General features: G+C 36.2%; 4 protein-coding genes across 6 annotated transcripts; 2 read left to right on the top strand and 2 right to left on the bottom strand.

Moving 5' to 3' along the window:
- Positions 1-29,873: 29,873 nt before the first annotated feature.
- On the top strand, positions 29,874-30,824 carry LOC136071495 (uncharacterized). The gene has a single exon (XM_065782874.1). It carries the CDS (start codon positions 29,874-29,876, stop codon positions 30,822-30,824), a length of 951 nt encoding a protein of 316 aa, XP_065638946.1.
- An 8,793-nt stretch (positions 30,825-39,617) lies between these two features.
- On the top strand, positions 39,618-41,354 carry LOC112025066 (uncharacterized). The gene is made up of 3 exons (XM_024057734.2): positions 39,618-39,718; positions 39,898-40,763; positions 41,012-41,354. Exons 1-3 carry the CDS (start codon positions 39,690-39,692, stop codon positions 41,098-41,100), a joined length of 984 nt encoding a protein of 327 aa, XP_023913502.1. The 5' UTR covers positions 39,618-39,689; the 3' UTR covers positions 41,101-41,354.
- A 3,670-nt stretch (positions 41,355-45,024) lies between these two features.
- On the bottom strand, positions 45,025-52,426 carry LOC112025058 (pectin acetylesterase 3). 3 transcript variants are annotated; one of them, XM_065782858.1, is made up of 13 exons: positions 52,192-52,426; positions 51,814-52,088; positions 49,283-49,365; positions 48,916-49,045; positions 48,726-48,799; positions 48,070-48,156; positions 47,868-47,992; positions 47,705-47,765; positions 47,311-47,364; positions 47,125-47,202; positions 46,053-46,158; positions 45,776-45,921; positions 45,025-45,327 (listed from the first exon to the last, which is right to left on the bottom strand). In XM_065782858.1, the coding sequence occupies exons 2-13, from the start codon at positions 52,031-52,033 to the stop codon at positions 45,220-45,222; spliced, it is 1,272 nt and encodes a 423-aa protein (XP_065638930.1). In that variant the 5' UTR covers positions 52,034-52,088; positions 52,192-52,426; the 3' UTR covers positions 45,025-45,219. The 3 variants fall into 3 exon arrangements, with proteins under 3 accessions (XP_065638930.1, XP_023913489.2, XP_065638929.1); XM_024057721.2 differs by having other exon boundaries at positions 52,201-52,426; XM_065782857.1 differs by lacking the exon at positions 52,192-52,426 and having other exon boundaries at positions 51,814-52,165.
- A 16,818-nt stretch (positions 52,427-69,244) lies between these two features.
- Positions 69,245-70,806, bottom strand: LOC112025085 (uncharacterized). The gene is made up of 3 exons (XM_024057751.1): positions 70,423-70,806; positions 70,039-70,306; positions 69,245-69,312 (listed from the first exon to the last, which is right to left on the bottom strand). Exons 1-3 carry the CDS (start codon positions 70,804-70,806, stop codon positions 69,245-69,247), a joined length of 720 nt encoding a protein of 239 aa, XP_023913519.1.
- Positions 70,807-72,089: the final 1,283 nt, after the last annotated feature.

Below are 72,089 nucleotides of genomic sequence, written 5' to 3'. Positions count from 1 at the left end.
AGCTAAGAGGGCACGAACAGATGAGATACGAGCAACCGAAGCAAAGGTCTCTTCATAATCAATCCCATACTCTTGTGTAAAACCTTTTGCAACAAGACAAGCTTTGTAGCGCTCAATGGACCCATCAGAGCGAGTCTTAATCTTGTAGATCCACTTACAACCAACCACAGATTTCTCAGGAGGAAGTGTCACCAAATCCCAAGTATGGTTTTTAGATAATGCATCAAGTTCCTCTTTCATTGCAATCTGCCATAAAGGGTCAGTGGAAGCCTCACGATAGGTGTGAGGCTCGTGTAATGTAGCAAGAGTAGTGTAATAATGATAGTCAAGTAAATGTGTAGGAATAGATCTTACCCTAGTTGAGTGACGAGATGGAATGTCTTATGCAAGATCTTCAGGCGGAGCAGGAGCAGGAGACCTAAGCTCAGGATTGGGGTTGGGTAGCTCGTCTTCAGCCTGTTCATCTTCCACCTGTTCATTAAAGGGTGAACTATGAAAGGGATCAGTGATATCTGGTGGTTGGACAGAGAAGTCTACAGCAACAGAATCAGGAGCAACTACAAGAAGATCAGGAGCAGCTACAGAAGGAATATGTGCTTCATCTGGAAAAAGATATAAGGAGGAAGACAAGGAAGCACTAAAATGAGAGAGCTCAACAAAGGGACGATGTTCCCAAAAAACAACATTATGGGAGATACGAAGACGATGAGAGATAGGATCATAACACCTATACCCCTTTTGAGTTTTGCCATAGCCAAGAAAACAACAAAGCCTTGACCGTGGCTCAAGTTTGTTATGCTAATGTGACTGAAGAAGAACGAAACAAGTAGAACCGAAAGAGCGAAGGTGGCGATAGTCTGGAGGTAACCCAAAAAGGCGCTCATATGGAGTTTGATTTTGGACAACAGGATTCAGAATGCGATTAATAATATGAACAGCATGAAGAGCAGCTCCACCCCAAAAAGGAGCAGGAACTTTAGCATAGAGAAGGAGAGCACGAACAGTGTCAAGAATATGACGAGTTTTCGTTCGGCTCTACCATTTTGCTGAGAGGTACCTGGACAAGTTAGTTGATGAACAGTGCCATAGGAATGCAAAATAACTTGGAAAGCATATTGAGTATATTCAAAAGCATTATCAAATCGAAAAATTTTGATGCGTCTGGAAAACTGAGTTTCAACCATTTTTGCAAAATTAGAATATACTTCCAATAATTCAAAACGATGTTTCATATTAAAAATCCAGTTATAGCGAGAGTAATCATCAACAAAGACAACAAAATATCTAAACCCACCAATACTAGAGAGGAAGGCCCCCAAACATCAGAATAAATAAGGTCAAAGATATCAGTGGATATGGATTCACTAGTATTGAAAGGCAAAACTGGTTGTTTTCCTAACTGACATGAAACACAATCAAAATTTTTTGTAGACACTGAACTTAACAAACCTCTAGAAGCCAATTGTTGTACTCAAGAGGAAGATGCGTGACCAAGTCAAGCATGCCAAAGTGCAAGAGAAGGAGTGAAAAATACTGCAGCAGCTGCAGTAATAGAAACAGGAGCAACAAGTGGAAGACGAAGGTTGTCCACAGGAAACATACGCCCAACTCTGGGACCGGTCCCAAGCTTCTGTCCTGTCCTAGGATCCTGCACAATGCACCCAGAATAATCAAAGGTAATGCGATAACCTAACTCAGCTAATTGTCCCACAGAGAATAAATTGTAAGAAAGGCCAGAAATATTAAAGAGGTTGGAGGTCGAAACGGAACCTATATTATGACCAAACATTGTGGAACCATTTGCTATACGAATATTAAGAGGGTGTGGTGCAGGTTTAAATTCAGAAAATAAGGACGAGTGAGGTGTCATGTGATTGCAACAAGCAGAATCCATAAGCCAAGAGGTAGGAGACATACCAGATAAAGCTAAGAGAGAAGAGGAATAAGATGCATTACCAACCATACGAATGACATTGGCGATGATATTTATAAGGTCATCTCTGGAAATGGTGAAAGTGGATCCAGAAGACTGAGACTGTGCAAAGACGGGAGCCTTTGGTTGGACACTCTTAGTGTTAGCAACAGTAGCAGCAGAAATTGAAACAGCTGATTTGTTACGATAATAGCAACTCTCAATATTGTGGCCAAAACGTTTGCAAAATTTGCAAAAACGTTTGATGGAATGGCAGCGATGATTGTTGTAATAAGAAGAAGACTTGTCCTTATTCTTCATTTAGAAGCAAAATATGCAAAAATGGACTGCAAAAATGAAATCTACACGAAAAACTGGGTAAGGAGCACCTGAACTGCAATAGTCAACTCTAGCAAAAAAGTCAACGGTCAACCCTGGTCAAAGTCAACTCTGAAAGTCAACGGTCAACGGTGTCAAAGTCAACAGATGACGTCAGCAGGCTGACTGTGAGATGACGTCAGTAGATGACAAGGTGCTGACGTTAGCTAAGGCTGACGTGGAAGAGCAAATTCGCGCGTGAGAGAGCAAACACGGCGCGTGAGAGCGCGTGAGGGCGCGTGGCACTGTAGGGTCGGCGCATGGGAGCGCGTGAGAAGGAACCCAGCTATGCAGTGGCGCGTGGAGCGCGTGCGTTGCAACGCAGAACCTTTGAGTGGTGCATGGGGGCACGTGCAGTCTCCGATGGCTTCGAGACTTCCACAAGTGTGTAGATCGGTGCAAGATGATCTCTGTGGTACCTTCACAAACTTTATCAGAGCAATATTGCAACGGTGATGCAACAGGCAGTGGTCTTTGTAGCGCAGGACTCCTCAACAACAGCGGTTGCAGGTCCGGAATCCAAAGACAACGACTTGAAGACGTCGGAGGTTCAACGGTGAGAGGCTGCAGCGACTGCTGTGATGGCAGAAGCGATGTTAAGAATGGAGTCACATCAATAAAGACAAGACTGCTAAGAAAATGTCAGAGCAGTGGCTCTGATACCATGTTAGAAATACTGAATGTAATTATATTGTATTTCATCATTAAAAGAATGGGCATAGGTGCCTTTATATAGGAGACATATGTGTGCAGTACAAGTAAATATGTGTGCTATACAAGTAACCTAATTTGGGCCTAAAGCCCACAACACTATATACGTTAACAAAAATATTTCACTTACAAAAAAGAAATTCTTAAAACCAAGGCTCTTGGCTTCCAGAACGTCTTTAACGTAAGGGGAGCAGAGAAGTCAGAAAGGAATGCCCCAAAAGAAGGGTAGAAAAATGGTAGAAAGAAGGCCCTTGAATGTTGGGAGGCCTCCCCAATTTATAGAGGTGTTAGTTGCTTAGAAACAAGATAGGTTCACTTAAAAATTAAGTCCAATCAGCTTAAAAAATAAGCAAAAAACGTATGGAGAAAATCCTAAAAAAAAATGAGATTTGGATAAGAGTAAACTGATTTTTTAGATCAGAACAAGCTTCAGTATTTTGATCATATCTTTTTACTCAAAATTATGATTAAGCTGAAATTTTTATAGTTAAAGGGAAATTCAATTCTCTACAACTTTTTCAGAAATAGCCTAGTCCAAATTTTGAGTTCTACTATACCAAAAGTGCCTTGGAACGTGAATCTGAAATATGCTGCTTGATTAGCACGTTTTTGAAGTAAATGCCATAAAAAAAATTAATAGATTAAATCTAAAACAAAATATAGAAGCCCAACAAAATTAGCCCAACAAAAAAAATTACAAATAATAAAGCTAAAAAAAAAAATTAGGCTCAATCAACCCATTTTACCCAAAACAAACAACCTACCCCTTTAAAAAGTTTTAAACAAAATAATTTTTTCCTTATCCAATAGGCACGCAACAAAGACCAAAAAAAAAAAAAAAAAAGGTATTAGAGTCAGAGGCCAGAGCAACATAATCACCCCCCTAACTCCAAGTCTTAACTCTATCCCTGGTGTCAATGAAACCCAGTTCGGTCAAGTTCTGTGCATGCAATAAGAAAGGTATTATGGCTCTGGTTGCAAACTCAGTAGTGCCCTTATGTGTTAGATTATGCATTTGTCAGGAATACTGGGAAAAAAAGATTCAAACCAATGACTTGATTGTTGGCTTAACATTACATGTAAAGTTTGCAAATATAAAAGCAACCGGTCATGTTTTTTTCTTTTTTTTATGGTGGTGAATAGTAATTTGTTGGTGTTTCTTTATGTTGGCACAGTCGCACAGTTCAATTTGATGCAATTATCTAATTTGCTATACTGTTTCTTTTAGGTCAGTGAAGAAATACAGCCAGAATATTGGCCAGGAATGACCTTCTAGTAATATATAGCCCATACAAAACAAATCTATAGCCCATTCACTGGCCCATAACCCCTCGAAATAAAAATAACAGATCCGGCCTTTTAGTAATATAAACCCAAATCTAATTAGAAAAACAAAATCACTTTAAGCCGCCGTATTCAGAGTGCAAGTTTCTTTTGTGAAAAATGATATATTTACGAGAGTAATGCTATAAATATAAGCTATTTTATAATATTTTTACAAATTATTGATGTGATAAATTTTTACTAGTTCTAATATGGGTTCATCACTAATATCACATTTTTACTTGTAATAACTACTTGGAAAATACTAAATCCACGTAAGTAGTTTGTAAAAATGTTGCAAAATAGTTTGTATCTGTAGCATTACTCATATTCACAATATTTTTATAATAAATTTTATATGGCAAGTTGTTACAAGTTGTTATTAGTAGGATAGAAAAATAATTTCAGTATTAGGTTTAAATTAGAATCAATAACAACTAACCACCTATGATTTGTTGTAAAAATATTGTGAAAGTATTGTCGACATAGCACTTCTTTTTTTGAATAACTAAAGTTGACTTATTTGTGCATTTCTCCCATGTCTGTCGCAATGGAAATATTCCTGCTCATTTGTTAACTAAACTTGTTTTCGGTATTGTTGATTACTGTGCTTGAATTGATAAAAATTCTTGTTTTATTAAACAAGCTCTTCTCCATGGTGTATCTATGATTTTTTCTAATTAATGAAGTTTTTATTTGTTATCAAATAAAAAAAATAAAGCCGTCTTATTTGTTATCAAATAAAAAAATATTTTGTGTACTAAAATACCCTCACAAAAATTAAAACACAAACTGATTAAAAGAGTAATTTATTATTCCTAAGTTTTAGGCTTTTTCATTTATTTTCTTCATTTAACGTAAAACGTATGACACTATCTCTATCTCATTTTTAAACATTATTTCACGTTATCTTACCTTTTTCTTAAAAAAAAAAAAAAAAAATTATTACAAACAGTTATGTATATATTACTTTTAAAAATTTTAAATCAAAAAAATAAATAAATTAAAAAGAACATTATTGCACACGCAAGACGCATGTCATAAGTCTAGTGTTTTGATAAACATGTACTGTGTGTATATATGTGTATAGATGGTGCCGGACAACTTGCATTTTTAATGTTTTAACTAGTGTGTTACTGACTTACTGTCTTCTTCATTTTTTCTTTTTTTTTTGATAGGGTGTGTTACTGTTTTCTATTCACTTTTTTATGACGTGTATATGATATGAGGGTTGCCAACTTACATCTTTATAATTTAATGTTTCTTATTTTATTTTATATCCATTAATTAGTTTTGATAATTAATCGATATAATTATCAAAAGTTATGTTTCTTCTTTCCTTTATTTGATATTTATATGCACATATTCTACTACTACAATTTTTTGCTATAATTTGTTGAAGTAATTGATTCTGGCTAATCGAGAATCATTTTTACATGGATCATAACTTTATCTCAATTATTTATAGTCAACCACATTAGACTTTTGGCAAAAGATTGTATAACTAATTTATAAATTCAGTATTCAAGTTTTAAAATGTGTCAATATATTATGAGAAACACCCTCTATCTCAAATTTTGAAACTTTAAACAATAAATCTTAGAAAGAGTCAAAGATATGACCCTAAAAAAAATAAATATTAATTTCTTAGCATTATAAAAGTTAATTTACGGGGAAAAAATGGTCATGGATTTTTTTCTTTTAGCTTAAGAATTTTGTTATATTAAGTTTGGCCGAAGAAAATTTATAACTCGGGTTTATTTCTTGGGTGATTTTGAGAATAACTTATCTAGTTTTTTGAGATACTTTCCATCAAGTTTCCGTAACCTACTTCACTTCTCACCATTAAAAAATTGGGAAAAATATGTCTTTTTGTTGTACTTTTACGTCTCTCTCATTTCAAAACATATAAAAAAAATTTTAAAATAAATAAATAAAGATCAAAACGTTAGGATTTTGTAAAAGTCAAGAACAAACATTGTCTAAAAAAAACCGCAGAGTTTCTCAAATCCTAAATCAGAATCACAACCACCCAACACCACATATTCGGATTCCATAATGATCATAGCCACCATTGAACCCCTACGACCCACAAGCAACCAAATCTAAACCCAAATCCACTTAAACAACCAAACCCCAAAATGAGAGAGAGAGAGAGAGAGAGAGAGAGTGGCACTGTCGCAAGTTGCAACTGGAGGCATGATCATTCTTGTAAAGTCATGCATGATGCTTTATTACCTTAGTGGAAGAAAATTTATATTATGTCTTTTTTTTTTTCTCTCATTTAATTTTATATCACTCTTTCTTTGGAAATTACTTCGAACCTTCTCTGAATTAAACAGGAGTTTACCCAACAGGATTATATTTTACAGGTATAATTTGTTTTTGTCATAAATTGTTTTTGTCATGAAAAATTGGATTTGTTTGTTATTATCTTATATGGTTCAATTTTGCTTGCAGAGATGTTGTCGGTGAAAGCCATTTAGTTATGTTCTGCTTCATGAGTTGCATGCAATATGAAATATATTATAGCTCTTGTTGCAAACTTAGTAGTGCAGTATGTGTTGGATTAGGCATTTCTCAAGAATACAGGGAAAAAAAATTCAAAACCAATGACTTGATTGTTGGCTTAAGATTGCTCCGTTTGTTTCAAAATAAAATATTTTATACATGTACCACTTTCTTTGTTTCATTTTACATTGTTCCAAAAACTTAAAAATGAGTTCTTGAGTATTTTCATGTATGCAACCAAACACAATAAAATGAAAACATTTTCAGTAAAATATTTTATTTCAAAACAAACCATTTTCGGCCTCACCCAAAACTTATCAAATGAACCTCTACCCTCATTTCATGAACCTCTACCCTCATTTCGCCACTATCTGCCACCCAACCATCACCCTCTACTAAAGTCCTCAGTCTTTGGTGGCAAACTACCACCATCCACCGCCAATCTCTGATTACGATTTTTTTATCTAAAATTTTCTCTCTTTTTTTAACTTATATATGTGCATGCTTGGGAGATAAGAAAATATGATAAAGTAGTAAAAAATATGTTGCATTTTCAAAAACACAACCAAACAGTAAGAAATATTTTTTAAAATATTTTTGAGAACACATTCAAACATTTGAAAATAATTTATTTTCCAAAAAATATTCTTCACCTGAAAATATTTTATGGAAAATATTTCCTGTCAACCTAAACACAAAGATCAGCCCGATAATCTAAATACAAACAATTTAGCAAGTAAACTAGAGGTGGCCGCAAGTAAATTATACAGCTAGGGCCTTTTTTGAACTTGTTGGGCCTACCGGCCTACTAGCCATCAAAGTATATCATGAAGGTTACATATTCACCATTGCCTATCATAAGAGGTAGATATTTGGGCTTAAATAAAATGCTTAGGCTTGTATTTTTTTTTTTTTTTTTTTTTTTTGAGAAACTTGTAATTTAATTTTTAAGTGTGTATATATAGGTATGGGCTTAAATAAAATGCTTAGGCTTGTATTTTTTTTTTTTTTTTTTTTTTTTGAGAAACTTGTAATTTAATTTTTAAGTGTGTATATATAGGCCGTCAGCAAGCACTTTCATTTCTGAGTTTAGCCTAATTCAGAGTTGCTTTGCCATAAAAAATAATAAATAAATAAATAAAAAAGAAAGGGTTAATTATAGTTTTTCTACCTATAATTATGCTCGATTTGTGGTTGGAAAAGTCTTAGTTTACCTATTTGAAGTTGACTTCGTTATGCAACTGATTACCCACCTTATCACTTTTGCTATTAAAAACATAAAGAACGTATAATTTAACAATATGATTTTTGAAATATTAATCTAATAAAAATTATTAGGTAGTGTAATATTACTTAGAGTTACGCCATGTGTAACTTGAACCTAGACCATATATATAAATGTAAGAGAATATAAAAGAATGTACATGATTTAAAAAATTACCTACATCCACAGACAAGAATGAAAAGAAAATTTTACAAAGAAAATTAAGAGGTTACAATAATGACACAATAACTCACTTAAGAAAGCTAAAAGTAAATACACTCAAAAAATTCTCTCACAATTAATACTAGCACACGACAAGGTAAGGGAATTTCTCTTTGCTTAGTTATCTAGCCATGGCATACAAAAATAGAGTGGGAGTAAACTAAAGCTCCTAATATGTGTGTATATTTCTCATCAAATTTTGGTCTTAATCTTTGAATTGAATCAAGCTACACAAAAGAAGTTTTTCCATTAAAACTCCTAAAAGCTATCACAAACTCCAAAATATCGATTGAATTTATATAAAATTCAAATCTTAAATATATCTAAATAACATAAATTTCAACTCTCAAGAATTATAATTTTTGTAATTTAAAATTTTCATCAACAGAATAGATATGTGTAGACAGAAATCAATCTAGGATTATTTGTGAGACAAAAAGAAGTTTTACAAATTGAACCAACTACATAAGGTGTTTATAAGAGAAACTAACCAATTTTAACAACAACAAAAAACAAAAAAACAAAAAAACAAAAACAAAAAAAAAATGAAAGAAAGAAGAAAGAGAGAAACAAACCAAGAAAAGGAAAAGGGAGAGAAAGAGCCGAAGAGGGTTATGGAGTATGGCCCTGTCATTTAATTCCAATTTAGCGGCTACATTTACTGTGTTTATAAACGGCTTGGCCTCTTTCTTTAATTGCTTTTAGTTTAGACTTTATTGCTTAGTTTATGACCAATTGGGCCCTTTGGTCACTTCTCTATTGTGGCGTTTGGTACAGGGTAATGTTATAGGATTCCTGGAAATGTTTAAAGATTCCCATGTTTGGTTGCAAATCATGCTAGGAAATCAGATGCCAGGGGAATCCTTAAACCCCTCTCAGTAGGAATGTGGATTCCCTTTAAAACAGGTGGGAATCTAGATTCCCAAGCTTAAAGGAAATTGTATTTTTTATAAATTGACAATTTTAACCCTTTTTTTTAAATGACTTGATAGTTCACATTCAAATCTAAGGATAGAATGGGAAAAATAAATAATTTATTTAAGATTCTTAGGAATAAACCAAACATAGGAATAACTGCATTCTTAGGAATGTGGGAATGTGATTCCTAGGAATCACATTCCTAGGAATCTGGATGCCAAGAGTAATATGGATTCTCCCGTACCAAACGCCACCTATAAGTAACCCAAATACTTCTCACTCCTCAGGTTTTTTTCTTTTTAAGTTATCTATGCACGTAATCCTAATCTTTATCATCATTTAATTATTCTTCTCCATATTTTTTTTTATATATAAGATATAAATTTTACTTTAACTTAATTTAAATATATATGTGTCTGAAATTTCCTCTTTGAGACTTAAACCCTGACCCTTGTCCCTCATACCGCACAAACACTTATACTTGTGAAATGATTACTACACCAAGGATGCCCGGTGCTTATTCTTCTATATTTGAATCTTTTTTAATATTTTTTTTATAATTATTTCTTCATAGTTTAAATAGACTTGTTACTAATGCTTTCATCACCACTAAGCAAACGATTTCATTTGCCAAATAATCAAACTAATCTATACATATATATATATATATATTAATAGGTAAAATAGTGAGAAAATTCAATTAGGCTTCAAATTGGAATTCAATTAAAGCCTAATTTTGTGCCATGTGTTCCATCTAATCTAAGTTTATAAATTTTTGTGCCAAGTTACTTAATTTAGTGTATAAATTGGAATTCAATTAGAGTTTAATTTTGCGGTACGTGTCTCATTTAATATAAATTTTTAAAATTTTTGAGTCAAGTGAGTTAATTTAATGTAGAAAACAATGAGTTAAAAGTATAATTATTAGTTTTTTAGAAAAAATCATTACTGAAATCCATTATTCAATAATTGAAGTTTAACATTGCCAAGAGAAACAATGTCCATCTAAAATATAGTATTTATTCTAGTACTGATTGTTTCGATATGTTTAGAATCAAAAGCTTTATAGTACGTTTTATAAATTTTTGAAAATAGTCCAATTAATGTATTTATATGAAATAGTTAGATTTTTTTCTAATTTATATATCGCTTATAAAATATTTAGTAATAATTTATTTTACATTCACTTTTGGTCCAAAAATGTGTTGAGTCAGCCCTAGACTGGGCCTTAATTTTGTGGATTATGAATCTAAGCGAGATTTGAAACTAATTTGAGATATTCAATAGAAACAACACCGTTTTGAATTTATAAGTTTTTTTTTAATTATATTTAAAATACTCTACGCGTATGAAAAATCTTCATAGAAATGTTGTTATATTTTGCACGAAGACATTTATCATGCCAATAACAAGGTCATTTTTTTTTGGGCATGGTTTTAGTTGTATTAGCTCAAAGAAACCAATTCAATTGAGGCTAAAGTTGTTTAAAAAATTAAAACAAATATCAAATTGATATTTTCTTTTTTCTTTTTTTTGCCCCTGAGTGTTCAACAAATACTAATATTGGGATATTGAAAAAAACTAATAACTCTTCACCTCACTTAAAATTGTTGTCTTGGAGCACAAAATGTGTTGAGTCGGTCATTATTGTCTTAAACTACAAAATGTGTTGAGTCGGTTATGTCACCATCCAAGCCAATTAATTATTTTCGGGTTTATCTTACTTATGTTGATATTGAGTGAGTACGCTTCCATAAATACAAGGTCACACATACTTCTCCTCCTTATTTCTTTTCTCTGTTTATTACATTTTATCAGCCTTTAATTTTCATATGCCATGTAATTGCTAATCATCCTTTTTAATCAATTTTATTTTACTTTTTTTTTATTATCTCTGTTGATTAAGCATTTATTCCCCTATTTTATATGTTCTTTGACCTTTTGGTTTATTACAATATTTGATGCATGTGTGAATGTAAAAATCGGTCCATAAATGATGTTTTATTTCTCTTTTTTTTAATCATTATTATTTATTTCCTGTCAAAGAATCTCATTTCAGCCAGACTAATAGCACATTAATATACTTTATTTGAGCTAAAATTGCTTAATCAATTTTATTTTACTCTTTTGAATAAAAAATCTATGTTGATTAATTATTATTAGTTTCCTTTTCTATGCTTTTTATTATTTTTTTAACTTTTTGACTCACCGTTTTCTTTAAGTGCGTAAAGTTTATGCGTCTCTATGTAAATTAAATTAGGTCCATAAATGCAGAAACTCTTTTTTTGAAAACATAAACGGATATTTGTTTCTCATTATGTAATTTTATATTTTCTGTTGAAGGCTACCTTTTCAGCTACACTAATGGCATTTGTTTGTACCAAGTTGTATATAATGTAATGCATGCATAAATTCTGTTTTTTTTAGGTGACACTAAGTCCGATTACTTCAAAGAAAGCGATTTGGAATGTAATAGGAGAGTTAGAGATCGCCGGTCCAATTTTGATGATTGGGGCATAGCTAGCCTATGATGGCGGAAAAAACTTTTATACCACAGGCCATTACCATTTACTGCTAACAATTTTGTTGTCAAGTTTTCTAACTTAGTGGGATATACTTTTATCTTCTTCTTGTTGGGTAATTTTTGTTGTTTCAATCTTTTTTTTATATATATAGGTATGATATTGTTCTATTTGATGTGCAGATTAAAAAGACAATTCAGAATGGCAATAGATCTTGTTTCTACGCCTGATTCAAGTCATCTTTACTTGATAAGAAGGCAAATATTCCCAAATAAACATTTAGATTTCTCGAAATTATAATTAGAGAAAACCATTGCAAAATCATAAATATATCTACATTTTCCATCTCAATATCTGTGTTTATATATATATATATATGTGTGTGTGTGTGTGTGTATATATAATAAAATACTTAAGGCGTGTAATTTAACTTTTTAAGTGTGTATATATACGTCATCAGCAAACTAATTCATTCTTGAGTTTAGCCTAATTCATAGTTACCTTGTCTCAAGGCCAAAAAACAAGAAAGAGAAAAAAGAAAGGGTTAAATATAGTTTTTTTTTTTTCCCTTACCTATGATTAAGCCCGATTTCATGTTACATGGTTTGAAAAGTGTTATCTTACCCACTTAAAGTTGACTTTGTTATGCAACTTGGGTACCCACCTTATCCCTTTTGCCATTAATATATATATATATATATATATATGTATGTATGTATGTATGTATGTGTGTATAATAAAATGAAAGAATATACATGATTTAGCAAATTATCTACATCCACAGACAAGAATAAGATGAAAGTTTTGCAAAGAAAATTAGGAGATTACAATAATGACTCACTTAAGAAAGCAAAAGATAAATACGCCCAAAAAATTCTCTCACATTAATACTAGCACATAACAAGGTACAAGAATTTCTCTTTGCCTAGTTGCCTAGAGATGGCATACAAAAATAAAGTGGGAGTAAACTAAAGCTCCACATGTGTGTATAGAGAAGTGATACATCTATAATACTTTCACAACAAATCTTAGGTAATAAGTTGTTACTGGTTTTAATTTAAACCTACCATTAAAATTACTTTTGTGCCCATCTATAACAACCAATATCAATTTGCTACTTAAAATTTGCATTCAAAGTATAGTAAAAATATTATAGACATAACATTTCTTTATATCTAATTTCTTTCTAAATTGAATTGAATCAAACTACACAAAAGAAGTTCCTCCATTAAAACCCCTAAAGGCTATCACAAACTCCAAAGTCCAAACACCGTTTGAATTTATATATAAATTCAAATCCTAAATATACTAAATAACATAAATTTTAACTCGCAGGAGTTATAAGTCTTGTACTTTAAAATTCTCATCAACCAAATAGATAAGTGTAGGAAGAAATCAATCCTGGATCTTTTGTGAGACAATAAAAAGTTTTACAAATTGAACCAACTACATAAAGTGTTTATAAGATAAACTTACCAAGAAAAGTATAGAGGTTTATGGACTATGGCCTGTCATTTATTTCCAATTTATCAGCTACATTTACAGTGTATATAAACGGTTTGGCCTCTTCTCTTAATCGCTCTAGTTTGGACTTTGCTCAGTTTATGGCCAATTGAGCCCTTTGGTCACTTCCCTAAAAGAAACCCAAATCCTTTCCCCTCTCTAAACCACATAATTGTTAATCAGAGGTTTTTTTTTTTTTTTTTTTTTTTTTTTGCAATTAATCCTAATCTTTATCATCATTTAATTATTCTTCTGTACTTGAATCTTTTTTTTAATATATATTTTTTTGTTATCTAATTATTTCTTAATAGTTCAAATAGTCTTGTTACTATTGCTTTTCATCACCACTAAGCAAATGATTTCATTTGCCAAATAATAAAACTAATAATATAAAATAAGTATAGTACTAAGACTTTGTCTCCACGGCCGACAGAAATTTTATTTCCTGTGGCCATAAGAGGGGGACACGAGTCCAGTTTACTTAGCATTACAAGTGATAATATGTCAATGATAATTTTGTTTATTATTTTGCTATAGGCCTACACATAGAACTTGTACCCTTTATAAGCAAAAAGACAGTGAAATAAGCTATTTTCAAATAACCAGTCTCCTCCACCGTCTTCTTTTGTGTTCAAATTTCTCGTCTCCTAATCTGAAAGCTACATTATCCCTCATGAATCTTAAGGAAGAAGATTTACGTGTGGGTCACCATATTTTTGTTTACAATTTTTAAAATATCAATGGAGCCCTCAAAAGATATTGTCCCTTTTATCTGACTGAAACAAGCCGCTCTTCCTTCAACCAATCCGTAATACTTTGGGACTTATTGCCTATTGACTTTTTAACGCGGAAAAACTTGAACTTTCGGCTGTATATTGTGTATATAAAAGGATTCCCCTAGTAAGTTTTCTTTTGTTTAATGCGAGTATGTGACTATTAACCAAATTTGCATTCTTTCATCTGATTGAAGCCTCTTGTTGAGCATCAATTGTTACTACTTTACTACATCTCATTTGTATGTTTAGTTATCTTTCTGGTAGTCTTATCAACTTGATCTTCTCAAGAAAGGTTAGAAAGATGCAGCTAAATATGTTTGGGTGGCATTATCTTTCCCTAGACCTAAAAACTTTAGCAAACTTTTTTGTTCTTATATATATATATATATATATGTCTGTTTGAACAAGGTCAATGCGATAATAAATTAGTCAAGAGTGAGAGTCTTAATATTTGGACTCAGATTTATCAAAAATAAATATAAGAACACAGAAAAAATTAATGGCGTAAGAGCATTCACATCAAATGTGTTAAAATATGGTGTTAAAAGACAAATTTTTAACACCTAAATATAGTACTGTCATATTTGGCCCTTTACTGTAACTAGATGATAGACACAAAAAATATTAATTAAATGAAAGTTAGAGAGAGACTTGAGTGTTAAATGAAATGATTAAAAAAAAAAAAATAGAGCATTTGATGTTAGATATATTGTAAAATGAGATATTTAAATAGATAAAGTGATTAAAAGCTAATTTTTTGAAACTTTTGATATGTATTCTCTCAGGTATGCAACCATGGGTAAATTTAAAAATAAGTAGGTTGGCATCTTTGTCTAAAAATGTAGTCCCTAAGATCAAGGAAAGTTCTTGATACACAATGAATGTAGTAATCCCTTACCAAATCCTTCCCTTCTACTCGATTAAAAAAATTTCTAAAATCTCAAGATTAAAAAAATAAAACAACAATTCTTCCCACCAAAAAAACAAATAAAAGAATAAAAGAAAACAAAAAATAAGGATTGGTGATATCCACCAAGGGTTCCACAATGTTCTATGAGACTTTGACCATGTTTTTTGAAGATGGATCAGGTGACTGATTGGATTTGTGGATCAGCAAAAAGCCAAAGCATCGCATGATGATGTAAACTAGGACGACCGGATGAGCCTACTCACCAAAGGTGAATCCTATCCACACAAACTCCCAGAAGGCTCTTGGCCTTGGGATTTTGTGTAGTGTCGGACAGTATGTCACTACTTACTATGTTGTCCTCAAATGCCAGCATAATTTTTTTCTTGGATAGACATATAGGACAAAATTTAGGAAAAGAAAAATTAGTAAGGTGTTATATTTTAGGATTTTCAATCAATTCAATCATGTTATAGTAGTAAATATAAGTTGGGTCTAGGTAACGGGTGTCTTTAAATATTTATTAATAGACTATTTTAGAAATTTTGTATATTATTTTTATGAAAAATATAAAAATTTATTAAAAAATTAATTATTTTTTTTTATAAAAAATTTCTAAAAATATTTTTCAAATCAATATATACATTGAGGCCATCTATTAAATTTTTTTATATCAATATTAAGATTATGGAAGTTTTTTTTTTTAGAAAGTTTTAATCTATGGTGTCCACTTCTGATGGTAGTAACTCTTTATCATCAAACTAAGATACCAATCAGTTTTTAGTATAGGCGAAGATTAAACTCCGGATCTCTTATTCAACCATTAGAAACTTTACTAATTGAGTAAACTGAACCCACAAGATTATTGAAATTCAGTATGCACTTGTTTTCCTTTTACTAAATTCATAAAACTTTTTTTAATAATTTGATCATTGTAAGAAGGGAATTTAATGGTTAACAGTTGAAAATGCCAAAAAATGCTAATTGAACTACATGTCCCTTGAAATTTACTAATTAAATTAAATTGTTGTGTAATAGTTATTGGCATGTATATCTAAATTTGGTCCAAGTGTGTGGACCCATCAATTGAAGAGAGATTGCATATACGGCCACACAAGAATACCATTCGAGAGCAAAGTATAATTAAAATAATTATTTTAATGAATTTTTTTTTTTTTGGGTATAGTTTAATGAATTTAAAGTTTACCAAAAGATAGATAATGAATAAAAATAAAAGAAAGGCGTGCACATTAATTATTGGGGCTAACATTTCCTCGTTTGTGTATAATACATATATTGCAAAAGAATCCTACTTTAATACGATTGAACAGTGTATGCATCACAACAACCACGGTGACAACATCAAGCCGTCGTTTCGTTGTTGCCAATTTGCCATCAACAAAGCTGGCCTTGAAAGACGACTAGTCAGAGAGATCAATGGTCGGTATTATTCATATAAGGGTTCAAAGCCAGCTTTGTTGATGGGTTCGGTATAATGGTCGGTATTATTCATCAATAGTCGGTGACAAATGCCTTCATATAAATGTATAATCGCTGGCGGAGGGCCGCCAAAATTTTAAAAAAATCTTATTAAAAAAAAAAACTCTTAAATATGTATAATTCTTTTTTTTTTTTTTAATTGTAAATATGAAATGACACGATGACTAAACTTTTAAGTTATGACGTCCTAAGTCTCAACTAAAATTATTGTTAGAAAAAAGCTCAATTAATTTTTTTTTTTTTTGAAGTATATGATGTATATAAGAAAATATAAAATTATTTATATTTATTTAAAAACAATGTTTAGACCCAAATACATTTGAAATCCAACCATCAATAAGAATATGACATGTGTCTTTGTCATGTGCATGACTCACTTAACCCTATTCAAAAAAAAATTCTCACTTGACCGTACCAACCAAATGAAAATTTACATGATAGAGCACATATCATTTTATTATTGGTGTAGTGCTAAATACGGTCATAATCACACCATAAACACCTAAGTTCATATATATACGAGTATGATTTTGTGTGGTTTCTTAACACTAAATCGCAAACCTCACCGCATCGTCCATCGTGGTGCACTTTTTCACCTCCACCTACGATGTGATGCAATTACGCCATTTTGCAAATAATTTTGGTCNGAGCGGTTAGTTTCCCCATAGGCTTGAGTCCGAGGACCATGCAATGCCTTGGTTCTGTCTAGCGCTTTCATTTCTCTGTAAGTATCTAGTTTCCCCATAGGTTTAAGTCCGAGGACCATGCAATACCTTGGTTCTGTCTAGTACCCAGGTATAGCTGAGTGGTTAGTTTCCCCATAGGCTTGAGTCCGAGGACCATGCAATGCCTTGGTTCTGTCGAACGCTTCCATTTCTCTGTAAGTATCTAGTTTCCCCATAGGTTTGAGTCTGAGGACCATACAATACCTTGGTTCTGTCTAGTACCCAGGTGTGGCTGAGCGGTTAGTTTCCCCATAGTCTTGAGTCCGAGGACCATGCAATGCCTTGGTTCCGTCTAACGTTTCCATTTCTCTGTATGAAGGGGTTTGTCCTCGGACCGCTTTATTGGAGACGATTCCTCCTTGGGTCGGACTATGATCTTACACGTGGCGTTGGCCTCGCCTCCAGCTCAAGTTCCCGTCTTTTTCATTTACAAGGCGTCCCTTGGCTGTTCGCGCTCCGCGCTTGACGTTTCGGTGCGCGAGACGCGCCTTCATTAATGTCCTCGTGAATGAACACAAATCCAGCGGTCTACTGTCCCTTTGGAATTTGGTAGCTTCGTGATTAGCACTGCTGATAATTCTCTTTTCGAATTCTGTGTGGATTAACTCCCTCCAGTCTTCATCCTTTATATAAGGCTTCCCGGGGGGAAGGTTTCTCCACACTCCATGAACTTCCAACGCAGTTAGAAACACGTCCCTTCAATTCCCCCATGCCCCTTTAATAACCCCGCCAGAATTGTGATCGGAGTTGGCAGATATGGGGCGGCTTTAGGCGGGCGTGAGGACATCCGTGCCAAGGACCGTTGTAACCATAGCCCCCACTGGGCTTCCGGCGCGGCAAAGTCTAGGCGTAATACTGACAGTGCCGTACGCGATGGCCAGGAGGGATGTCGCTGAAGTACCTAATCTCTCTCCCCGGAGCGCACCCCCGATGGAGGAGACGCGCGAACTCATGTCATGGCTGGTGCCCGAGTGTTGCTGTCTCCAACGGCCAATGCTCGTGAGGATTGGAGAGAATCAAGGGAACATCACGGGGGAGGGCGTCCCGGTGCCCCTGCATCTGCTCCTCGCTTTGTTCAAGCTCCGTCGCACCGAGAAAGAAGTTGTCGGTGGCCTTGAAGCAAGCCAGCCTCAACCCCCTTCCCTCATTTTATTGTCAAGCTCTCCCATTCTCTTGATGCCAATAAAAGCACGGGTTGACACTTCCCTCTAGCTAGTTTTAGGACGGGTCCACCTGGGCCTCTGTTTGTAGGATTAGCTTGTAAAAGTAGTGCTTTAAAGCACGCCTGCCTGAGCCTCTGTTTGTACATTGTAACTTTTTTGTTTAATAAAGTAATGTGCAGTTTCTTTCCGTTTCTGTCAAATCTTCCGTTTCGAACTTTTATTTTTCTGCAATGTTTGTTTGGTGGTTCTTTTTTTTTTTTTTGAATCACCACCAATCTTCCGTAGAATGATTACTTAGAACGATCGCCTGTTGCGCCGGTCAGCGCACTAATCCTTCCCACAGATAGCGCCAATTGTGAGGTCTGTTTTTGTAGCCCAAAAGATATGGGTTCCCCCTAGGCCCAACGAACCCAGAACAATGAATTTGTAGAGAGTGGGTTGAAGGTTTATGCGCTCACCGGCCACCATGAAGCATCAACTACTTTCCTTTTATTGAAAAATACTAAGACCAATTTACATCTGGGGGATGCTCCTCGGCCCATGGTCGAGGAGGTTTTTTCTTCTTCCCCTCACTCCCTTTTTACACTTTGCTCCCCTTTCTTATATATCGCTCTCTTCCTCCTCCTGTTGATCATCTATTGGCCTCCCTTCTGACCGTCTGTCCCATCAGAGGTCATATTCGTGGTTAGGTGGTTCACCCTGATCGATGTTGCTCTGTCGAGGAGTTACGTCCCCATTAATGCGGCCAGAAGGGTTAGGTGAGCGTATTCAATGCCAAGGTGACAGTTCGCCCAGGGCTTGCCCCTTCTCCGTACTTCTGTTGCCAACGCGTGGCACTGGGCCCTCTTCTTCTCGGATATTCCAGGAGTCCTTTGGTAGGGTGGTCCTCGTGTTTTTTCGAGGTCTCGAACGCTCGAGGACAGGGTCATCCTCGGACCCATCATGCATCCTCGGCGTGGGCCATTTGGGCCTGGCTTGGAGTGGGGCAACGCCATCCGATTTTCTGGCCCCACAATTATACTTTAATCTTCTCAATTTTGAAATTCTAGTTTTGCCCCAAATTGTATGTATGGGATTACCACTATCATGAAATCGTTGTCCTTATTTGGGACCAACAAGATTTACTCACAATGACAAAAGCATTATATTTAAATAAATCAAATCCATATAAAGTGTGACATATTATAAGCCAAATACAAAAATATCCTTAGAAATTTCAAAAAATAGAGCCTATAAATCATGTAAACCATAATAAAAACAAGATAGCACATTGTTTAGTAAAACATGCCCAATATATAGAACCTACCATATGACTAATTGATTATGATATTTCTACCCCGCACATAGATTTCACATTGATTGCATACCCACATGATTTTGGACATAATTCATGACAAATATGGGTTATAATCGATCAAGATTTTCTATATATTTTGATATCAATTTATATTATTGATTACGTGGTAAGATGCAATCTACTCATTTCAAAATGAAACAATAAAGTTTTTAAAACTTTATGATAAAGTTATCATAAACAATTCTAATCCAATGAAGACTATATTAATGCTATACTATTATTAATTTATTGTATTGCGTTGTTGAGGACTGCTTTGCCTTTTAATTTATGTATCAACAAGAGAAGTTACCTGTATCACGTTGTCACGTAAAAAAAAAAAAGGTATTCCAAACCAACATCTTTATGTTTGTCGCAGACTGAGCCATACCAACCTAGAATGAATAACTTTTATGATGACAATTGCTCTCTGAATTCTAAACTATTTTAAAATTAAAAGAATTTTGGAGGAATCGCACACGTCAATCTTTGGAACCAAATGGTAACATAGAAAAGTGGATAAAAAAATTAATTAACAAATCCAACAATAAGGTGTGAAACGCGTTCACTGTTTTTGTTTTTAAAGTGTTGTGATTTGTGACATTGTGAGAGAGGAGGGGACACGTGTGACGTGTCCACGTTTTCATTCCGTTAATTACCTTTCAATTGTTATCAATCAATTAATTATTATGACAAATCAAAACATATTACAATTAGTACTAATTATTCTGACAAATCAGAACACAGGTGGAAGGAGTGGTAGATTTACAACACACCATGCCCCAAATGGGACCAACTTTCACACCGCCTTCTTCTCCTGTGTCCCCTACTGAAAGAGATGTGCAAATTGGATCCTTCACCGTAAGATCTTCTACCAATCACAATATTTGCTACAATTTTTGACATCTCAAAATAGGAACGTTTGTGAAATTGTTAGAACTTCACTTAAACTGACCAAAATTATTTGCAAAATGGCGTAATTGCATCACATCGTAGGTGGAGGTGAAAAAGTGCACCACGATGGACGATGCGGTGAGGTTTGCGATTTAGTGTTTAGAAACCACACAAAATCATACTCGTATATATATGAACTTAGGTGTTTATGGTGTGATTATGACCGTATTTAGCACTACACCAATAATAAAATGATATGTGCTCTATCATGTAAATTTTCATTTGGTTGGTACGGTCAAGTGAGAATTTTTTTTTGAATAGGGTTAAGTGAGTCATGCACATGACAAAGACACATGTCATATTCTTATTGATGGTTGGATTTCAAATGTATTTGGGTCTAAACATTGTTTTTAAATAAATATAAATAATTTTATATTTTCTTATATACATCATATACTTCAAAAAAAAAAAAATTAATTGAGCTTTTTTCTAACAATAATTTTAGTTGAGACTTAGGACGTCATAACTTAAAAGTTTAGTCATCGTGTCATTTCATATTTACAATTTAAAAAAAAAAAAAAAGAATTATACATATTTAAGAGTTTTTTTTTTTAATAAGATTTTTTTAAAATTTTGGCGGCCCTCCGCCAGCGATTATACATTTATATGAAGGCATTTGTCACCGACTATTGATGAATAATACCGACCATTATACCGAACCCATCAACAAAGCTGGCTTTGAACCCTTATATGAATAATACCGACCATTGATCTCTCTGACTAGTCGTCTTTCAAGGCCAGCTTTGTTGATGGCAAATTGGCAACAACGAAACGACGGCTTGATGTTGTCACCGTGGTTGTTGTGATGCATACACTGTTCAATCGTATTAAAGTAGGATTCTTTTGCAATATATGTATTATACACAAACGAGGAAATGTTAGCCCCAATAATTAATGTGCACGCCTTCTTTTATTTTTATTCATTATCTATCTTTTGGTAAACTTTAAATTCATTAAACTATACCCAAAAAAAAAAATTCATTAAAATAATTATTTTAATTATACTTTGCTCTCGAATGGTATTCTTGTGTGGCCGTATATGCAATCTCTCTTCAATTGATGGGTCCACACACTTGGACCAAATTTAGATATACATGCCAATAACTATTACACAACAATTTAATTTAATTAGTAAATTTCAAGGGACATGTAGTTCAATTAGCATTTTTTGGCATTTTCAACTGTTAACCATTAAATTCCCTTCTTACAATGATCAAATTATTAAAAAAAGTTTTATGAATTTAGTAAAAGGAAAACAAGTGCATACTGAATTTCAATAATCTTGTGGGTTCAGTTTACTCAATAGTAAAGTTTCTAATGGTTGAATAAGAGATCCGGAGTTTAATCTCGCCTATACTAAAAACTGATTGGTATCTTAGTTTGATGATAAAGAGTTACTACCATCAGAAGGGACACATAGATTAAAACTTTCTAAAAAAAAAAACTTCCATAATCTTAATATTGATATAAAAAAATTTAATAGATGGCCTCAATGTATATATTGATTTGAAAAATATTTTTAAAATTTTATAAAAAAAATAATTAATTAGGCTGGACAGGGGCAACCCCTGACCCCTCCAAGCCCTGACCTGAGGGGACGACCTGCAAGGGTGCGGCGAAAGCAGCTGCTGCGTCGGTGGCGGGGGTCTGATCATCGGACGGGATCTCCACTATCTCTTGGGGCACCTCCTCGCTCGAATGCTCCCCTAGTTCAGCAGCCTCCACCTCTTCAACAATCTCCCCAACCTTAACGCCATCAGGGGCGGCCTCGCGGATAGCAGGGGGGTAATATACGCTCTCCGCCTTCCATAGGTCGGACGTGGCCTCCATTCCAGCTTGTTTGAGGGCCTCATCCCAGACCTGGGAGCAGTATCGCCTACATACCCCCGGGACTTGAGCTTTATAGAGGGCTTCTACCGCAACCACCCCATCCGCGTAGGCTGTGGTCTCAACCTCCTCCTTGGCAGTCAGGGCCATCTCCCTACCATAGTCAGCCTCGTCCTTAGCCCGCCGAGCCTGGTCTCTAGCCCATTCTGCCTCCCTCTGGGCCCCCTCGGCCTTTGTCACCTTAGCCCGTAGATCTGCGATCAGATCCCTCGCGATCTGCAATTGCTCCTCCGCCTCTCTCAGGCGCCTTGTCTGCTCCTTGGCCTGGTTCTGGGCACCCTCAAGACCAGACAGGGCACTGTCCCGCTCCCTAGTCACTGCCTTCAAATCCTCTCAGGCCTTAGCGAGGTCAGCCTCGGAATTCTTCAGAGCCCTGGTAGCCTGAAAGTGCCAATCACACTCATGGTTGAGGGCCTTCCTCTGGTCGTTCGCCGCCCCCTCCAACCTAAAGATAGTCTGGACAGCCTGCCAGAATAACCAATACGCTATAAGCTCAATAAAAGAAAAAGAGTGGGCGAAGAGTCGAAGTTATAGCCCTTACCATCCCCACATATCGCTTGAGGCTAAGGAAGACCTGCTCGCTCGTTAAAGAGTTAAGCTCAGCCATGTCCGCCGGAGCAGCAGGCTCCTCTCCAGCGCGTCGGCCACGCGCACACCTTCGCCCTCATTGAAGTCCCTGAGGGAGGCATTATCCCTCAAGGGCTCCCTACGGAGCATCGGGGCCGGGAGCCAGGCCTGAGCCTCGGAAGAGGTGGTGTCGGCTACCTGCCTCTCCTGGCTCTTGTCGCCTATTTTGAGCTGCTTGGAAGGCCGCAGAGTAGTGTCCTCCTCCTGCGAGGACACCGTCTTATCTTCCACAGGCCTTTTACCCTTATCCTTCTTCTTCTTGGGGCCGGCAGGCACGGACCCAGAGGGTGAGCGCGTCTGAGAAGGAGGAGGAGGGAGCTTCTGCTGAGCGGAAGTCGACCTAGTCTTCGGAGGTGGAGTGGGAAGTTTCTGTTGGGACTCCCCCGACTGGCCCTCAATCAGGTCCAGCAAGTTGGTGGTGGGCTTCCTCTTGTAACCCATTCTCGGCCGAGGAGGGGCTTCTGAAGTAAGGAGGTCTGCTTTGGTCAAATTGGGATCACCCAAGTCCCTGGGAGGGTCCTCGGATTGATCAAGCTGAGCGAAAGCATCAAATACGTCCCCTTCCCCCTCTGGAGTTTCCTCGGTGGCCTCGACGAACGGTTGGGAAGAGGAGGGGACGGCTAGTGTGACAGCTTCCTGGTCGGAAGGCTCCTCGGGGAACGAAAATCCGTCCTCGGTCACAGTAATCCTCTGAAGCCGAGGATCGTTGGCTCGGATGACGTGCTTCGGAACCGGGAATGATTTTTGGGTAGGTTTATACCCCAAAATTATGTGGGCGGCCCTAACCTGATTGTCGTCCTCGTTTATATACACCGACGCTCTCAGCGCCTTCTGCAAATCCTCCCGGTTGACCAGATGGAAGTGACGCTCAAAAGCGTGCGGGTCTGCGAACGGAAAGCACCACCGCGTTAGTAAAAAAAAAGGGGGGAAGAAAAAAGACGAGAACTTGAAACCCCTTCTGTTTCCCACTGCCCCACTTGGTATTCCCTCTGTTGTTGGGCAGTGAAGGCCATTGTGCCACTCCCCTGACACGATGAGGAAATCCTCGTTGAACCCCTTACTGGACTCGGGGAGGCACTAAATGAGCCGTACCCTGTCGTCTCTCGTCTTCAGGTAATACGACTTGCCCTTAAGAAGCTGAAGGTTGTAACACCAGTTCACGTCGTGATGGGTCAACCTCAGCCCCATCTTCTCGTTCAAGGCGTCTACACAGCCCAGAATCCTAAAGACGTTTATCCCACACTAGGTGGGGGCCAACTGGAAGTGCGTGAGGTAATCCCTCATCACCGGCCCTATAGGGATCGTCACCCCCCTTCAAGGAAGGCGACAATGAAAATTACCACCTCGCCCTCCTGTCTGTGTTTGCGCCAATCCCCGTCCTCACAATATCTCAGACCTACATTGCCGTGAATTCGGTAGTCGGTGATGAATTTCTCGCCTCCTCAGTATCGACGTATTTCTTAAACCTACCCATCCCGGTTAACACCTAGAAGAACTAAGAAAGAACAGGCGAAGTAGAAGAAAGAGTAGAGAGAGAGTTCAGAAAGGGATAAAGCGACTTACTGAAAAGAGGAGGAGCTCTTCGAACAGGCTTTTTGTGCTGGAGGTGCTAGTGAGAGTGTGGCTAAACTCAGGAGGGGCGCACGAGAATTATTGATTACAAATGGGAAACAGAAAGAAGCAGTTCGTACAGGTATTTATACCCCAAATCGAGGAACCATGCGGGTTTTCCGGCCCATAAATGCGAGACGAACCTCCACCATTGGATGGGTAACGCCTCATTAGACGTGGGGAGTACAGAGCCGCCTAAATTTAATGATGGGCACGTTACGTGCTCCGAAACGTCAGCGACGTGCCTTGGGCAGATGAATAGACCCCAGTACTGACGGGGGGCTGGGGGGGTAAGGCCGAGGATGTCAAAATCCTTCTCCCTGCCCGAGGATGCGTGCAACAAGATTTTGAGGGGCTATTGTGGGGCCAGAAAATCGGGTAGCGTTGGCCCACTCCAAGCCAGGCCCAAATGGCCCACGCCGAGGATGCATGATGGGTCCGAGGATGACCCTGTCCTCGGGCGTCTGAGACCTCTGAAAAACACGAGGACCACCCTACCAAAGGACTCCTGGAATATCCGAGGAGAAGAGGGCCCAGTGCCACGCGTTGGCAACAGAAGTACGGAGAAGGGGCAAGTCCTGGGCAAACTGTCACCTCGGCATTGAATACGCTCACCTAACCCTTCTGGCCACATTAATGGGGACGTAACCCCTCGACAGAGCAACATCGATCAGGGTGAGCCACCTGACCACGAATATGACATCTGATGGGACAGACGGTCAGAAGGGAGGCCAATAGATGATCAATAGGAGGAGGAAGAGAGGGATATATAAGAAAGGAGAGCGAAGTGTAAAAGGGGAGTGAGGGGAAGAAGAAAAAACCTCCTCGGCCATGGGCCGAGGAGCATCCCCCAGTTGTAAATTGGTCTTAGTATTTTTCAATAAAAGGAAAGTAGTTGATGCTTCATGGTGGCCGGTGAGCGCCTAAACCTTCAACCCACTCTCTACAAATTCATTGTTCTGGGTTCGTTGGGCCTGGGGGGAACCCATATCTTTTGGGCTACAAAAACGGACCTCACAATAATAATAATAATAATAATAATAATAATTAACCAATTTAAAAATAATATACAATAAATATGAAGAGATTAGAGGAACATCCATATATATATTTTCAAATTCTAACTAAATATAAAGATGAAGATTAAATTCTTAGAAAGTTTAAGGTGCCATGTGAAACCTAAATGTAGATTTGCCCTTGCATACAATATCATTTTAGAAGAAATATGTTTAGAATGAAATGACAATAATCCACAATATCCTATTTATAAATGGACAAAGTTTAGCTACAAAATCGATTATAACATTAGGTTACAAACTCATTCAATATCTTTTTATTGGAGGTGAATTTTGACAAATCCACCATTGGATTGCATATTCTTCTTATATCCTCCATGTTTGCAAAATTTTAATAAAATTAAAGATCAATAGCTATATCATCAATAAATTTTTAAATTGCAAGTTTTTGTAATTTAAAATTATGCATAAAATATAAGATTATAGATTATATAGTAAATAATATTTGATTGACACAAAAATTGACATGTGCATTAAGAGCATAAAGAACATGTAATTCAACGGTTAGATTTTCAAAATATGCAGTAATATTTATTTTATTAAGTGAGTTTGTAGACTAAAATTACAACCAATTTTGTAACTAAACTTTATCCTTTATAAATACACATCTACCCTTTCATGAAATCTTGTAACGCTACAAGGAGTTGAATCTCTCGTAAAGGTAATAATCCTACCAAAGGTCATAACTTTGCACAAAAAGTCATAACTCTTCAAAAAGTTGTATCATTTCTCAAGGGTTGCAACACATTATCAAAACAAATTTCATTTTATTCTCATTCTTTCCTTTTTCTCTCTCCTCTCCCTAATAATAAGTTAAGTTACTTTCAAAACGAGTAATTATACAATATTTTAAAAGCAAATTAATATCACATTTTCTCCTTACATAAAATTAGATTAACTGGTTGATACATGCTAGTGTTTTCAACAAAACCATTCTATGATTCAAATCCATTCTCACCCAGTTCGAATTAATAGAAGATGGAATATACTTGAATAATTAATGTAGAATATTTTCTTGACAATAATTAGCAAACTCAAACGAGTCTGTTTTTTTGTCGATTTTGGGCTGAGATTTCGCCATTCTGGCCAATTGTTTAGGTCTTCGTGCGAGTAGGTTTAGCTTCGGCTTTATCTCACAACTGGTGATGGTGAGTAATATCTGAGTAGTGACCCACTAATGAATGATTAGCAGTATTCTTAACAGAGAAAAAGGCAGCCGAGGTACGTGTCTATTGATCAGTGGTGTGGGACACTATACCCTTATTAAAGATGTTTTAAGCTGATTGTGCAACTCAACTAGTCTTCGGTTCGGTAAGAACAACGTAATTTATATTTTTTTAAAATTAATAAAAAATATATAAAAACACGTATAATATGATTTAAAAATTAAAAATTGTTGCTTAAAATATCACAACATACGCCCCTCAACGTTTCTTTCCCGTGTGGATGGATTTTCTTTCCTAATTATTGTACTAAAAATCAGCCGATCCAAGTCCTTTACACTCCGAAACTTCTACACACACACTGTAACACTTACTAGTAAGCACGTTAACATCACATAAATTTATCGGTAGTATAAAACTTTTTGACTACCATTTTAATTCAACCGGGCTATTGACCAATAAATATCTTGTTTCTGTTTTCTTTTTCTTTTTTTTTAGAAGGACGTGATTAATTTGAAAATAGTATTATGAATTCAAATTAATTCAACCATAAAATTTTGAATATATATATATATATATATAATTTAAAGATAGTATTATTAGATTAATTTGAAAATAGTATTATGAATTCAAATTAATTCAACCATAAAATTTTGAATATATATATATATATATATATAATTTAAAGATAGTATTATTTTTAGTGTATTGATAAATACCATGTAGTTATATTCAATTGAAAAACTTAAGATATATTACATAAGGAATATTGAGCAGATTCTCTTGTTAGAAAGACATTTACTTCACTCAATTTACTTGTTTGGATAGAAAATATGTCACCAAACATTTTTCATGTTGTTTAGCTAATTTTCGGCTAACTATTCTTTATTCTCTCTCCCTCTCCCTTTATTCAAACTGACCATTATGGATATTTGTACTTGAAAATTTAAGGTTTTAAAGAAATTTACATAAATAAAAGAAGTTGAAAGTTAAATAAAATTTACATATCATTTTTTATATATGTATTTGAAGTTTCAAATAAATAAATGAAAATGCGTTTATTATTGTATCTTTGGAATCCAAACTTCAAGGCATCATGCTAACGAGTGCCTTAAAGGCACTCATTAATAATTCATTTTAAAAAACTTTTCATACCACTTTTATGAAAAATGAAAAAACTGTCAAAAATATTAATTACTTTTTTTCATTTTCCATAAAAACTTTCTTTAAATAGATTTGTGGGGGTAAAAGCCCAACATTATGTATTAGGCCTAGGGCCCTATTTTAAGGTTAAGTTGTGTCCGAAGAGAAGAAAATGGTTGAGAAGGATTCCGTGTGAGAGAGATATACCTGAAAATGATCGAGGAATATAGTCCGAGGAGAGCATCAGTAGTCCGAAGAATATATTCTCCTTGGATATAAAAAGTCTCGATCAAGCAAATACCTGGGAGGTTCGAGTGATCTTCCTAACGATTCCAATGATAAGGATAAACTTTGGACATGTATGGAGATGATAAGAACGGAGAAATATCTAAAGGAAAAATTGCTACCACCGCATTAAATGCACTGCAGCAACTTTTCTGATTGCATTAATGTGAAGAAGACTTCTGAACAGTGCAATCTCAACTACCGCCACTCATGGAGAACCGACGAAGATATCTGATGGGACGTATGATCAAGTGAACGTTTAGATGAAGACAAATGGACGATCAAGATAGTCTAAAAGAAAACTATATGAATGTAAGAGACCTCTTACAGAGAGGGAAAAAAAAAAAGAGGAGAGAAAAAGAAGAAAAAGAGAATTTACTAAAGTTCTAAAAATTGTATTAGCCTTTAAAACATTAATTTGTCTTTTCGGACTTCAATCTATCTGAATTTCACGTATGTTTTCATACTTGTTCATCCTTTGTGATCTGCATGAGACGTTGCTTAGATCACTTAGTCTAGGTCTTTCACCCACTCTACAAATTTATTGTGTTGGACTTGTTGGGATCATATCCCATATCTTTTGGGCCTGAGCTATAAACCGAGACCCTACAATTGGTACCGTCTGTGGGAAGAGCTTGATTAAGAGTGGAAGTAACGATTGACGATGGCAGAACCACGGTAACAACCAGCAGAATCCAGGGCATCCCAACATGTCAATCCTTTTCTTAACTTGAAGCAAAGACATGATCATGAAGGCAGTGTACACACTACACATACTGACCAAAGCCATCCACGAGGTGGAAGTCACGTGTCTCATGCAAAGAAGGACAAGAATATGCAACTAGAAATTGATCAGCTAAAAAGGGAGTTATGTCATGCAAAGAGGAAATGGACCTCTTCATACTCCGATGATAATTCTAGCAACGAACTAGATGTCACTTATAAACGGAGATCTTGAACACCAGTCAGTGAATCATTTTCCTATGAAGAGGAACATTATCGTAAGAGGCAGCCTCGAAGCCCATCACGCGAAGGCGTAGGGAACGACGCTATGAGCAAAGCCTTGAATCAAATCTCTAGATCACCTTTCACACGTAGGATTGAATATGCAATACTCCCTCGTTGTATTCATCAGCCGACGTTCACTATCTATAATGGTAAAACAAACCCCGTGGAGCACGTGAGCCATTTCAACCAGAGGATGGCTGTCCATTCTAAGGATGAAACTTTGATGTATAAAGTCTTCCCTTCCAGTTTGGGACCAATTGCAATGAGATGGTTTGACAACCTCAAAGCAAATTCCATTAGTTCATTCAAAGAACTCACTCAAGCATTTGGTTCCCGTTTTAACATCTGCTAGAGAGTCGCTCGGCCTTTAGCTTCACTACTATCCTTGAGCATGCAAGAATGTGAGACTTTGAAAACATACTTAGATAGATATTGGGAGATGTTCAACGAGATGGAAGGCGATTTTGATGAAGTGGCCCTTAATATGTTTAAGCTCAGCCTACCTGCCGACCATGGTTTAAGAAAGTCTCTGACTGAAAAACCTGTCACCAGTGTTCGTCAACTGATGGATAGGATTGATAAGTATAAGAGAGTCAAAGAAGATCAGCAACAAGGGAAAGGAAAAGACAAGGTTATCCCCCAGGAGAGGAGGGATTTTAGGTCAGACAGATACAGTAATAACGAACAGCGTAGGGATTTTTCTGGGCAGTCAGGATCAGCGAATCTTCAAGTAGTCAACGCTATATTCAAAGAGCCAGTACATCAAGTTTTAGAAAAGATCAAGAATGAACCATTCTTCAAGTGGCCGAATAAGATGGTGGGAAACCCAGAAAGACACAATCATAATCTCTATTATCAATACCATCAGGACCATGGGCATACCACAGAGGATTGCAGGAGCTTGTGGGATCATTTGGATCAACTTGTTCACGAGGGAAAATTGAAACAACTCTTGCATCATTCCAGCGGCCGAGAAGGTCAGACGGGCTTGGAGCCCCGAAGGGATGATTCTTCAAAACCCCATTTAGGAACTATCAATGTCATCTTCGCCGTACCAGGGAGAACATGGTCTTGGCCATCTAGGGTATTGTCAATAGCCCGGTTACCCACAGATGGTAATCATGATCCGAAGAGACCTAAAATGGGTATTCCACCAATTCTTGGATTCTCGGATGAAGATAAAGTGGGAATCATCCAATCTCACGACAATGCTTTGGTAATTACTCTCAGAATTGGGGGATATGATATGAAGAGAGTAATAGTGGACCAGGGCAGCGTAGCTGAAATAATGTACCATGACCTGTACAAAGGGCTGAACTTAAAACCTGACGACCTAAAGCCATACAGTTCTCCCCTGATGAGTTTCGAAGGGAGAGTTGTTATCCCAAAGGGCCAAATATGATTACCTGTGCAAACTGGTATGGAAATAGTAGAGGTAGATTTCATTGTCGTAGACGCGTATTCACCCTATATTGCAATTGTGGCTAGACCTTGGCTTCATATGCTAGGGGCTGTCTCTTCTACTCTGCATTAGAAGGTTAAATATCCATCTGACAGACAAGTTGGTGAAATCTGGGGAGATCAATCCGTGGCCAGACAATGCCTGGTGGCTACCATCCAGCATAAGCCCGAAACTGAGTCCTCGGCTCAAGCTGAAAGGGAGTTATAGCAATTAAAACCTCGAGCATCATCTGTCAAAGATTTAGCCGAAGGCTCCAAGTGCGAAGATTTGATAAAAGTTGCTATTGGAGACAACCCAGAAAAGTTCTTTCAAGTTGGATCTCAGCTACCTTTACAGGAGAAGGAAGAGCTAATAGAGTTCCTTAAAAGAAACATATGTATTTGCCTGGAATGCTTATGAAACCCAGGGAGTAGATCCAGAATTCATATGTCATCATCTGAAAGTCAATCCCATGATCACCCCTAAAAGACAACCTCCTCGGCGCCCATCCAAAGAGCATGCTGACGCAGTGCGAGAGGAAGTAATAAAACTCAAACAAGCTGGAGCTATTAAAGAAGTTTTTTATTCTAAGTGGTTAGCGAATACTGTGGTAGTAAAGAAGAAGAATGGGAAATGGCGAGAATACGTAGATTTCACTAACTTGAATAAGGCTTATCCTAAGGATCTATTCCTTATGCTAAAAATTGATCAGCTAGTAGATGCCACTGTCGGCCATCCTCGGATAAGTTTTCTGGATGCTTACAAGGTTACCACCAAATACCATTAACCCTGGATGATCAGGAGAAGACTACTTTTGTCACCCTTATTGGGAACTACCACTACAAAGTGATATCATTTGGTTTGAAAAACGCAGGATCCACCTACCAAAGAATGACGACAAGGATGTTTGAGCCACAGCTGGGTAAAAGTATCGAGATTTACATAAATGACATGGTAGTGAAAAGCAAGATCGTTTCTGAACATGTAAAGGACCTTGAAAACATTTTTGAAGTTCTAAAAAGGTACAAGCTGCGTCTACACACTTCCAAATGCTCATTTAGTGTGGGATCAGGCAAGTTCTTAGGGTACATGGTGACTCACAGGGGAATTGAAGTTAACCTCAATAAGATAAAGGCCATCAAAAATTTGCAAGCCCCTTGAAATCCCAATGAAGTTCAGAAATTGACTGGAATGACCGCTGCTCTGAACTGATTCATCTCTCAATCAGCAGATAGGTGTAGACATTTCTTCTCGTTGATCAACAAATAGAAAGGATTCGAGTAAACTGAAGAGTGTGCTTTGACTTTCCAACAACTTAAAGTCTATTTAGCTTGGCCACCAATCATGTCCAGTCCTAAGCCAGATGAAGTTTTGTTTACCTACATTGTTATGGCTCCTTATGCTGTAAGTTTGGTGTTGATACGAGTGAACCAAGGTGTACAAAGGCCAGTTTACTACGTGAGTAAATCATTGCATGAGACCAAGATTCGATACCTGCCACTAGAGAAAGCCATCCTGGTAATAATGCTTGGTACATAGAAGCTACCTCACTATTTTCAAGCACATACGGTGGTTGTTTTTACCCAACTTCCACTCAAGACCATACTCAGAAGTGCTAACTACACAGGGAGAATAGATAAATGGGGCACTGTTCTAAGGGCTTTTGACATCAGGTATATGCCTGTACCTCCACAAAGGGGCAGGTCCTCGCAGATTTAGTAGCCGAGTTCACTGAGCCCTCATTAGAAGAATTAATACCAGCACAGAACATGGATGAAAAATCGGTTGGCGTAATCTCTCGAAAAGGCCCCTCATTCTAGGAGGTATATGTAGACAGTGCGGCAAACCAGAAGAGGTCTGGAGTAGGGCTAGTGCTAATATCCCCAGAGAGGATCATTATTGAAAAGTCAGTAAGACTAGGCTTCACGGCCACAAATAATAAGGCTAAGTATGAAACTTTGCTTATGAAAATGGCCATGGTTTAAAGAATAAGAGGAAGGTCAATGGAAATCTTCTCGAACTCAAGGTTAGTCGTTGGACAAGTGCAAGGGGAATTTGAGGCGAAAGATGAAAGAATGCAAGAGTACCTGAGCCAAGTTAAATGCTTGCAGTCGGATTTTGAATCTTTTAATTTGCTACACATCCCCAGAAGTGGAAATGCACATGCTAATTCTTTGGCCACGCTCGCCACATCCTTGGTGCAGGATTTGCCTAGAGTTATCCTCGTCGAAGACTTGCATAAACCTACGAAGACAAGGAGGGAAGCAGTCCGAATTCATCAAATCAGAGCCGAGCCCAGTTAGATGGATCCTATAGTTAAACTCTTAAAATAAGATATTTTGCCTGAAGAAAGGTCAAAAGCTGACAAAGTTCGAAGGAAGGCAACTAGATTCTGGCTATCCGAGAACTAGAAACTGTACAAGCGCTCCTATTCAGGACCGTACTTATTATGCATACATCCTGAAGCAACAGAATCACTTCTAGAAGAGTTGCATGAAGGAATATGTAGAAGTCATACTGGAGGTAGATCTTTGGCTTACAGGGCCATTGCTCAAGGTTATTGATGGCCGAATATGCAAAAAGAAGCCCATGAATACGTTAAAAAATGCGATCAATGTTAACGATTTACGCCAAACATACATCAACCAAGTGGAGTCCTTAATCCACTATCTAGCGCATGGTCATTTGCTCAATAGGGCTTAGACATCGTGGGTCCATTCCCTAAGGCTGCAGGAAACAAGAAGTACCTTCTAGTCTGCACAGATTATTTCACCAAATGGGTTGTAGCCGAGCCTCTAGCCAACATCAGAGACGTAGATGTAAAGAAATTTGTCTGAAAAAATATTGTCACTCGATTTGGGATTCCTCACACCCTCATTTCGAACAATGGCTTTCAGTTTAATAGCAAAGCATTCAGGAATTACTGTGAAGAGTTGGGAATCACGAACAGATACTCTACTCCTGCTTATCTCCAGGGGAATGGACAAGCAAAAGTTGTTAACAAGGTCATAGTAAATGGGCTAAAGAAGAGACTAGATGACGCAAACGGTAAATGGGTGGAAGAACTGCTACACGTACTTTGGACATACAGAACTATGCCGCGTAGGTCTGCTAGAGAGACCCCCTTCTCAATGACCTCTGGGGCTGAAGCTATCATACCTCTGGAGACTAGGTTCCCAAGGTTAAGAACTAGTTCATTCAGTCCGACTAGTAATAATGAACAGCTAGAAAAAAGTTTGGATCTGATTGAGGAAAGAAGAGAAAATGCAATGGTTCGATTAGCACATTACCAACAAAAGCTCAGGCAGTGCTATGATGCCAACGTTAAGCTAAGGCCTCTAGAACCTGGTGATTTTGTGCTTAAGAAAGTTGTGGGCACTGCAAAGAACCCAGCTTGGGAAAAGTTAGGACCCAATTGGGAAGGGCCATATCAAATTACTTTAGGGACTGGCATTGGGGCGTATTTCTTGGAAGATTTAAATAGTCATGTAATACTGCACCCCTGGAATGTAAACAACCTTAAAATATACTATTATTAATCAAATATTTTCTTTAATCAATATGCCAATTTATTATATAAAGTTTTTGGATAAGTGTTTAAACTTAAATCCAATCATGCCTGAAGTCCTCGGACCAGATGATTTGGGTTAGTTAACACTCGTTTACAATTCTCCTAAGTGTTTAAACTTAAATCCAATCGTGCCTGAAGTCCTCGAACCAGATGATTTGGATTAGTTAACACTCGTTTGCAATTCTCCTAAGTGTTTAAACTTAAATCCAATCGTGCCTGAAGTCCTCGGACCAGATGATTTGGGTTAGTTAACACTCGTTTACAGTTCTCCTACGTGTTTAAACTTAAATCCAATTATGCTTGAAGTCCCCGGACCAGACGATTTGGGTTAGATAACACTTCCTTACATTTCTCCCAAGTATTCAAACTTATATCCAATTATGCCTGAAGTTCTCAGACCAGATGATATGGGTTAGTCAACACATCCATACAGTTATTATTAATGCTTAAACTTAAAGTTAATCATGCTTGAAATTCTCGGATGTATTTAAATAAACTCTAACTTATGATAGGCTTCTTTAGTCATATATTTAATTCAAAATCAATGCTCAGTAATATTCTCTGTAAATGTTCGAGAAGACCTATGAGACTTCCATATCATTCATTGCTTTCATTGCTTATTAATAATTCTTATATAAATTACTTTTTTTTCCCGTATTGATTTAAGTTATTTGCATCATCAGCATGATATCGTAGTTAAGGCTGCTTATGTTACAGTAGCTACGAGTCAGTTATTTGCAGTAATAATAAGCTTTATAAAATGTACAACGAAGACACTGAAAATAAAAGAAACAGTTTCATTGATCAAAAGAAAGTACATTGCAATCCCCTACTAAAAAAATTAAATAAAAAAAAAAAAAAACTATTACAAGTATGAAATAAAAATTCCTAAGTTTTTAAGCCTTCATCTGAGGGGCCAAAGGGTCAGTAACCTGGCTGGACTGAGTAGCGGCAGCACCTGGGGCTTGATTTGCTTAAAGATCCTCGATTTGCTTGCCCTGACCACCAGGCTGACCAGACTCTATTGGAACTTCAAGAAGGGCAAGAGGGATCTGGCCGACCAAGGGATGCTCCAAGGCTTTCGAGAGCTGTTTGGGGGGAGAGGAGTCAGGGCCTGGGAGTTCACGAATCTTAGGATCGTAATAAATACTCCCAAGCTATCTCAAATCAGAATCTGCCGAGACTCCAGCAGCATCTAGGGCTTTACCCCAGGTTATGTCGCAATAATCTCTGCAGAGTGTGGAGAATTCCTCTATGAGTCTACTTTGGGTCTCCTCCACCCCAAACTTATATGCTGCTTGCCTTTCGGCCTCAACTGCCTCCTTGGCCAACTGAGCACGAAGACCTTTGACCAACTCTCTCTCTATCTCCAGATTAATCTCAGTCATGCACAACTGTTTGCGTTGGTCTTCAACCTACTTTTCAGCGGTCTTCAGGCCAGCATCAAGATTATTCCTTTGACTGGTCATTTCTTTCAGCTGCTCGGATAGCCGATAATAATCTTCTTTCAGCTAGTCATTTCTTTCTACCTCTGACAGAGAATAGGCCTCCGCCTGGACTTCAATATAAGCCTTTTTATTCCATTCCTTGGCCATAAAAACTTGCTGGGTAATCTACATAGCAAAATGAAAAATTTCAATATAAAGCAAAGAAAAGAGACGAATAAAAAAGATCAACACCTTAATTGAAGAAGTAGATCAATTCACTTACCATGGCTAGATCCCTCTTAAGGGATAGGAAGAGTTCTTGTTGGCTGAAGCGCTTGTAATCCTCCATATTTTTAGGTAGGAGGAGTGGCTATTCCAAGGTTACAGCGATGATACCTGCCCTTCCCCCTTGATAATTTCTTACAGAGGTATCCCAAGGGAAAGGAGCACCATCCAATTCCAACTTAGGACACCAAGTGCCTTTAACCCGTCGTACCTCAGCAACGAAATGATCTTTTCGACTTTCAGTAGACTTGGATCTTTTACTACGATGGTCCTTGACCACCTTCTGTTGCTTAGGCCCTTTTGGAGGCATCACCTCCTCTTCTTCAGTGTTGGTCATATGCCTTTTCTTCTTCAGATCTAGTAATGGCTGTAGGCCGAGATCTGAAGGGACCTGAGGAGGTGGTGGGGGAAGATTAACAGCTAGTCGAGACAAGCCAGTTCCTTTAACCCCAGCTCCTTTGTTCCTAGCCTTCATTAGGTCCTTCAAGCTTTCCATTTCCTCTTCTTCTTCAGAGGAATCGTCTAGAAGAGCAGTTATCAAAATAGAAGGGCGAACACTGGATTGCCTGTCAATCTCTTCCTCGGCGTCTGAAATTGGAATCACCTGAACTCCTTCTAGTGCCTCTTCTTCAAATTGGAACTGATCGATCTGTTTCTCAAGCGAAGAGGTTGAAGAAGCAACTCTTTCTCTCTCTGCACCCACTTCCAAAGGAACCTGTTGAACTGGTTGTATGAGCTGTGGCACGCCCTGCAGATATGGATGTGGTACGGGAGGAAGATTGGATGGCGCTAGAAAATTGGGCCGAGAGACGTCTATTCGATTTATCCGATAATCTCCCTGCCTTATAGCGTTGCAGACCAGCTGAAAATCTTTCGATTTTGGCTTGTAACCGAGAATAAGAGGAACAGCCTGGAGCTGTCCGTCTTCACTTACAAAAATTTATGATCTTAGTAAGTAATTAAGCGCGGCGACATTTGTGAGGCTAAGCTAAGAAGTAACGCATTATTTATCTGTTAACACCACAACAGAATTAAGTATTGTCAGAAACTTGAAAACACTGATACAAAGAAAAGAAAAATTGTTAAAAAACGAAGATCCTAAATTTGCTGTTAGGAGACCTAAATCTAGGATGTCCCGCCTGGCTCTCCTGGTTGGGTTGGGCAATGAAGACCGTCATGCCACGCACCCGAGACGATAAGATAGTCGTCTTTCATCCCTTTGTTAGATTTGGGAAGGTAGGAGACGAGCCTAACAATGTCGAATCGAGATTTAAGATAATATCCCACTCAGTTCTGGCTGTGACACTCATACATGTGTACCACGTCAAGCCAGGTGAGTTCCAAGCCTAGGTGACAGTTCAAATAATTAATTGCTCCTAAGATCCTAAAGACATTGGGCGCACACTGGTCAGGACTAAGCCTATGGTTTTGGAGATAGTCTCCAGTAATGGGACCTATAGGGATAGTCATTCCCCCTTCTAGGAAAGCAATGATGGGGATTATAACTTCACACATCCTTCGATCGGTCAGAAGTCTCTCTGGGGGACAATATCTCAAACCTACATCTTGAGGTATGTGATATGTTTTCCTAAATTCCTCTATCTGGGCAGGACTATCCACCATATACATAAATCTACCCATCTCAGTTAAATAAAAAAGAAAAAAAATACTAAACGTGATGACTAGGGGTGAATATTTGAAGGCCGAGGAAGCTGGCTGAAGAGAAGATGAAAAATTTGAAGAAATGGGAACTTATGTGAACTAAATTGGAGAATGATCTTTAAATCCGTAGGGAGATTCTTACGGATTCTTGAAAGAAATGAGGTTGATGATTTGAAGAACTTAGTGGGTTTGAATGCTCGAGTTCACTGGAAAATAAGAAATTGCAAAGCAAAAGAGAGAGAGTCTTTTTTGAGGCTTTATGTAGGGGCCAGAAAGTGGGTGGGAGTTATCCCGCCCAAATCTTGAGGAAAAACATCATCCGTTAGATCGATGGTCCATCATTGGATGCAAGAGACAAAACGCCGCTTGGAGCAATTAATAGCGCTTCAAAAATACCGAAATGTCAGCGACAATGATGAAGCGCCTAAATCTATGCTCACATGCGTGTAAACTCAGGTATTTTTGTGTTTTAAGCTTTTATTTTATGACGAATCAAAATCTTATTTTTTCTCCTCGGATGCGAGGGAAAAATTAAAATTTTGAAGGGCTATTGTGGGGGTAAAAGCCCAAAATTATGTATTGGGCCTAGGACCCTATTTTAAGGTTAAGTTATGTCCGAAGAGAAGAAAATGGTTGAGAAGGATTCCGTGTGGGAGAGATATACCTAGAAATTATCGAGGAATATAGTCCGAGGAGAGCATCAGTAGTCCGGAGAGTGTATTCTCCTCGGATGTAAAGAGTCTCAATCAAGCAAATACCTGTGAGGTTTGAGTGATCTTCCTAACGATTCCAATGATAAGGATAAACTTTGGGCATGTATAGAGATGATAAGAACGGAAAAATATCTAAAGGAAAAGCTGCTACCACCGCATTAAATGCATTGCAGCAACTTTTCTAGTCGCATTAATGTGGAGAAGACCTCTGAATAATGCAATCTCAACTACCACCACTCATAGAGAACCGACGAAGATATCTGATGGGATGTATGATCAAGTGAACGTTTAGATGAAGACAAGTAGACGATCAAGATAGTCTAAAAGAAAATGAATGTAAGAGACCTCTTACAGAGAGGGAAAAAAAAGAGGAGAGAGAAAGAAGAAAAAGAGAGTTTACTGAAGTTTCAAAATTGTATTAGCCTTTAAAACATTAGTTTGTCTCTTCAGACTTCAATCTATCTGAATTTCACGTGTGTTTTCATATTTGTTCATCCTTTGTGATCTGCATGAGACGTTGCTTAGATCACTTAGTCTAGCTCTTTCACTCACTCTCTACAAATTTATTGTGTTGGGCTTGTTAGGCTCATATCTCATATCTTTTAGGCCTGGCCTACAAACCGAGACCCTACAAAATTATTAACCAGTGTCCTAAAGGCATTCGTTAGCATTTCTTTTAATTATTAAGTGCATATGTGAAATATACACAACACATAAACTAATTAGGTAAGATATATGATATTCAAAAGTCAAGTAAACACCATGCGTTTGCATATCCAATTAAAAATGTGGAGGAATTAGAAGATTGAATTAAAATGGCGAATTACCTAAATTTTCAACACCGAGTTGATATCATAACAAATTAAACTTCAAAGTCATCAGTCAGACCTACCCTATCCTATCCTCCCCTACTCTCAATCTCTTTTGAATTTTGATATATTATTTAGGAAAAAAAAAAGAAAAAAAAAAAAGAGATGAGACACGTAGATTGCGAAGTGACACATGGTGTCATTATAGAAAGATAAAATTGAATTTAAAGATGAAGTCATGAAAGGACAGGGTAGAGGGCACATTAGGAAATATATATAGCAGAAGAAGCACAAAAGGTTCGCTCTTTTAAAGAGCTGTCTTGGTTCCTTTTTACCTTATCATAAAGTGAGAAAAACGAATGATTCACAAGAGCCCAAGCGCCATATGGTACTACTATCTTCTAGTCTCTGCTCTTTCCTATCCTTCTCTTTTCTACATTTATTATAGTATTATATCACTTCCCCCCACACACTTAGATTATATTTATTATACGCTTTACCTTCTTCTTTTTCGCTGCTGCTGCTACTACTACTACTAGTATCAATAATTGATACTTCAATTGTTAGGTACCAACTTTGTGGAGGAGAAACAATAGCTAGATTGTTGGATATGGCTTCAGATGAGACTATGACCATCCACTCTTCTATGCAAGAAGATGACTATGAGGATGATATCTTTGATGGGTTTGATCATGATCAACACCCAAATCCGCTCAACCTGTCAAGGCTTTCAGTGTGTACAAGCAGCTCTATGTATGGGAATGATGAAGATGATGATGATGATGATGATGTTGGAGACAGTGGTATGAGGATGTTCATATCACGGTTGTCCATTGAAAGCTTTGATGCAGACGAGGAATTCTCTGATGACAAAGAAGGAAAAGAACTGACAGGTTCGCTGTCTGACTCTGATAACGAACTGGGTTGTTATTCACTGCCTGCAACACCACCAAGACGTAGAAACCGAGGTGGCTTACTGAGTCATCGGCAAGTGATGGGAGTGAAAGAGTATGCAAGTGAGAATGAAGCTCAAAAGGGTGTTCTAGGAAAGCAAGATAAGTCGAGGAATAATGCAAGGAGGAGAAGGAGAATCGTAAGGGATAGATGGATGTTGGAAAATAAAGGCAGTACTAGCAGTTGTGACAATTTTAATTGCAACAGCAAGAGCAAGAACAGCAACTACTTCAGTGGGGAAAGTGACCAAGGTGGTGTCAATGGTGGTGCAGGGTTGATGGTGATAACTAGGCCTAAAGGTGGAAGTAGGTCATTGTGTATGGACTTGGATGAAGTGAAGGCTTGTAGGGATCTCGGGTTCGAGTTGGAACATGAGCGCATGTTGGAGATACCTTCACATCGCTCTGTTTCTGGTTCCACACTTGACACTAGCAGTGGTGGCAATTCCCCAATCGCCAATTGGCGCATCTCTAGCCCAGGTTAGTAGTACTAGTGCTCATTGACTCATTGCCACGCAAACACACATAATTATTTGAAAAAAGTGGGAAAGAGTGGATCTTTTGGAAAGCTAATTTGCAAAATTGAAACATAAATCATGATATTAGCAGTTTTTGCACATGTAACTTGTGGTGTGCATTTGAAGTACTTGCTCTTGATTGACTTTGAGTGAATAGGAGCACATATTACATTCAAAACATCTAATTGGGTGTCAAATTTTGTAACTTAGGTGATGATCCACGAGATGTGAAAGCTCGGCTTAAGGTTTGGGCACAGGCAGTGGCAATAGCATCTGCATCTCCTAGACAGGGCAACTGATTGCTGGTCAAACTATTACTACCTGTTTTCCGATTTTGGATGAAGAAAGTTGCTTACTGATTTTGCTTTCCACGAAAGAGTTTTTCCTCTCTTTTTTTGGAAGCTTTTTTTCATTTTTTTGTTTCTCGGAGTGTTCTGTATCCTTTTTGGTTATGCACTACTTTTGATATGTAAATCGCATCACTGTAAATATAGCACGATTGAGGAGGGAAAAACACAATTGCCTACTAGTATGATTTTTGAGTTTTGGTCTATCTGCCCTTGTATCTACTCTGTTCAATTTTTGCAACTTCATTGTTTTGAGTGCTTTTTGCATTGGGATTGGGCTTGGATTGGATTGTGTAAAATACCGTGTGTTCAAAAAAATGTGTGTGAATTCATTCAGTGATTTACAAATTTTACATGATGATGTTGTTGACCCAAAGTTGATGTAAATCTCAAAGGTGATGGATTAGACACATATACAGCAAAAAGGAAAATGTTAGAAGCAGTCCCAAGTTTGGAAGGCAGTGCGTGAGAAGAAAAATCCGGTTTGGTTTTCTAAGAATATTCCTAAGAATGCTTTTATTTGCTGATTGGCTATTTATAAAAATTAAAAAACTGATCACAATGGAAATGCTAGCTGCTTGGGCTACAAGGATGACTTATTGTGTGTCTTTTCTGCAAAAAGTTGCACTAACTAAGGCAAGATATCATTTATTTTTTTAATACTTCTTTTCTAAAAGGGTATGAGAAGATATTTTAAGAGGATGCCTAATACTTTAGACAGGTTGGTCATTAAAATGTTGAGCTTGATTGGGATTTGAGGAAGTTTAAGGTTGCTTTTAAAAAGATCTTTGGAAATTAGTATTGACTGCTGTCATTTTGCCACCTTTGGTTGGACAAAATCAAGTATTTATAATGACAAACTCCATACTGAGTTTGAGTTGATAAATTCCATCATTGTTGATGTTTAGGCATAGGCTTGCTTGGGTTAATGATGTAAAAAACTTAATTCAAAATACATTTCTTTGTAGCCTTTGGAGGATACCTGATTCTGTCTTTGAGAGGCAGAGGTAGTGTGCTCTATTGTTATATTGGCTGCAGCTGTAATGGTGGTAGTTCTGTGTCAACAAGCTTAAGCTGCTGTGTTTTGTAATGTTATTTGGCTTTAATGAAGTTTCTTAGTTTCTCATTCATCCCACACCAAAAAAAAAAAAAAAAAAAAAATGATTCCAGGTTTGATCTCAATTCCGAGGTGTTTTAGCACATAATTCAATGTTCTTTTTCTTATTTTTTTGGTGACTGCATAAATTCAATTTTCAAGAGAGATAGGCAATGTGTAAACAGGCACAATGGGCCATAATAATCCTATACCCCATGCTTAGAGTGCATGAAAAAGCCTGGGAATTGTTCAAATTTTACGCCAATAATAGACTGCAAAGTGCAGAAGCACATCAGCCAGGGCACGGCACAGCTGTTAACGAGTAAAGAGCAAAGACTGATTGGATTTATACAAAAAATAATCATTTTTGAAAAATTACAGGCATTAAAACCCTAATGCACCTTTGGGATTCTCACCTTTGGGATTCTTATAATCAGTTTCCCCACATCCACTACCACCTTATTAAATATCAGAATCAAATAGAAAAACGTAAAAAGGAATTGAGTGGCAGATTCTGAAAGGATATCAAGCGATGAAATCCTGTGTTTGTATTTATTTTTTGGTTTATGCGTCAATTTGGTCATAGTACAATTGCATTGTTGCCTGCAACACTTCTTCGATTTCATAATTTGACTTCGCCTGCGTTTGGATAGCACTCAAAGTTACTGTGCGTTTCCAATTCTGCGTTTCGGAGCTTTTTTTTTTTTTTTTTTTTCAACGCATGAACAGTAAAATCACTGTGCAGGAGACAATTAGCACTGTTCACGCACTGTTTATGCATTAAAAAATATTAAAAATGGGTCCCACAACACCATTCACACATTTAAAAATTATTTTGCTACAGTGTTTTCAGCAACAATCAGTTTTTAGCAACTTTCAGCAACAATAAGTGCTATCCAAACAGACCCGAAATCTCTAAAATATTAGGGGTCTGTTCTGCCTCAACGAATAGGACTTTTCTTTTGATCAAGAGTGTGGTCCTTTCGTATCAAGAGTAACTACTGACAACTAAATCCTAAGGAGAAAACCATACAACTACGTTATGATGCAATTGAGAAACTACAATGAACTATATGCTACAATGCAATGAAAACTGATCTATCAATGCTTGCTATTAAGCAGAACATAAAATCACAGCAATAGGATAATTACAAATCTAATTAAGAAACTAGAAGATACAGCTACAAGACTACTTATTTGCATCAAAGCCTTAACAATAATATGGCAATAGCGGCAAGGTAGGGTCGGATCAAGGATATAGTTCCACTCGAGGCGGGAGCAGGTTAGATGTATACACATACTGGGTAGGGCAAGGTGAGCAAATCCCATCGCTGCCTCGCCACCTCTTTGGGTGGAGAAAATCACGCAGGGTAGGGCAGGTCAAGCAGGATGAAGATTTTTTTGCCCTCCCTAACTGACATAATCCTAAGCTAACAAATATAAGTAAGATTATAGTAAATATCAATTTCGGATGTGTCCTTCACCTAGGATGTAAGCCTCTATTTATACTTGAGCTTCGACAATTATGGATGGTTATTTGCAATACATGGAGCTTTATTCTTAATCTTCTAGGACATTTCCATTGAGCTATCATCGAGCCATGAGAGGAAGGGGAGTATACTCCTCGAGTACACAATATTTTCCCAATTGCAATTAGCACATTCCACTTTCATGTTTTAAATGAGGAACTACCACTACACCATCACGTGTTAATCATGTTACAGAATTACCGTTTCTAATATATATTACAGGTGTTCTTTCCCTCTGGTGCCAGTGTACCTTAATTATTACTAACACTCAGACATGGAGATAGACTCGAAGATATAATCAACTCTCGCTGGAAAAATTGTAACCCCATTGTGAATCAAGAACATGTTATGGGCATCAAGAAGGCACTTAGCAGATACAGTTGGGTAAAAGTCAACCGTGTGGACTGGGAATATGTCATGGTCGATAAATCATCACTGCATAGGAAGATATTAATCTCAGTTTCGTTATTCGAATTTTACTTCAAGCCAAGAAACTAGAAAGACCATATGAGATTGTGATCTCTGTCTACTAATAAAGACACCCCTGCAGGAGGATTGTAAGCAAGTACTGAAACAAAAAATCAGTAATTCCTAGACTACAGAATGGCGGGCAACATGCAACCGTATCACCTATTAGATATGGGGCTTAACAAACAGTTTGGTGGGTACCTTCATTTTACATCATCTCCCTCCCTTCATGCAGCTTAATTCTACTTTGATGGTGAAAACCTGATAGTGCTTTTGTTTCCCTCCCTCCAGCCTTATTCTACCATCAAATGCATTCTTCTCAACATAACTAAAAAAATTATCATTTAAGCGTCATTCACACGTTGTCTGGTCTTTTAAAAAATAAAAGGCACCATTCCTCTAAAAAGAAAAGGGGTGAAAACACTGTTTTTTAAATTCATGGTCATTCAAAAATCCTCTGGGTAAGGAACTTAGTTATCTGAAATTAAAACCTCTAAATGGCAACAAGTTTTTGACATCAAATCCGTTGTTCTTGCCACACATCTTAGGTTTATGAAATTATAGTATCCTTTAGTGGATGCTTAATGCCTAGAGGGGAGGTTAGTCATGTACAGTTTGGGACTTATAAAGTTAACAATTGTGTAAAGTTGCAGATTTCCCGGCTATACAATATTTAGAACGAATGAATTAGATTTCGTTTCACGTAGAGGTTGGCAGAAGTACTGATGGGTTTGTGCATAAGGTGCATCATTTCTGGAAATTTGAGTCTGATAAACCTTCTACTGAGACAATAGAATCTCATTTATAAATATCATGGCCAAAATCCATGAGTAAGAATTTGCTAGCTATTATAGTTTGCACTCCTCAGCAAGCTTGAATTTGTCACTTTGACAAATGAATGTTACATTTATTCACAATTGGCAATTGGAGCATGACAAATAAGTTAGCCACATGAGGTGACATTGAATAATTTTGCACTCACTTGAAAACTAGATTGTGACAGGTGTTGTCACAGGGGTAGGCACAGTCAATAGCTTTTACCTGTACCCGATCAAAATACCAGTCTCCAACTGACTCTGCAACCCCCTGCATAAAGAATAATGTAACCAAATCAATATGGACGAAGTTCATACATTTTTTTTTTTTACTTAAGTAATATATATATATTTATGCGTCCGTGTGTGCATGTAGAATTTCGCAAAGATATTAATTAAGGGCGTAGAGTCAGATTTAAGTTTTGGCTCTTTCAAAACTAAGTGTACAGTGGAAATACAGCAAGTACTACAGTCTGTCCACCCCCCCCCCATCTCTAGCTTTGCGACATCTCACTCTCAAACATCTTAATTTTATCCTATACCTCATTGAACTCCTACTTATGTATCATACAGTAAAGTTATGCTTACAAAATGTGTCAAGACACTAAGGCATGCACCTAGATGGAAGCCAGAAAATGAACAGATATGAGTAAAATTTGATATAAATAATTTACAATGTCACTGTGTGAGAGAACTACAGATTTCGAGATACTGCATACCTTGTTTTTAACTAGGGGAGAATCAGCAGCAAACCATGTGTCCTGTCTCTCAGATTGGCAATGAGCAAAACAGGAATTTAAGAATAATCCATTTTGACTGGACCTTGAGAAGTCTCTAACGGCACTGAGCATTTGATTTCTAAAGTCTGCCTCATAGAAATAAAAGGAAGAAGAAAAGAATTATATAATATGCTTATATAAACATTCATAACAAAGATTGCTGAACAAAGGAAATGAAAACATGACCAAAAAATAATAATAAATAATTCAAGACTACCTTGAAGAAACTGGATCTGTGATGAATTACACCGTTCATGGTTTGATTTGCAGTCATCCCAAGAGCCATGAGGATCAGCTGATCGTGGAGCTAAGCTAGCTTGGAGCTGATGAAAACAAATATAAGAAATTTAGTCCTAGTAATTTCAGGTTATCTGGGTCACTGAACACCATTTCAAGTCAGAATACAATGACAGCACAAAGGGCACAGGGAAAATGTTTTAACCTTTAGGAAGTCAACTGACTCCACCAATGACCAAACAAAAACAACCAAGCCTTAATCCCAAATTTTTTGGGGTAGACAGAATTCTCAACAGATTCGAAAAAGGTCGGCCACATGTATTCTTTTCCACTATTCCATTGTATCTTAAGTCATACTCTTTGTTACCTTCTTAATTAAGATGTCCTTTTTTACTACTAAACGTTATTTTTGGTCTTCCTCAATCTTTTTTCGTTCCCTCAACTTGAACCAACTCACTTTCTCACCAGTGCATTAATCGCTCTCTTTTGAACATGACCAAACCATCTTAAGTGACTCTACCTCATCTTTTCATCAATAAGGACCAACTTTATCTTTAAACAAATTTTCTCATTTCAAATCCTATCTTTCCATGTATTTCCACTTACCCATCTTAACATTCTCATTTCAGCTATACTCATTTTATGAATATATTGCTTTTTAGTAGCCCAACATTCAATACCATAGAGCATAAATAGTCTTGTAGCAGTCTAATAAAATGATGTTTTCTAACAATGGCTGTTCAACAAAAGAATAGATTCAATGGAGGACTCAAAAGAGTCAAAACTGAATGTCTAAAACAAACTAGCATTTGATGAAATGATGTTTTCTAACAATGGCTGTTCAACAAAAGAGTAGATACAACGGAGGACTCAAAAATGAATTCTCTAAAACAAACTAGCATTTGCAACTTGTGGACCGTCGACAAAGCATAGATAACTCATTGTCAATTCTTGTCACTGATATATTATTGGGATGACATAAATTGTTTTAAGGAACAAAAAATTATCATGAAGATTTTAAAAAGTAATAAAAAAATTTATAAAAAAAATACCTGCCATGCATCATAAGCTGCATTGAGAAGAAACAATGGTGTCTTGACATTTGCAATCAAATTCTGAGGGAAGAAGCACTGCAAGAGAGAGAGAGAATGAGTTCAAATACATCAAATTTCCAAATGTTCACTCTTATACATTGAACTCATGAAATTTTGTGACAATCAAGAAAGATGGTAACTAACTGAAGTTGGATCCTTGTTGTTGATACAACTCTTTGGCAGATTCCTTTGTACCCCCTAAAATTTCAGACAGATATCAATTATTAAAACTTCAGAGATGGAAAGTGAAAATGTATACAGAACCCATAAATTCAAGATTGCCTCAACTAAAATAAATAAATAACAAGTCTTCAAGAAGATTATTTGTCACAGTGAAAAAAAAAAACTTGGGCAATGAATCAACCAATGCTTAATGTTTAACAAGTAAAATGGCACTAAATTTTCAGAATGAAGCACTCAAATCAGTTTGAATGAAACCTTACAACTGGTCCTTTTAAAAGTCACAAGAAAACATTTTCTCTTTTTAATTTTGAATTGGGTTTGACAACCATTGAAATGAAAAAATTATGCACAGTACCTGTAAAGTAACAACACCTTTAAACAAATTCCTTAGAGTGTGCCCACCAGATACGTCAATTCTACATGGTCAAATGAAATCATCAATATAACTAGTATTGCCAATCAACAACTTATTTGCTAATAGAAGTCACAAAATATTTTTAAGTAATATAGCTTATTACGCATCAAGGAAAAGTCCAGCATCACTTAGACATTTCACTTTGGTAGTTTTTGGAAATAGGTCCCGAAACTCATCACAATGTATTATAGATGCTAGTCCCCCAGCAGAGCATCCAGAAAGAAGAGCCTGAAATAGATTTTGACATAAAAACTTGAAACATCAAAGCTGACTAACAATAAAAAAGTATATGTTAAACACAAAACCTGGCTAGCTTTCTGCATTCCTTTGGACATCAATTCTTCCATAGCAGCTAACCAAATCCGTTGTCCTCGAAATACTAGTTGTGCAGCCTAAAAGCAAATCAGTTACTTCCACATGCAGCACTAAAGAAGTCATACAAATAACTAGTTAAATAAATAGAGAAAGTCTCTATGCCAACAGATATTTTACAAAATCATAATACATGGAGATTTCATATTTTTAATAGGTTTAGAAGAAAACAGAGCTTAGTCTGTCAAACAACTATGCATCACTATTCTTCCCCAAAATATAATTTTATCCTAGTATCTAGGAGAAATACAGGCCACTCAAATCACAAAAGTGTACCGCAATCAGTCTATAATTAGGATGAATTATGAGCTTCCAAGGCTAGAAAAATGCCTATCAATCAACTAAATTGTCCGAATCAATGATATGTATAAAACTTGATAGCTGCACACAGAAGAGGACCTTGTAAACACTAAACTCATGTTACTTTGTACTAATTTAACGTTTGAATCATAATACACCAGTTGGCTTGAAATTTTTAAACTGATTGCACCATAACTCTTAAAGAGCTAGGAACTTCTAAGAAAAACTCATGCAATAGGAATATAATGTTTAAGGAACAAGTGTGAAGAAAGAATATGCTCTAACCAACCTCATTCCCACCATCCCCACTGAAAGATGCACCATCACAGTAACGGATCTTGACTCTGTTCCAGTTAAAAAAATCTGAAAGCACAAGAAGCTCATGCATATGAACATGCTCAGCCAAACTAACAACAGTAGCCTCAAAAAGAAAAGTTATTTCACATAGATAGAGTAAGCATCAAGGCTTGGAAATAAACCAGGGCTTTCTTCAGGTTTATTGCTCAATATTCCTGTGAATGGTAATTCCTTCTCCATATATTTTGATGAACCACGTCGAGTAGTTTTGCGGTAAACACAGTTTCTTATTGTATTACACCAACCCCCTCCCTGGACCATGACATTATGAAGTAAAGCCATAAGCATTAGCCAAAACATAGTATTTAAGAAATAGAACGCAATACTAATTTTTCATTTGAAAGCCACATAACATTTACATCTAAAAACCACTTCATAGTATACAAGCAATCAAAATGGCATTCACTAGAAAAATTTAAATGAATAAATAATAGGATCAGCCTTCTTTAGAAACCTAGAATTTCAATACTTCAATGTTGTGTCACACACCTCTAATTGAATGAGCCAGCTGTCTGCACCAGATTCGTAACCACGATGCAGATGGTAACCCGGCAGCGTCCCATCCAAGCAGACTGTTGCAATTTAAGACAACAAACAGATAACTCAGTACCCAAAAACTCAGTTCACCATAATTTAATGTTAGCTTTTAGAATGTGGGCTAAATTTTTGTGTCAAAACAAAATATTGCAAGGATTGTAATTTATTCAAGCTTAATTTGTATTAAGTCCAGTCAAGAATAAGAATGAAGAATTCAAGTTTCAAAAGACTCACTGGATTGCATGATCTCATAATAGGAGTAGCAATGGACCTTTAGCTATATTCCTTAATACGGTTCTATCTTAGCCCCTTTACCTATTGATTTAAGGGCTCCCATTGAACTTCTTTTAAGGTCCTCTATGGAATCATTTGTATGGGGTATGTTATAACTACCCCATTTTGAGATTTTAGATTCGTAAGATCATGATAAATTCCCCTTTACTTGATATTATATTAGAAAAACGGTAGTTTCCCTACAACTAGTATAGTATAGCACAGCATAGCAGAGCAGTCAGCTTCAAAGAATCAAAGCTTACCTATTATTAGAGAAAGGGCAAGCTAGTGCTTTAATAATAAATAATATAATAGAAAGGTTAGGGGCTAATAAGCTATTGCAGATAGATAGTTTGCTTGACCATTGCTAGACCGAAACTTAAACAGAATGTTTGCAAGACTTTCGCTTTGCTCAAGACTTACTCGACCAAAAAGCACTAGAATGGTAAACCAACATCCTGTGCAGTCTATTTAACTTTTCTCTAATATAAACCAATCCTTGCTACAGAGAGAGAAGCTACCATACAAGAACAAATCCATGAGCCAAACCTTCTTGAGCCTAAAGAGTTCTAAATTCCGCTCCCTATAGTGTTTCTCCTTATGAGACATTTTCAAAGTTTTTCTTTAAGGGTTGCTCGTCATGCGCCATGACCATGAAATAAAACACCAAGAGTGTTGTTCATCCAAATTACACAAAACCTAAACCTCCGTCAGTGCGTTCATTGGTAGAAAACCTCCTAAGAATTCTTTGAAGCACCAGAGTTCCTGGTTTATTGTACAGTTTCTTCTATAGTGGATTTTCTATAGGTTTGGATTCTAAGGCAGTTTTTTTTTTTTTTTTGATGATTTTATTCATTGGTTTTCCACTTTCTCACTAAAATTTGTGCATTTGATGCTTTTATTGTTATTGTTTTTAGATTTGGAGATTGATAACTGTGATTGAACTATCTGTTTGGGGTCCATATTAATCAATTAATAACTCAACTATTAATCTTTTATATATATATATATATATATGAGACTATATAATCAATTAATCCACTTCTTAAGGACTTTGGGATCCATATCAGGTATTTTCAGATATAAATCGTGTAATATATTTCATGTTACTCAAATTTCATCAACAAAACAAACATCTAAAACAATCCCAAAAATTTGAACCCCGGTTCCCTTCTTAACCAATGAACAGCTGAAATGGAAGAAGAAAGAGAATACAAATCCTCTATCCCATTTTTTGTGTTCCGCTTTGAATTTAAATCTTCATAAAGCATGTAAAATAGAGCCACATCATCTAGTGGGAAACAATGGAGAATTATTAATGGAGTATATGTCTGAGGAACAACAAAAATTACATTTTAAAGCCTATAATTTGGGAGTTCTAGTAAATTAAATTTTGTTATGATTAAACTCTACAATTTCAAAAATACCCAATAATTTTGTTATGATTAAACTCTTTTTTGTTATGATTAAATCCAATAATACGAAATCTCCATGTATTATGAAATCTCCAGAAAAAATGAGATTTAAACTCTGCAATTAAACCCGATAAATTGAACTCTACAATTTCAAAAATAACAACTTAAACCCGAGATTTGAAAAAGTAAAAACTTAAACACCAAAGTCGTTCAACTTAAATGTGTTGAGGTCTAATTTGGTTTTTTAATTTATAGAGTTTAATTTCTTGCTTTTAAAACTATAGAATTTAATTTTGTTAGTTTTTGAAATCTCAAGGTCTAATCTGTTATATACCTTTGAACCATAGTGTTTAATTTGTTACACCCCTAAATTATAGGGTTTAAAATGTAATTTTCTTTAAAAATAGTAGTAAAATTTAGAAGTAAGCCAATTGTGGCAATCAATCCATAAGTCATAACTGGATTGCATGAAGGTTTGAACCAACCTTTGGTAAAAATAATTAGACCTTTTCATGCTAACATAAACACGAAATTTGCCATACACAAGCAAAACTCAAAAGTCCAAAACCCAAATAAAAGATGAAATATAATATATATATATATATATATAAAAGTTTCAAATTTTAAAATTTAAAATTAAATTAATTAATAATAAAATAAATAAATAAATAAAACCCTGAAGTTAGAAATCATGGGTATGAACTATGAAAAATGGGAATAATGTTAGAAGCTGCCTCTGCGTGAAGACAATGTACAAAACAAACACAAAGCAGAGAGAATGAGAGAGAGATATACCAGCTCCTGTAGAAGCAGCTCCTTGAATAAGGGTGAGGGGAACCATGAGAGGTTTTGAGGAGACAGGTGAAGCTGCTTTATCATTCTCCACCAAAGAAAGCAGACCCTCTTTCTGCTTTTCTATCACAGTTAAGTCCTCAAAAGAACCCAGCTCAGATCCACTCAAAACCACCCCAACAACACAGCAAACATAACCCAGAACCGTCAATATCACCTTCATTCTTCTTCTTCTTCTTCTTCAGCTCAGTTCAACTACACTCACTCACTCTCAACCTCTGTAGAGAGAGAGAGAGAGAGAGAGAACAGACAAGTAAGAATGCAATGCAAATGCAAACGCAAACACAGGCATAAATAGCGGAGAAAGTGAGTGAGACTGACACTGTGGACCTTTGTCTTTCTGTGTGTCTCTCTCAAATTGTGTGAAGGAGCTGTAACCCACGTCCCAGTCAGTCCCTATCCAACTTTTAATTGTGTGCGGCCATTAAACACTTCCTTCCTTTTTCACTGCTCTAAATTATTGCCAAAAATGTTTACTCCTCTTACGAAGTATAATGAGAAAGAATCTGCAGAGAGTTTTATCTTTGATTTATTACTGATATCATTCTGGAATCTGGGGTCTATTATTGTTTGTAAGAAAAGTTATTTTATTGTTCATCAAAAAAGAAAAAGTAATTTTATTATTATTGTTTGAAATTAACTACGGAAGAAGGAAATATAGTCAATTCCACACTCGAGTTTATGTTGAATTCAACGCTTTGTCCCACACTTGTAAAAAAAAAAAAATTTTGTTTATTAGAATTTCATAATAAATAAATAAATAATTAAAAATGTTTTGTTTATACTTTTGGTCCTTAAGCTGTCCCATAATGTGTCACGGAATACATGATGTATTTTGAAATGTTTTAATCTATAGATAATGTTTAGATATTGTTTATTTTACTGAAACTAAAAATTTATTGTTAAAAGTACTATAAATAAAAATAAAAGTTAATTGAAATAATATAGTGGGATTCATGAATAGTACTAAAAAGTACAATGAAATCCATAAATAATAGCAAAAATAAATTTAATAGTAAAATAATTTTAATTTTTCATTCTTATCCAAAATCGCATACTAAATACATGTCATTAAAAAATAAAAATAAAAAGAAAAGAGAGACAAATCGTCAACATTCAAAAGTTGAACTTATTACTTGAGTGATTAGATAAATAATTAATTATTTTCCTCCAATTTAAATTAAAAGTCAGACTATTTTTATTTTTTATATTCTTGATTGCATGTTATTAAATTTGTTTTTATCTTTTTTGTAATGAAATTGCCTTTTATCTTTTGCTGGACTTTATTTTAATTGTTGTTTCCAAAGCACTTATATTTAAGTAAGAAAAATCTAAATATTAGAAAAATATAACTACTTTCTCAAAAAAAAAAAAGTAGAAAAATATAACTATACATTTATTATATATAAATAATTAATACATGAAAATAAAACATTTACCTTATTAAAAACCTCTGTAATTACATATCATAAATTGAGGCTACAGTATTTTCTAATTATTATACCAAGATAATTAATACATGATAATTAATAGGTATTTATTAGCCCTTTTGCATTTATTAGTCTAGATATGAAATTTTAAAAATATGGTAATTATTAATAAGTATTTATTTATTATTGTATTTTGTATACGAAACTATCTATTCTACCATTAAAATAAAATATCACTTGATAGTAATTTTTGAATTAAAAAAAATCAATAATGACATGTAAAATTGTGAGACATCAATAACTTTTGTTTCAAAATACTATAGGGTAAACCAAAAGTCAAACATTGTGGATGTAGCATTACTCTTATATTATTGAAGATTATTTTCTCAAAAAAAATATTATTTAAGATTAGTGCACCAAGATGATTAAAACATGGTAATAAATCATTTTATCCTATTAAAACATAGCAATTAATTAGTGACATTTTTTTTTTATATACAAGATAGAATTTCTACTCTAACCTAATCTAAATGTATATAGGTGTAAAACTCCCACTTGGAGACTTGAACCACGGTCATTGCCCTCCACCTCCGACAAGCATTTATACTTGTGGAGTGACTATCGCACCAAGAATGTGCGGTGGTGTAACATTTTGACATATATGCAAAGTATGAAGTAGTGGCAAGCTAATTGAAGATAAGTATAAGAGAAACGCGTGCATGGTGGCTATTTTTGTTGCAGCCTCTTTTATATTTTCTCTAAATATAAAATTGATAATTATGGTAATTATTAGTTGGTATTTATTAGTCTAAATATGAATATTGCTAATTGCGATGATTATTAATGGGTATTTAATATACTTGTGGCATTTATTAGTCTAAAATGGATTAAGATCTTCTAGAATTCCTATGGTACTCTACCATGTAGAGTTCTTTTAATCTGAACCTTTCATTTATAATAAATGGTCTAGATTTTGCCATATCATTAATCTACTAACAAATCTACAAAAATAATGATTTTATTAAATAACTGCTCATAAATGATATTTATTACCTTAAATGCGAATAGTGGCTATGACATTGCAGCATTAAATGCAAAAGAAATTTGCTTATTTAGAAAATTGATTATTATGCACATAGACCAAGAAGCATATATATATATATATATATATAACACAACTCTTTTTTGAGAAAGAAATATATAACACAACTTGATCCTTCAAAGATTCCGTCTTTTCTAACATTTTCTTGCCAAAATCTAACTTGTAGACACAAAACAACTTTGTACGATATGGACAAACCAAAGGTTGTGTGTCACTGGAACTTAGTAACAAAATTTCCATCAGAGCGTTGGATGACCAAAAAGTCACTTGAAGTCTTCACCAAATACAACTGATCATTGAAATTTTGTCTCTGGAAAATTTACTATCAACATGTTTTAGTAGTGTTTTAATTAGAAGGTTCAATGCTCTAGATTTTCGTGTTGTTCTCTAATCCTCCTTATATTTTGACTCAACTTCAAGTTGATGGGGTAAGGCAATAATTATCATTTATAAGTAGTTATTTTTTAAACCATTATTTTAGGAGATTTGTTAGTGGATTAATGATATGGCAAAATCTAGACCATTTGTTATAAATGAAAGGTTCAAATTAAAAGAACTCTACATGGTAGAGTACTCTAGGGACTCTAGAAGATCTCAATCCGTCTAAAATAGAATTAACCATAGAAATTCTTTTAAAATAAACAATAACATAGATTTTTTTTTAATAACTAAAATATATCATTTTTTTTATATACATTGATAGTTGGAGGTGGGAATTTGAATCATGAATATCTTTATTAGAAACACCATGAGGTACTACTATATTAATTAAACTACAAGGTTCTTGGCTAAAGTATCTCATTTTCAAATCATATCTGCAAATACTTTTAAGCAAAATGCTAAATGTACTACAAGTTTTACTACATAAAACTTACAAACTGATTTGGTAGTGAAGGTGATTGGTGAGTTTCAACGACCTCATAAATTATGTGAGGTGGAAGGCTAAGAGAATTGTAAGGAATACGTTAAATTGGAGAATCTCATACTCTCTCACATGAGGTTTATTATATATATATATATATATATATATGTTAGTATTAATTTTGAAATCAGTATCACCACATTGAAATCAATAATCACATTTCAAAGATTACTCTCGAAATAAGGTTGGTCCATGACATGAAAAGTGGCACATGATGACTATGTGTGCGTTTAGACAGGTCACTGATAGATTGGGTGTTTAAAGACTCATTTACCCATCAACTGCTTATTTAATTATTAATAATTACCATCACTATACGTGTTAAAGAAAATCAATGTGGTTCCTCAAGCTAGGCCTCCTTGGCGCCCTCCAAAATCGGGGTGGTACAAAATCAATGTGGATGGAGCAATTTTTAGAGACCCCCACTGCTGCGGGATAGGAGTAGTTATCAGAAATGATAGAGGGCAAATTATGGGAGCAATGTCAAAGAAACTGCTTCTACCCTTGGGGGCGTTGGAGGTGGAAGCCAAGGCAACTGAGGAAGGGATTATACTAGCAAGGGATTTAGGCCTTAGAGACTGCTTCTACCCTTGGGGGCGTTGGAGGTGGAAGCCAAGGCAACTGAGGAAGGGATTATACTAGCAAGGGATTTAGGCCTTAGAGAAGTGGTTGTGGAAGGTGATTCCATGACAGTAATGTCTGCTCTATCAGGCATAAATCAGCCCCCAAGCTCTATCCAAAAAGTGGTTCAAAGCTCTGTAAGTTTGCTCCAAAGTTTTAAGGATTGGGAAGCAAAGTATGCTAGTAGGAATAGCAATGTTGCTGCCCATCAGTTGGCTAGGAATGCGAAATTAGTTTCAGATACTGTTATTTGGGTGGAAGACACCCTCCCCCCCGTAATTGTAAACCAAGTGCTCTTGGATGTAGCTCCAATGGGCTGTTGCCCCTATTAATGAAATTTCAATGAGTTTGGCTATCAAAAAAAAAAATGGCCCGTCTTTCTTCTCTCTCTCTCTTTTTTTTTTTTTTTTGTGTATTTAAATATCAGTTTTTATTTAAAAAAAATTTAGGTTATTACAATATTTTGTTGCAGAGCTCGAATGTCAATATGTATACGTGTCTGTTTGGAAACAACTTATTTAGTTTTTAATTGAAAACTATTTCCTGAAAGCTTACTAAAATGTACTTGTAATTTGAAAATGTTAAGGGGGTGTTTGATAGAGTAGTTTGAAAATTGTTATTTGTAATTTTTTGAAATACGTGTGGGTGAAAAAATATATTGAAATGCGTGAAATGCTGTTTAAAAACTAAAAAATGTTGTTTGAAAATACAAACTAAACAAACTATTATAAACCTTAAAAAACTGTAGGAAAAAATATCAAGGGACCCCCTAAACTTTGAAACAGTGGCCAGAACAATCCCTAAACTTTTGGCTTGGCCAATTTGCTCCTTAATCTATACAAGCCTGCCAAATAAAACCATCTGTTAGTCTGTCTGTTAAATGACTAACGGAACACAACACCCACGTGCGTTTCATTCAAATCAAAGAAAAAAAATCCACCACATTCTAATAGAGAGCGCATCGCCTAAGCGCATCGCCTAAGTTTATGGTTCTACCGCCATTTATATTTTCTGCCACCTATCATCGTCTGTAAATCTGCAGCCATTATTGCCATCTATGGGTAAGAGGAAAGAGAGTATGCGAGCCTGAGAGAGAAACCCAGATTGGAGAAATCTATAGATTAATTTTAAGAGAGGGAGAGAGAGAGTTTGAGATGTGGAGATTAGATTTGGGATTAGTTCTGACTTCTGAGAGGCTAGAGCTTGAGAGTTTTTGGCAATGGAGGCTACAGAATGGCTAGAGAGAGAAAATACAGCTGACGCATGCTAGTGACTGGCTTGCCAGACAAAGATGTCCTCAAGCCATGGTCAGTGGGGAAGCCGAGCTTGAACGTGTCGAGGGCCATCACATCAAAGTTGCCCTCCATATCGTTAAACATCTCCCAGTACCTATCCGAATACGCCTTCAGAGTCTCACCCTCTTGCATGCTCAAGGATAGTAGGAAGGACAAGGGCCTGGACACTCTTCGGCAAGTGACAAAACGCGAACCAAAGGCTTGAGTGAGTTCTTTGAAGGAGCTGATGGAGTCTTCCTTTATGCTGTCAAACCATCTCATCGCAACCGGCCCGAGGCTGGAGGGGAAGACCTTGTACATCAAAGCTTCGTTCCTAGAATAGACTGCCATCCGCTGATTAAAATGACTGACATGTTCTACTGGGTCCGTTTTACCGTTGTAGATGGTGAATGCAGGTTGGTTAAAATGCCGAGGGAGTCTCGCTTCCTCAATCCTGCGTGTGAAGGGCGATCTAGAGATTTGGTTCAAGGCCTTGCTCATGGCATCGTTCCCTATATCTCCACGTGGTGGGCTCGGAGGTTACTTCTCATGACGACGCTCCTCCTGGTAGGAAAAGGACTCACTGACTGGCGTTCACGATTTTTGTTGGTAAGTGGGATCCTGTTGGTCGTCGGACTCCTCATCGTAATGTGAAGGGACCCGTTTCCGTTTTGCATGACGCAGCTCTCTTTTTAACTTTTCAACCTCCAGCTGCAAATCCCGGTTCTTCTTTGCATGGGATATGTAACTCCTATCGCGTGACTGGCTTTGCCCAGTGTGCACGGTGTGTGCACTGCCCTCACGATCCTATCTCTGCTCCAAATTAAGGAAAGGGTCCGCATACTGGGATGCCCTTGACTCTGCCTGTTGTTGGCCTCGTTCAGTCATCCTCCGCTGTTGTTTTCACCCCTGCACGAACTCTTCCCACAGACGGCGCCAATTGTAGGGTCTGATTTGGCAGCCCAGGCCTAAGAGGGATGGGTTACAAGCCCAATGAACCCAAGACAATGAATTTGTAGAGAGTGGGTGAAAGAGCTGAGTTAGGTGTGAATCAAACAAAGGTTAATTATAGCGTTTGAGGATTCATTGACACAAGATCATATTCATCTTCTTTTACAAGTGTCTGTCCAAAAAGGTATATATATATTATTGAAATGTAAGGTGATTACAATTCTTGGAACTACAATGAAATTGTCTAATTCCTCTCTCCCCTCCTTTCTCCGATCCCTATTATCAGAGACCTCTCTTGCTTATATAGCACCCTTTTCTATCATCTCCATCGTCCATTTGTTCTTCATCTAAGCATTCACTTGAGTGCATGTCCCATCAGATACTCTCTTTACTCCTCCGTGAGTGGTAGTAGCTGAGATTACACTGTTCAGGGGTCTTCTCCACATTAATGCGGCCAGAAAAGCAGCTGCAGTGCATTTAATGCGGTGATGGCAGCTTTTCCTTAAGATATTTTCTCTTTCTAATCGCCCCTAGATATGCCCAGAGCTTATCTTTGTCGTTGGGATTGCTTGAGAGTCCATTCGGGCCTTCTATTCGTTGGCTGGGTCAAGACCATTTACGTCCGAGGAGTGTAAACTCTTCGGACAAAAGGTGATCTATTCGGACGTTACTCTTTCTTTACTTCTGGGTCGGCTGTATTCAGATGAATTTTACTCCGACACGCTATTACTCTTCGGACGTACAGTACTCCTTAAGACAGGGCCCACAGCCCAATAAGTATGTCTGGGCTTTTACCCCCCACACTTTACATTCCCCAAAACAAGTTTTTGAAAATAGAAAATAAAAACTGTTACCAAACATAACCTTATATATTCTAATGACTTTGCAGTTTGCAATTTACTTATTTGTGTGTATTACTAGTTGCTACTTTTGAAAGTCGATGGAGACTGTCACAGTTGAGAGAGAGAGAACACCCAGAGAAGAGCTTGTGAATTATAAAAAGAAAAGAAAAAAAGAAGAAAATGTTTTTATTACAAAAATGCCATTGGATATAAGAAATGGAGAACAAAAAACACATTTTAGTTGTTTTCCAAAAATTGTTATGCAAACTTGCATGGTACTTTTTGGAACAATTTTCTAAAAACTGTTTTGTGAAAACAGGTGCCAAATGACCTAACCATTAGTGGGGTTCAATTTGCTGTTTGAAAACAAAAACTGGTTTCAAATATAGCTACCAAACAGGTTCTAAATTTTAACTTTTCATCTCGAATCGTTAATAAGGGACTGCATTCCTTGGGATATTGCACCAGTTCTCGGTCATACAGTCAAGAGACATTCTTATTTTGTCCATAATCACAGCCGCTTGTATGTTGCCTCTTTTCATTTATTGGCTTTCAAAATAACTAAAAAAGTGAATAGATTATTTGGAAATTTAAAAATATGATGCTTATTCTAGTTTCTTTCTTAAAATATATATATGTTACTAAAAATCAACTTTTATCTTCTTCTTTTTTATAATTCTACCTCCACCAAAAATTTAGAAAAAAAAAACAAAAGCATATGGCGTAAACCTAATCTAATCTAACTAATCTTCAATAAACGGGCAACTAGATCGGACTGGACACAGAAGCATATGGCGTAAACCTAAATTTTATTCTAACATTGGAAATATTTAATTTTTATTTATTTATTTTTAACATGGAAAACATTAATGATTGGGGTCCTTGTACTTTTTTGGTGTTGGTAACATTTATGTGGAAATGTAAGCACAATGTTTTTCCTTTGACATTTTATGAAACATCTTCTGCCAATGTTTCTATTGAGATGTTAAGAACTCAACCGAGTATTAAGAAAGTACCTATTTGTGATGGTGAATTTTTTTATCTTTGATTTTGAGCTAATATTCTTAATTCTTTTTTTAGAATCCTCGTATTTCTTAATTGATAATTGATAGTACAAGATGAGCTAAAAGAGATTGATAATTTGATAGTGCTATCCAAAATATATGCGAAAGTATTAAATATGTTTTCACCAAAAAAAGAAAAGAAAAGAGAAGAGAGTATTAAATACATGAAAGGGTCATAAGTTAGAAAACAAGAGCTTTTTTTTTTTTTTTTGAAGAAAGAAAACAAGAGCTTTATAGCAATTGTTTTATGTTTTTTCTTTAGCGAAAAACTGGATTTAAAAATTGATACCAAACAATCCCTTAGAGTATATGATTTAAATGTTTTTGGATTATTAGAGAGATTTAAGGCAAGGTGTTCGTACTATATATCTTTCTTATAGAGTGTTTTCTACAATTTCTGCACTCTTGTCACCTAGAATTGACTTCTAATTATAGATAACTATTTCCCTGTTGCTGTTGATTGGGATAACATTAATAATAATAATAATAAATAAATAAAAATTGAAAAAGTCTTTCCTTTATTTTTGTTGGCGTCTACTTTATATTAACATTCATGAGTGCATGGAGACAAAATGCAGTCAAATGCTTACTAATAATTTTAAGAAGTATTGGTCAAAATTCAATATAATATTAGCTATAGAAGTTACCTTGGATCCTTCTTACAAGCTTTAATTTGCATATTTCAACAAAAATAAGTTAGACAGATTTAGTGGTTTCCCTGCATATATTTACATGCTATTGAGAAATTATTTTCTCTTTTTATGGAATATATATACATGAATCACTACGAGAAACAGTGTTTTTTTTTTTTTGGAACCTATAGCAGCGCTTTTAGAAACTGCTGTAATAGGTTGATGCTTCTCCAACTTCGAACCACACCTGTTAAAAAACTTGGTGGAATAGCTATTCCTTAAAGTACATTCAAATCTTTTAGTAAATAGACTAGAGAGGTCATGAAGGCAGTTTATTTTCTTTTTAATTTAAGGATCATGGAAACGGGTGCACTTAGGACAATTATTAATAAACTATTTAAAAAAATTTTGACGTTACTTTTATAGTAAATATAAAATGCTGTCATTTTCTTGTAAAATGTTTCTAAAAATAGCTCCTAAACTAATGTCCTTAGAACATTTGTTAAATTTTTCCTTAATTTAATTTAATGAGTTGTTTGATATTTTTGTTTTTGCAAGAAAACATTAGATTGAAATTTAGTGATGTGGCTTTTTATTTTAGAATTTGTTTCATGTGAAAAACATGAGTTTCTATCTGTGCATATCTAAAAAAAGATTACAACTCCATTTGGAAAAAGCTAATAGTAGATAGGAATGCAAACTTCCATTCTCTCATATTGGAAAGCTAATCAGTTTTGACTTTCGATACCTTCCACTAGCTTCCATGAGTCCGTGATGTTTTGAGCTTTTTATGACGTTTTAAGGACCTATAGTGACGTTTTGTAACTCGATTTTCATAAAGTCGAGTTACATGCAATTTTTTTTCTTTTTTTTACCTATAACTCGATTTTATGAAAATCGAGTTACAAAACGTCACTATAGATCCTTAAAACATCACTATAGGGTCCCTAAAAACGCCGCTATAGGGGCTAACTCGATTTTCAGAAACTCGATTTTCAAAAGAGGGGCATTTCTCTAATTAGTTTGAGAAATATGGCAAAATGCTGGATTTTTTTTCAGAAATGGGCAAAAAGCAATTTTGTCCGTCAACTCAAGCTTTATATTATTGAAACATTGGTTTAATATAGATAGATATTGGATATTAGTTGTTTTCTTATTTAATTTACAATTTAGTTCTTGTAATATTTTTTCTAGCACTCTTAAAACTCATATTTTGTATATAGATTTTCTTTAATATTCAAACTTATGCAAATAGCTACAAACACTTTATATATATATATATATATATATAACATTTGCACAAATGAAATTAAAACCCTAAAGATACGTTTGATACACTGAATGAGTATTACAATATGAATTGTAATTCTTATTACTAAGAATAAAATATGTTTTTTTTTAGAAAGAAGAATAAAATGTGTTGTAATGTAATAACTAAACGTATTTATAAGTTTGGTTGTGAGTTATAAGTTATAATATTAGAATAAAACTTAATACTTATTTTAGAAAATATCTTACTCATACTGTAGGGACAAGACCTAAAAATGATATATTGGGCCTTAGGCCTTACCCGAGAGCATTGGATTGTCCAAGGAGAGACGAGTAATCAAGGGATCCCAACTCAGTGCCTCATGAATAAGAAAGGAGTAGAAGATGGTTCAAGGAGGTATATCTCCTCGGCCACAACGAACACTGCTCTGATGCACATTCCAGCAACGAAAACGCCCTCAATGGAGGTGCCAGTGTCAGAGACACGTTACGTAAACACACAAGAAGGAAGGAGGCTGAAAAATATCTAAGGAAAAAGTGCAACTTCCGCATTGAATGCACTGTAGGGACTTTTCTGACCGCATTTATGTGGAAAAGACCTCTGAATACCTCCTTGGACACCGCAACTCACAGAAAATCCAGAGGGATGTCTGATGGGACAAGTACTCAAGTAGCAACCTAAATTATCGACAAGTGTAGGGTAAAAATTGCCTAAGAGGGACTATATAATAAGGAAAGCCCTCCAAGGGAGAAAGGGGGAAGAAAAATAGAAAGAGGATACTGTAGCAGTCAGACTTACACTTGTAATAAGTTCTATTGGTATATATGAATATTGGCCTCCTCGAACAACACATTCACCTAACCTCACGTGTATTGCTCTTACATGATGGTTTTTCAAACCTATCCTAGCCGTTGTTAGATTCACCAAGACCTAGTTCTTTGAACCCACTCTCTACAAATTTATTGCAATCCCATGCACATTGGGCTCATTAACCCACAATCCCATGCACATTAGGCTTGGGCTGTAAACCAAGTCCCTACACATACAATTATATTTCCTTAAAAATTGTTGTTTTTTAAATTTAAGAGGGATATATGAAAAATTTGTTTATTTGGAAATATATTAAGTTTTGAAATATATTAAGTTTTGAAATTATTGCACTTATTAAGGAATAACTAATACAACCCTTTTAAAGAGAAATAATTATTCCTCATTTTGAAGAATAGCTATTCATAAGGAATGACTATTCGTTGTAATAAAAACATACTCAAACTAAAGAATAGCTAAACCATAAGAATAACTATTACATTACAATGTCTATTACAGTCTACCAAACATGTCCTAAGTACATATAATAATAATAAGGCAAAAACATCACTTTGGTCCTCACATTTTAAGGTCACGGTCAATTTGTTCCCTACATTTTGGTATCAATCAATTTAGTCCCCGTTATTTTTAACGTATATTCAATTTATTCTTACCATTAACTCACTAACAGAAAATACTTTCATGGCAAAACGGTTTGCCTTGTTGGCGTACATGTGGCTAACATAATAATATAAAATCAAATAATTAAACATAAAAAAATTCACATAAGAATTTTAATAATAAAAGAAATTCATGTCAGACACAAAATTTCTAAAAATATTAATTAAATATATATATATATAATGAATTAAAAAAAAAGTCCTTAGTTTCTTTTATTTTCTTTAAAATTCTTGCACTTTCTTATTTTCCAAACACAATACCTAGCACCACCTAACACCTAGCAACACCACAATAAATAAATAAAAATCCCAATACCGAGTGTTTAGCCAAAAAAATTCCAATACCAAGCGCTGTTGATACCGTATTTTGTCCGCCATTGATTTGCGTGCCAAACCCCGAAAAATCCAAGAATATCATTTTCTCTCCATGGGGCCACGAGAACATTCAGAATGATATGGCGCAAGCCGTTCAGGCACTGGAACACCCAAATCGCCTTTTTCAATTAAAATAACCAAAATGCTCCTAGTTAACTTTGGGTTGACCGAAGATCAAACGAGGTCAAAATCTTCACAAAACAACATTTTTTTTTCATGGCTTTATATCAAACCCGAGCTTCTCAGAGATTTTTGGCAACTTTGACCAAGTTTGACCTGGAGTTAACTCCTAGCAACCCGCAGAAACCCTAATTTTGATCCGACCATTAGAATAGGTTGAAATAAATGTCATTGCGAAGATTATCAAATTCTTAATCCAACTACTATTCATGGGTCAAAATCGAAGTTAGAATAGCCGAGATATCACGAAAACTGAAAAAACACACCAATCGATGCACTGCTAACTTCCAAAAGCCATAACTTTTGATCCGACCGTTGGATTTTCAAGTTCCATACCTTTTCAAAAATAGGAAGCCAAGATATTTCTAGAGGTGCCAAGATCAACCTGATCTGAAGCCATTTGAAGGTGGCGGCCCTACAAGGGCCGTCGCCTCATAAATCATTCTGTGGCTATAAAAGGCCCCAGGCACCCTCTAGACCCAAAAAAAAAAAAAAAAAAAGGAGGAACTTCTGGGTTTTGCTCTTTGCCCAGACAATTTCTACACATTTTTTGTCTCTTCCAACAAAAAAAAAAAAAAAAAACACTCACACAAAACACATCAAAGCCTCTTGATTCTTCCTCCTTCACTAAAAATTCAAGGCATAGTTCTTATACCGAGTCTTCTTTTCCTTAGTTCTACACTTTGGATTTGGGGTTTAGGAGTGTGGATGTAGCTTTTTAGCTACTATCCACACTCCTAACTTTCTAAATCTTTTTCTAGCATTTATTTTGTTCTTTTTACTTGAATCACATGATTTATTGCTTTTTTAGCATGTTGCTTGCTTTATATGTGCTTCTAGCCTAGATCTAATTGCTTTTCATACCTTATGCCATGTTTCATGCTTAGATCTACATCCTTACATGCTTATATGTTTAGATCTACATGCTTTATGTTATATGCCATGTTTGCCTATGCTTTGTTCCTCTTTTTGTTTCTAGGATGATGTTAGGATTACATGCTCACATGCTTGTATGATGTTGTTGGTTATACCTTGCTAGGATCTATGTGTTTATGTGTTTATTTCCATGCTATATGATTAGATCCTTGTCTTCACATGTTTATGCCTTGCTTGGATCTATGTGTTTATGGTTATCTCCATGCATGCTTCCATGTTTATGTGCTAAGTTTCTACATGTTTACATTCACGTTTCTATGCCTATATGTCTAGATCTATGTTTTCACATGCCTATGCACTTGGATCTATGTTCTCTACATGCTTTATGCCATCTCTAGGTGCTTGCATGCTTCACACCTTGTTTATGTGCTTAGGCCTAGACCTTGTTTGTCATGTCATGTGCTATTGTAGCCCCTTTTGTTCATTTTTTGTATTTTCTTGTGTTTTGGCCTAATGGTTAGGACCTAATCTAGACCCTGTGGTCTTTGTCATCGTCCATACAATAAGGCCCACATCAAAGGGTTTGGATCATCCTATTTGCATGTTTATGCTTGCTTGCTTCTATGCTTTATGCTTATGTTAGTCTCTTTAGTTCTAGGCTTTGCAATGCTTAATGCCCTTAGCGGGTTTGTGGTTGCATGGTTACATCTGATGTCCAAGAGGCCTTGTTGGATGTAACCATTTGGGATGCATCACCATGATGTCAGTTGTTTCGTGCATACCTTTCCCTTTTTGCTCCGTGCGATGCTATGCTTACCATGTTTATTCGTGCCATTTATTGGCTTTCTTTGCATCTTTACACACTTGTTCACATGTCCATTCACGAGTCTTGCTTGCTAGTGTATCATCTATGCTTCAACATAATGAAGTTATGGACATTTAATCCAAACCTACATTTGTTCCCCATTGACACCACATTTTGTTTGCCTTTTTGCTTGTTTGCCTTCTCACTTGTTTGCTTGCTTTCTTGTTTCTTTACTTGCCATGTCTATCGTGCTTATCTACTTTATGCCTCTTTCACATGCCCTACGCATCTCTTTCTTTCCATTGCTTGTTTGCTGGTTTCTTGTTCTTGCCTTTGCATGTACACACCTGAAGCGAGGATGCATGGAGTTAGGGCATGGACTCCCAGGCGAAAGCAAAAAGGGCGAGGATGCAAGCATGTCGATATAAGCCAAGCAGCAATGTTCAGTAGGTTTAGGGGTCTAGCCTTTCCCATTTGGTTATGTACTCTTTAAAACCCCTTTCCTTCCTCCCTTTTTTTCTTTCTTATATGGGTCGTATTAGGTATATCATGCCATGTACCTTTCGTCATCATCTCTAAAGTATGGCAACCCCTATTTATTTTCCTGCATCTATATTTTAGGCCATTCTCTAGGGATGTAGGCAATTACTTTCCTGCTCTGTGTGCTTGCATTGTGCATAATGTATGTATATATATACCTGCTAGCCTCTTCCAGTGTGATTGTCAAAGTTCATGTTACCTAAGGCAAAGCGATGCCTAATTTTCGCCTTGAAAATAAGGTGACATGTCGCTGGATTTTCGTCGTGAAAATCTGGTACTTTCCCCAAATGCCTTAGGAAAGCATAGATTGGGACCACACCTATTTAAAAGCCAAACCTTAAAGCCCCCTATGCATGCGAAGCCTTGAAAGCCAATGCCAAAATCATGTTTTTACTGCCAATCTCCAAAAATTAAGGTTTTGTCAAAAAAAAAGATTGTCCTTGGACAAGTGTTGTGGAGTGCCTAACACCTTTCCCACACGTAACTAAACTTCTAGACTCAAGAATCAAGATTTTTTGCCATCCACATTAGATTAGGAAAAATGCCATTTTTCTTAGCCTATGATTGGTAATAAAATCAACTAGAAACAGGTGACTAATCATACCTTAGAAAAACCCAATGATTGGTGGCAACTTCACTTACTTTTGGTAATCCCTTAAAATTTGGCCAAGATTCCTGCCATACTACCAAAGGTAGATAAATACCTTCCTCCACTGAGAAAGAGAGCACCCGAAGCTCTGCGAAAACCACACCAAGTGCACCAACCAATTGAGATGGGCCTCCAACGGGCCCCGAGCGTGAGGGAGCATCGCCATGGTGGGTGGTTGAACGAAGGCCTGACGTCAGCGGTTTTTCACTCCGATCGAGGCCAGGCGTTGACAAGCACTTTCTTAGTTTCCCTTACCTCTCCTTCTGTCTCATAATCTCATTCTCTCACAAACACACACACACACACAAATCTCAATCTATAATTTCCAATAACCATGGTTGAGCGTGGTGGAGCAGGAGGAGATCTACGGTGGCTTTGAGCAAGGCTTCAGCTGAGGACATCCAACGAGAGACAGCGGACGAGGAGGATGCTACCGTGGGCGACACGAGATCTACCTTCACTCGCTTCCAACCAATTGCAAATCTACATCTTCAGTGCACTGATCCATTGAATTGATCCCATGCCCCGTGTACACCACCTCCTAAAACTTCGCATGTATTTGGTTCCCACACTTTCCTCTTGGATGAGAAGAATCTCACACGTTGTTCTTTCTTTTTTGTGAATTGTTTTTCTTGGGAAAGTGACGGAAAGTTGGGCGGGAAAATTTGCAAAGTGTGAGAGAGTTTCAATGTTTGTCTGAATATTATGTGGCTGCTAAAAAATAGCTTAAAAGAAAAGAATTGAAAAGAAAATAGAGTCTTGATATTTGATAAATTATTGATTGGTTTAAGTTAGATTGCTGTGTTCTGGGTATTGTGCTTAGAGACAGAAACTAAGAAAGTGCAAGAATTCAAAAAGAAAAAAAAAATTGAGATTTAAAAAATAATAATTATCATTATTTTTTTCTTTTAATTAATCTTTTTAGAATTTTTTTTTTGTCTGACATGGATTTCTTTTATTATTAAAGTGGCTTTTTTAATATTTAATTATTTGATTTTATATTATTATGTTAGCCACATGTGTGCCAACAAGGCAAACCGTTTGCCGCATAAACATTTTTCGTTGGTGAGTTAACGCTAGGGACTAAATTGACTGCAAGTTAAAAATAACAGAAATCAAATTGACCGTAACCTCAAAATGTAGAGACCGAAATAGTGTTTTCGCATAATAATAATAATAATAATAATAATAATAATTATTATTATTATTATTATTGTAACCCTAAGTAATTAATTAAAAATAATAATAACATGGTTTAGGGTTTAGAATTTTTTTTAAGGTTGTATTACTATTGTTAATATCATCATCATTGATTCATTATAATAATCATTATTATAATTATTTTTGCTGCCATCCTTCTTGATATGTTATAATTATATTATGCTTACATGCAAGATTTTTGTTTATATAAATCAAAGCCTGACATTATTTATATATGAAAAGGAAAAAAAATTGAAAGGTTGCAAGACAAAAATAGAACCTAATAACTATACATATTTATTTGAAGGAAAGAGAGAAGGAGCAAACAGGCACCCTTATGAGTTATGACCATATGATATTGTGAAAATTGTGATCAAATAGAGTTGAGGTACCCTTATGAGTTATGACTTTTTTTTTTTTTGGAGAAAGGGAAACCAGCCATAAAATCATTGAATAGAAATAGAATCTTTATACAAAGCTTCACCGGTTTGGAGGGCCATTGAGGGTGTAAAAAATCTAATCATTAAGGGGGCTTGCTACCTAATTGGAGATGGCGCTACCATTAATGTTTGGTTGGACCCCTAGGTTCCGTGGCTTCAGAACTTCATTCCCAAACCTCAACAGCCAGTGTATGCAGATTTCCCTATGATGGTTTCCATGCTCATTAACAGCACAATTTTAATATTACCACCCCCTTGAACGAGGCTCAATGGAAAGGCTTATGGAAAATCAAAACCACGGAAAGAATCAAAATTTTACTGTGGAGGAATCTTGAACCAAAGGTTTGAAACCTTTAACTCCTCCTGTGCTTTGTGCGGAAATGAGCTTAAGTCCATCTGCCACTTGTTTTTTACTTGCCCAATCGCCAGAGCTGTTTGGTTCGAGTCTTGTTGGGGTTTCAAAACTGATTCTCAGAATGTATAAAGCAGCGGTGACGTAATCAAGCTCATCCTTGCACCCCATCCTACCACCACCACCTCGGACGTAGGAAGCTGGTATGTTTCTTCAACAATGACCTTCATGGTAGATGGAGTATGGAATTTAAGAAACAGAGTTGTATTCCAAGGCGAAAAAGTTAACATCCGTGAATCCTGCTTGCGGATTGAAAGTAGAATCATAGAGTTCCGTACTGTAATCCAAGCTGCCAACCAAGCTCATTGCGCACCTTCTTCCCAGGTTTGGAAGTCCCCCTTGACTAGGTTCATCAAGCTAAATGTGGATGCTGCAATTGGACCATCAAGAAATGCACTAGCAGTAATAGCAAGGAACTCCCTCGGTGAGGTGATCAAAGTTTGGGCTAAACCTCACCATAGCTACACCCCCATCCAAGCGGAAGCAAGTGCAATCCAATGGGCAGTCAACCTAGCCTCTAGTGAAGGGTGGAAACAAGTAATCATCGAGAGCGATTCCAAGATGTGTATGGATCCACTGCTGACAATCCTTCTGTGCCTAACTGGGCCATCAGCAATGATATTGTTAATATCCTAAACTCTGTTTCAGTTTTCCTTAGTTGCTCTTTTGTGTGGGTCCGTAGGTCTTGTAATATTGCAACACATAATGTTGCAAAGTTAGCTTTGAATTCTGCATTACCTTTGTGTTTTAACAAGGAGAATCTACCTAGGTTATCCTCTCTGCTTGTGTGGTAGATTCCTAAGCTGTAGTACCCTCCTTTTTGTATGAATGACATTGAAGTTTAGCACCAAAAAAAAAAAAAAAAAAGCCTCCACAGCAAGGGGAGGGGAATCCTCTAACCAAATAACATCATTCAAGATATTTCTAGCATGCCTAGCCAACAAATGATCCCCTAAGCTGGCACTCCGTTTAATATAGTGAACCTCCAACCATCGTAGCCCGTTGAGAAGACAAATAGCATCCCGTAAAATATGTCCCAACCGAGACCGAAGGCAGTTCTTCAACCTCAAAGACGACATGACAGACTTGTTATCACCTTCCACAACCAACTCTAAGAAGCCACAATCAATAGCAAACTCAATAGCTTGACCACAAGCCATAATTTCTGCTTCCTCACTACTCATCACCGGCGGACCCTTAGCAGATAAAAAGGCCATGACTTCACCTTTACCATTGTGAATAATGACTCCAACCCCTGTGGCTGCTTGTTCTGCAAAAATTGCTGCAACGAAGTTTAGTTTGAAGCGAGAAACTAGAGGCGAACACCAAATGGTCGGATCAAGAATATTGGAGCTTATGCATAACTGAGTATTTGCTCTCCGTTACTCCATCCATAAAATCTCTTGCTCTCTTATTCAGTACCCTAGGTTCCTGCAACTGTCCACAATGAAGCATCTGATTCCGTTGGTGCTAAACAAACCACGCTTGAACTAGAAAAAGCTCCAGCTCGTCGGTAGGGAGTCGAGTCATTAAACTCTTCCATTAACTGAATCATGTCCGCTTGTCCAACATAACATTTTTGCAAACGTATTGAACACCCAGCCCAAATGTCTTGTGCCACCTCACAGTCCCACAATGCATGAATTCCAGTTTTAGAATTACTCTTGCAGAACTCACAAGTGCTATCTTGAATAATTCTTTTCTGTGCCAAGTTTGCCAGAGTTGGTAGTATGTTGCGACAAGCTCGCCAGCCAAAGATTTTAACCTTATTCGGTATATTAAGCTTCCATAGATATATGCTTCCATACTTGTGCTCCCAAAGCCCCAGTTGAGCTGTCTTGCTACATGGTACTCCAAATTTCATTGAGTACTCACCATTTTTGCTGTGTAGTTAGAAAAGAGAGTCAGAGATATACCTTTGACTAAGAGGCACTCGAAGAATTTGCTTCAGCATCCTCCTGATTAAAAAAGCTGCATAATGAGGCCCCTATCCCATCAACATCGTTCTGGGTCTAACAATTCTGAAACCGTCATCTCTTCCTCAATGTTTTATGGAGGGAGAAGAATTTTATTCAGGGGATGATTGGGAATCCAGGAATCATGAAGAATCCTGATGGAAGCTCTATTACCAACTCTCCAGCATGAACCCTTTTTTTTTTTTTTTTTGTTGGATACAAGTTTAATTATGAATATTTGTCCCCCCTAATATTGAGGGACTTATAATTGTCACTTAATTTGGTTTGGATAAATCTCAAAGAAAATCCTTACAAAAATGACATTGCATTGAAGATTTACGTGACATCTTTCCACTACATGAAATAGAAATTACAAAGTAATATCATAATTAAAATTTAAGAAATTAAAGTACGCATTATTTCCTAGTTATAATCTAGAAAATAAAAAATTACACGGATAATAAATCACCACATTTAAAAACTGTTGAAAAAACACACCTAATTTAATTATAATTTCTTCAAAAAATATTAAATCCAATTTAATGAAAATTTGTTTAGTATTGAATTCCTTTATTCCACACGATTTTGATTTTGATTTTTTTTTTTAAGAATAAAACACTGTAAATTTGAATTATTTAAATTAACATAGTTTAATAATATTTGTTATAACTCTAAAGATAACTTATATGGGAACATTAAAATACCTTAACAAAAACTTAGTGGAGGATCTTGACTAATCTAATGGTGGTATTGGGACGAAGACACAGGATTAGAGAGGGAGAGAGAGAGACTTGGGAGGTGAGCAAAGAAGTTTGGATTTGGGTTTCAAAAGAAGTCTAACAGAAATCACATTTGGAGTTTGGACTCCATTAATGGGCCCTGTGCGGCCTTTTATACTTTGCATCTTGCGTGTACCAACACCAAAATCTCCAATCATTTTTTTTTCAAACTTTAAAAATTAAATAAGTCTTGATTTATTTTGAGAGAAAAAATTACTCTTAATTTAGTAAGACCACGATGGATCAAAAATTATAACCTTGCGTTTGAAAGGCACATATATAACGATGGAGTACATTGAATGTATACCCCAAATTTACTAAATTAGTTTTTAAAATACAAAAGAATCAATCGGTAAATTTATAGTGATTCTCTATCAATCAATAAATAATAGTAAAGTGGAACAATTAACATG

Source organism: Quercus suber, unplaced genomic scaffold (genome assembly GCF_002906115.3).
Source record: "Quercus suber isolate HL8 unplaced genomic scaffold, Cork oak 2.0 scaffold_318, whole genome shotgun sequence".
Taxonomy (NCBI): Eukaryota; Viridiplantae; Streptophyta; class Magnoliopsida; order Fagales; family Fagaceae; genus Quercus; species Quercus suber.
The sequence above is the reverse complement of the archived record's forward strand: the minus strand, read 5'-3'. Positions and strand labels throughout refer to the sequence as shown.

Coding starts and splice junctions, on each gene's coding strand:
- LOC136071495 (XM_065782874.1), top strand. CDS start 29,874: ATGGAAGGCGATTTTGATGAAGTGGCCCTTAATATGTTTAAGCTCAGC.
- LOC112025066 (XM_024057734.2), top strand. CDS start 39,690: ATGATTCACAAGAGCCCAAGCGCCATATG. Junction 39,719..39,897: donor AAGAGCCCAAGCGCCATATG/GTACTACTATCT, acceptor TTCAATTGTTAG/GTACCAACTTTGTGGAGGAG. Junction 40,764..41,011: donor TTGGCGCATCTCTAGCCCAG/GTTAGTAGTACT, acceptor TTTGTAACTTAG/GTGATGATCCACGAGATGTG.
- LOC112025058 (XM_065782858.1), bottom strand. CDS start 52,033: ATGAAGGTGATATTGACGGTTCTGGGTTATGTTTGCTGTGTTGTTGGG. Junction 48,157..48,725: donor GTGGGGATGGTGGGAATGAG/GTTGGTTAGAGC, acceptor ATTTGCTTTTAG/GCTGCACAACTAGTATTTCG. Junction 46,159..47,124: donor CAGCTTATGATGCATGGCAG/GTATTTTTTTTA, acceptor TGTTTTCATCAG/CTCCAAGCTAGCTTAGCTCC.
- LOC112025085 (XM_024057751.1), bottom strand. CDS start 70,806: ATGAAATTTGGAGTACCATGTAGCAAGACAGCTCAACTGGGGCTTTGG. Junction 70,307..70,422: donor CTTTTTCTAGTTCAAGCGTG/GTTTGTTTAGCA, acceptor GCAAATACTCAG/TTATGCATAAGCTCCAATAT. Junction 69,313..70,038: donor CTTAGAGTTGGTTGTGGAAG/GTGATAACAAGT, acceptor GTCCAATTGCAG/CATCCACATTTAGCTTGATG.